The following is a 72,089-nucleotide window of genomic DNA, read 5'->3' as shown; positions in this document are numbered from 1 at the left end:
GTGTTCTCCGCCTTTAGTCCCTGGGGCCGTCAAGCCAGCCCCTTCCCTCATCCCAAGGGCACATCCTCTGAGCACCCCCACTCCCAGCACCTCCGCCCCCGGAGCCCGCTGGGCCGTCGCGGTGGCCTGTCCTGGTCCACCTCTTACGTGCGCAGCAGGAATTTCCACAGCCTCTCAGACTAGGTGGCCTCCTTAACAACCCAAGGATTTTCCCCTGGGGTGCCCTGTAACACAAATTCTTCCAAGAATTTGTTGCCAGGGAGAGAAAAAGAGTTCCCCACAGAACTGGTGTGTTTCCTTTTGCTGGACAATGAGGGCTGCAGACTGTTCTGTTTGTCCTTTGCTCTCCCCTTTCCTCACCAGGAAGCTCGGAGCTGCACCCGAGCTGGTTCCAGACACAGTCGTCGCCCCTTGGCAGCTTCCTTCCTGCTGCTGCCTCTGAGTCTATTCTTGGGCCCGAGTCCCGCGTGCTTACTGGGAGTCAAAGGGAAGCCGGGGACTGCGGGAAGGTTGTGCAGGCTGCCCTCGTGGTCTTGACACCTGTCCTGCCCTCGCCCCTGCCTGGTCCTGGAGGCTTTCCGGGCATTCACAGCCACTGCCGAGTTCCCTCTTCCTATTGAACTTGGGGTCCTACACCCCCAGACTCTGGCCTTGGGGTCACAGTGCCATCCAGAACCACCCTTGGCCCTCCATGCCCACAGAATGGGAGCTTTCCAAAAAAGAGAAGGCATGGGACTTCCCTGGGGATGTAGTGGCTAAGACGGGGTGATCCCAGGGTCACAGGCCCGGGTTTCTATCCCTGGCCAGGGAACTAGATCCCACAGACCACAACTAAGGATCCAGAGCCTTGCATTCTACAACAAAGACCTGCCACAGCGAAAAAAATTCTTTAAAGAAAGAAAGAGAAAACATGGTGACTGGATGATGAAGCTCCAAAGCCTGTAGAGACTTCCAGCCAGAGGACCGAGCTTCTCTCCATCTTCTCAGTCAGCTCCCACTTTGCACCCTCACCACCCCTATCTGATCCAACACGAGGGATAAGGTGGGAAAGAGGGAATTTTGGTCTCACAGGTGGAGGGAGAGGATCCTGGCAGGAAAGAGATTGGTGACTATCTGATCACCACCAGTGAGCACAGCCGCCCCTGGTGACATCTCTCAGTCCATCCTTGGGAAAGTTTTCATCCCAGTGGGTCCAAGTGGGGTTTGCAGTGAATGCTGACAGATTCCCCTGATTAGACCCCAGAAGCAATGGTTTGCAGGTATTTCTACAACTCCCTCCTGTCTTCCCAGACTTCTAAACAGAGGAATAAATAGGACAGAAACTTGCAGTCAGCAGGGAGAGATGTCTCTGGACAGGAGGAGGTGGGAGGATGGCAGTTGGGAAGCAGGGGATGGCGGAGGAGCCTCAGTCTTTCCCCGAGTCCCACGGCAAACCAAGGGTTCATTTTCCCTTGGGGAGGAAGGCTGCTTTCGTGTCAACTTTATTTTCCTCAGCAGGACTTCACGCAGTTACACAGTGGAAGCGTCACCCCAAATGAAAATTGGTGTCTGGACATGAAAACCACCCTTTGTTGTTAGTGTTCAGTTGCACAGTTGTGTCCAACTCTTTGCAACCCCATGGACTACCGCACACCAGGATTCCCTGTCGTTCATTATCTCCCAGCGTTTGCCAAACTCCTGTGTATTGAGTCGATGATACGATCCAACCTTCATCTCATCCCCTGTCACCCTCTTCTCCTTTTGCCTTCAATCTTTCCCAGCATCAGGGTCTTTTCTAATGAGTCAGCTCTTCCCATTAGGTGGCCAAAGTATCAGAGCTTCAGCTTCAGTATCAGTCCTTCCAATGAATATTCAGGGTTGATGTCTTTCAAGATTTTACTGGTTTGATTTTCTTTCTGGCCAAGAGTCTTCTGCATCACCACAGTTCAAAAGCATCAATTCTTCAGTGCTCAGCCTTCTTTAGGGTCCAATTCTTACATCCATACATGACTACTGGAAAAATCATAGCTTTGACTAGACGGACTTTTGTCAACAAAGTGATGCCTCTGCTTCTTAATATGTCTAGATTTGTCATAGCTTTTCTTCCAAGGAGCAAGTATCTTTCCATTGCATGGCTGCAGGCACCATCCGTAGTGATCTTGGGGCCTAAGAAAATAAAATCCGTCACTGTTTCCGTTGTTTACACATCTATTTGCCATGAAGTGATGGGACCGGATGCCATGATCTTAGTTTTTTTTTTTTTTTTTTTTAGCAAACTACTCTATCTTGGTTTATTCATCTGCATACCCCAAGGAAAACAGAGATGTAAACATCATTTTAAAGTAGGTGGAAGTATGGCATTGGAGCAGCTACCTGAACCAAAAGAGGGCTTCAAATAAAGTGAAAAGTTTACATCCTAAGCCTGCGGCCTCCATCAAATCTGAGATGGACAGACATCTGTGAGGTTTCCTGACATCACAATGTCTCACTGGCTGGTTGGATAAGAGGGTGAGTTGAGTAAAGAGCCTTTAATTTCAGACTTGGCTTCAAACCCCCTCATGGGATTAAAGCTGCCACTGTCTGCAGCCCTGAACCTCGACCACAGCACCTGCTCATTGGCCTGCTCTCAGCTACACGGGAGGATGGGCCCAGCATCTGGCCACCAAATGGACCAGAGTCTAACACAGCCTGATAAATAAACACAGAGGATGAGGCTCGTGTGCACACGTTTGCTGAGCACGGGGTCTCTCCGCCAGGAGGTGACAGAGCATCCTCAACCTCCTCAGCCCTCCCACCCCCAGCAGGGGCTGGAAGTACTGGGAAGGTGCAAAAGGCAAGCAAGCAGGAGGGTCCTGTGTGCCATCGCCCCACCCAGGAGACAGCTCCAGGCCCTGGGATGGGTTGAGAACTGATTTACACTCTGCCTTTGCTTCTCTGTCTTTCCAGGGACAGTTCAGTCCAGTCACTCAGTTGCGTTCGACTCTTTGCGACCCCATGGACTGCAGCACACTAGGCTTCCCTGTCCATCACCAGCTCCCAGAGCTTGCCCAAACTCATGTCCATTGAGTCGGTGATGCCACCCAACCATCTCATCCTCTGTCGCCCCTTCTCCTCCTGCCCTGCCACCCTTATGGCTTTGCCCCCTGCCCTGAATTCCTTTCAGATCTTGCAGAGGCCAGGCTCTGGTCCTTGCTCAAGGTGGGACTCATTTCCTCCCCCCAGCCTGTGAATTAGTCAGGGGCCTCCAGAGAAACAAAATCATTAAGACATACAGCGATATATACAAGAGGAGATTTATTGCAGGGATTGGCTCATGTAGATACAGAGGTTGAAATGAACTGTTGTTCACCAGCTGAAGGACCAGGCAAGGCATTGGTGTGATTCACCCGAGTCCAGAGGCCTGAGAATTGAGGGGATAGATGGACTAAGTCCTGATCTGAGCTTGAAAAGCCCAGAACCAGGAGCAGTGTCCAAGGGCAGGAGAAGGCAGATGTCTCAGCTCAAGCAGAGAGAAAGTGAACCCACTCTTCCTCTGCCCTTTTGTTCCATTCGGGTGCCCTGGGGTGGGGGTGATGCTCTCCCATGCTGGGGAGGACCTCTGCTTCTCTCAGTCTAATGATGGAAATGCTGGTCTTTAAAAAAAAAACCCTGACAGACACCCCCAAACATGTTTCCCCTGCTACCTGGGCACCCATTGGTGCCTTAGTTAATAAGTTGTGTTCAACTCTTACAACCCCATGGACTGTAGCCTGCCAGGCTCCTCTGTCCATGAGATTTTCCAGGCAAAGAATACTGGAGTGGGTTGCCATTTTCTTCTCCAGGGATATTCTGGACCCAGGGATCGAACCTAAGTCTCCTGCATTGGAAGGCAGTCTCCTGCATTGTAGGTGGTTTTTTTTTTACTGACTTTGCCACCAGGGAGGCCCCTCTGTGCATCTGTTAGCCCAATCAAACTGATACAAAAAATTAACCCCGCAGCCTGTCTCCTCCTTCCTCCCATCCCAGCCTGCGGGGCTTCTCTTGCACCCTCAAGGTTAGGTTAGGAGCCCTCTGGGCTCCCACGGCTCCTGTCCTCTCCCACTTCCGTGACGCCTTAGGGTTCTCCTCTTGTGGGAGAGGTCCAAGTTGGTCTGAGTTACTAATTCATCCTCAGTGCCCCCTCCAGGGCTGGAAATAGCGGACTCTCAAAAGTAAAGCATGAAGGCTTCCCTGGTGGCTCAGTGGTAAAGAACCCGCCTGTCAATGCAGGAGACACGGGTTCGATCCCTGATCCAGGAAGGTCCCACTTACCACGGAGCATCTGAGCCCGAGTGCCACAGCTACCAAACCGGAGCTCTAGAGCCTGGGGGCTGCAGCTACGGAAGCCCACGTGTGCCCCAGAGCTCATGCCCCGCGACAAGTGAAGCCGCCGAAGCGAGAAGCCCGCTCACTACAACCAGAGAGTAGCCCATGCTCACTGTAGCTAGGAAAGCCCGTAGAACCATGAAGACCCAGCACAGCCACAAATAAATAAGCAGAGGGTGAGAAGCCCTCCGTTTACTGAATATGGACCTCCGGCTAGACGGAGTTGGTCGTTCACCCGGAGTAGCTGGCAGGTGGAGTCTAGCGCCCCCGGCAGGGTGGGTCCTCCACGCCCGGAGAGCAGGTGGGTCCTAACAGTTTTGACACTTGGGGTGGAGGGGGGTCAGTTTCCATGGAGCAGCTTGGATTTCAGGAAAACTAGAAACAGGGGGACAGGATGTGGTGGGCTCATACATTTTCTAGGTTGGAGTTGCCTAACCAGATGGCCATTCTGCCACCTACACAAAGGCATCCTGACTTTGCAGTCTCTATAGACCTCTAGGACTTGCCCCCCGCTGTTCCCCAGCACCCAGCACAGCGCCTGACCCAGGCGAGCTGCTCATCCATGATTGGTTGAATGAGGCACAGAAGAAAAGAGTCTGGGCTTATGGACAAAGAAATTTTTTTCTTGGAAAACTGATGGAGTAGTCCCAGCTGTGTATCTGAAGCCCTTTCTGTTTAAACTGGGTGGAAAAAAAAAAAAAAACACCTCTTCTTAAATATATTTAAAGATAATTGCCTGCTTCCATTGTTTACTCTCCCACCTGAGCACATGGAAACACTGACCAGGATCCTCATTTAAATGCCCATCAGGATGAGAAGGGGTGAGAATGAGCCATGTCCAGGGGTAGCAATAAAAGTAGAATTCAGCAACATGGAAACAAGAAAGCGTATTGCAGAATTCCTCCATTTATATTAATGTGTGCTGCTACTGCTAAGTCGCTTCAGTCGTGTCCGACTCTGTGAGACCCCATAGACGGCAGCCCACCAGGCTCCCCTGTCCCCGGGATTCTCCAGGCAAGAACACTGGAGCGGGTTGCCATTTCCTTCTCCAATGCATGAAAGTGAAAAGTGAAAGGGAAGTCGCTCAGTCATGTCCAACCCTTAGCATGGACTGCAGCCCACCAGGCTCCTCCATCCATGGGATTTTCCAGGCAAGAGTACAGGAGTGGGGTGCCATTAAACCTAGTAAACAGTGGGGGTATTGGTGTGTGGGGGGGTCCAACTACATGCTCTTTAAAAAGATCTGGAGCCAATATAATAAAATATTATCATCTACCATACGCTAAATGTTGTCACTGTTCAAATACTGCTTGATTCCACTTACACAAGGTACCTAGAATAGTTAAATTCATAGAGTTAGAAAGTACATTGGTAGATGCCAGGGGCTGGAGGTAGAGGGGTGGGAGGAGGAATGGGGATTTCATGTTTAATAGGGACAGAATTTCAGCTTAGGAAGGTGAAACTTCAAGAGATGGATGTAAGAGGTGCATGACAGTGTGGATGTTCTTCATGCTACTGAACTGTACAGTGAAATATAGTAAAATTGTTTTTACATTATGTTTTATATTGCGTGACTTTTACCATGATAAAAAAATTTTTAATGTTGTCTCTATTAACTCATTATTAAGTGATTTTATATTACTCTCTGAAGTTTTTCCTTTGTATAATTGAAAGTTCCATAATTTCTGGAGGGACCCCTTTTCTCCATTTATCAAAAATAATTTAAGAACCAAGTGGTTACTTCACTTAGCTTTTGCTATGGAAGCAAGCAGAGTTATTTAGTTATTTTATTTAGATAGTGCAGAAATCATCTTTGGGAATAAGGACTTTTTTCTTTGAATTAAATTCTCCTGGTTTTCTAATTCCCCAAATCACCCACCCCGTAACCAGTCAGGCTGCCCCCTAACCAACCCAAGTCCTTAATGGAACATGACTAGTCTCCCCTGCTGTGAATACCCCACCTCTCCCTCCTCCTTCCTCTGCCTCGCCTCCTACTCAGCCTTCCTCAGACATATGCAGTCCACCAAGGCCACCTCTACATCAGCAGACAATCTTTCACTTAATGATACTAATTGAGATATATAGGCACTGGAAGCAATGGTTTTTCAAATTTCAAGATGTATCAGAATAACCTCAGTTCAGTTCAGTTCATTTCAGTCAGTAAGTCATGTCTGACTTTTTGAGACCCTATGGACTGCAGCACACCAGCTTTTCCTGTCCTTCACCAACTTCCAGAGCTTGCTCAAACTCACGTCCATTGAGTTGCTGATGCCATTCAACCATTTCGTCATCTGTCTTCTCCTTCTCCTCCTGCCTTCAATCTTTCCCAGCATCATGGTCTTTTCAAATGAGTCAGTTCTTCGAATCAGTTGGCCAAAACATCGGAGCTTCAGCTTCAGCATCAGTCCTTCCAACTGATACTCAGGACTGATTTCCTTTAGGATGGACTGGTTGGATCTCCTTGCAGTCCAATGGACTCTCAAGAGTCTTCTCCAACACCACAGTTCAAAAGCCTCAATTCTTCAGCACTCAACTTTCTTTGTGGTCCAACTCTCACATGACTACTGAAAAAACCATAGATTTGACTATACAGCAAAATAATATCTCTGCTTTTTAATATGCTGTCTAGGTTGGTCAAAGCTTTTCTTACAAAAGCAAGTGTCTTTTAATTTCTTGGCTGCAGTCACCATCTGCAGTGATTTTTGGAGTCCAGGAAAATAAAGGCTGTCACTGTTTCCATTGTTTTCCCATCTATTTGCCATAAAGTGATGGGACCAGATGCCATGACCTTCATTTTTTGAATGTTGAGTATTAAGCCAGCTTTTTCACTGTCCTCTTTCACTTTCATCAAGAGGCTCTTTAGTTCCTCTTTGCTTTCTGCCTTAAGGGTGGTGTTATCTGAATATCTGAGGTGATTGATATTTATCTGCGAAATCTTGATTCCAGTTTGTGCTTTATCCAGCCTGGGATTTCACATGATGTGCTCTGCATATACATCAAGTGAAGAGATACCCCATGTCTAAGGTAAGAGAAACCCCAATAAGATGGTAGATACTGAGAGGGCATCAGAGAGGAGACAGCCTGAAACCACAATCACAGAAAACTAACCCATCTAATCACATGGACCACAGCCTGGTCCAACTCAATGAAACTAAGTAAGCCATGCCATGTGGGGCCACCCAAGATGGACGGGTCATGGTGGAGAGGTCTCACAAAATGTATCCACTGGAGAAGGGAATGGCAAACCACTTCAGTATTCTTGCCTTGAGAACCCCATGAACAGTATGAAAAGGCAAAAAGATAGGACACTGAAAGAGGAACTCCCCAGGTCGGTAGGTGCTCAATATGCTACTGGAGATCAGTGGAGAACTAACTCCAGAAAGAAGGAAGAGATGGAGCCAAAGCAAAAACAACACCCAGCTGTGGATGTGACTGGTGATGGAAGCAAGGTCTGATGCTGTAAAGAGCAATACTGCATAGGAACCTGGAATGTCAGGTCCATGAATCAAGGCAAATTGGAAGTGGTCAAACAGGAGATGGCAAGAGTGAACGTCGACATGCTAGGAATCAGTGAACTAAAATGGACTGGAATGGGTGAATTTAACTCAGATGACCATTATATCTACTACTGTGGGCAGGAATCCCGTAGAAGAAAGGGAGTAGCCATCATAGTCAACAAAAGAGTCTGAAATGCAGTACTTGGATGCAATCTCAAAAACGACAAAATGATCTCTGTTCTTTTCCAAGGCAAACCATTCAATATCACGGTAATCCAAGTCTATGCCCCAACCAGTAACACTGAAGAAGCTTAAGTTGAATGGTTCTATGAAGACCTACAAGACCTTTTAGAACTAACACCCAAAAAAGATGTCCTTTTCATTATAGGGGACTGGAATGCAAAAGTAGGAAGTCAAGAAACACCTGGCGTAACAGGCAAATTTGGCCTTGGAGTACGGAATGAAGCAGGGCAAAGGCTAATAGAGTTTTGCCAAGAGAACACACTGGTCATAGCAAACACCCTCTTCCAACAACACAAGACTCTATACATGGACGTTACCAGATGGTCAACACTGAAATCAGATTGATTATATTCTTTGAAGGTAAAGATAGAGAAGCTCTATACAGTCAGCAAAAACAGGACCGGGGGCAGACTGTGGCTCAAATTATGAACTCCTTATTGCCAAATTCAGACTTAAATTGAAGAAAGTAGGGAAAACCACTAGACCATTCAGGAATGACCTAAATCAAATCCCTTATGATTAGACAGTGGAAGTGAGAAATAGATTTAAGGGACTAGATTTAATAGACAGAGTGCCTGATGAACTATGGACGGAGGTTTGTGACATTGTACAGGAGACAGGGATCAAGACCATCCCCATGGAAAAGAAATGCAAAAAAGCAAAATGGCTGTCTAAGGAGGCCTTACAAATAGCTGTGAAAAGAAGAGAAGTGAAAAGCAAAGGAGAAAAGGAAAGATATACCCATTTGAATGTGGAGTTCCAAAAAATAGCAAGGAAAGATAAGAAAGCCTTTGTCAGTGATCAATGCAAAGAAATAGAGGAAAACAACAGAATGGGAAAGACTAGAGATCTCTTCAAGAAAATTAGAGACACCAATGTCATGCAAAGATGGGCTCGATAAAGGACAAAAATGGTATGGACCTAACAGAAGCAGAGAATATTAAGAAGAGGTGGCAAGAATACACAGAAGAACTGTACAAAAAAGATCTTCACAACCCAGATAATCACAATGGTGTGATCATTCACCTAGAGCCAGACATCCTGGAATGTGAAGTCAGTGGGCCTTAGGAAGCATCACTGCAAACAAAGTGAGTAGAGGTGATGGCATTCCAGGTGAGCTATTTCAAATCCTGAAAGATGATGCTGTGAAAGTGCTGCACTCAATATGCCAGCAAATTTGGAAAACTCAGCAGTGGCCACAGGACTGGAAAATGTCAATTTTCATTCCAATCCCAAAGAAAGGCAATGCCAAAGAATGTTCAAACTACCGCACAATTACACTCATCTCACATGTTAGTAAAGTCATGCTCAAAATTCTCCAAGCCAGACTTCAATAGTACATGAACCATGAATATCCAAATGTTCAAGCTGGTTTTAGAAAAGACAGAGGAACCAGAGATCAAACTGCCAACATCCGCTGGATTATCGAAAAAGCAAAAGAGTTTCAGAAAAACATTTACTTCTGCTTTATTGACTATGCCAAAGCCTTTGCCTGTGTGGATCACCACAAAGTGTGGGAAATTCTGAAGGAGACAGGAATGCCAGACCACCTGACCTGCTTCTTGAGAAATCTGTATGCAGGTCAGGAAGCAACAGTTAGAACTGGACATGGAAAAACAGACTGGTTCCAAATAGGGAAAGGAGTACGTTAAGGCTGTATATTGTCACCCTGCTTATTTAACTTATATGCAGAGTACATCATGAGAAGCGCTGGGCTGGAAGAAGCACAAGCTGGAAACAAGATTGCCAGGAGAAATATCAATCACCTCAGATATGCAGATAACACCACCCTTAAGGCAGAAAGCAAAGACGAACTAAAGAGCCTCTTGATGAAAGTGAAAGAGGACAGTGAAAAAGCTGGTTTAATACTCAACATTCAAAAAACGAAACTCATGGCATCCAGTCCCATCACTTTATGGCAAATAAAGTGGAAACAGTGGAAACAGTGGCTGACTCTATTTTGGGGGGCTCCAAAATCACTGCAGATGGTGACTGCAGCCATGAAATTAAAAGACACTTTCTCCTTGGAAGAAAAGTTATGACCAACCTAGACAGCATATTAAAAAGCAGAGACATTACTTTGCCAACAAAGGTCCATCTAGTCAAATCTATGGTTTTTCCAGTAGTCATGTATGGATGTGAGAGTTGGACTATAAAAAGGGCTGAGCACTGAAGAGCTGTTGCTTTTGAACTGTGGTGTTGGAGAAGACTCTTGAGAGTCCCTGGACTGCAAGGAGATCCAACCAGTCCATCCTAAAGGAAATCAGTCCTGAATACTCATTGGAAGGACTGATGCTGAAGCTGAAGTTCCAATACTTTGGCCACCTGATTCGAAGAACTTACTCATTTGAAAAGACCCTGATGGGAAAGATTGAAGGTGGGACTAGAAGGGGATGTCAGAGGATGAGACGGTTGGATGGCACCACCGACTCGATGGACATGGGTTTGAGTAAGCTCCAGGAGTTGGTGATGGACAGGGAGGCCTGGTGTGCTGCAGTCCATGGGGTCGCAAAGAGTCAGATATGACTGAGCGACGGAACTGAACTGTGTCTGGACCAAGCCAACACAGAACACTCAAAATTAAGTAAAGATTAGAGTGTGAAGCATGAAGAGAAGGATGGGAAAGGAGATAAAAAGCCCAAAGAAACAATAAGAAAAGGAAAGAGAAAACAACAATGCTGGAGAGAGCATGGGGAAAGAGAAGAAACGTGATGTACTGGAAAGGTGGTGTTTTCTGATGCCCTATTTCTCGGCCAGCAGAGAAAGGGCAGGGGGCCGTTTCTCATTCCTGTGTGGAAATAGTTACATCTGACAACAACAAGAGATTGTCAGCATCAGAAGGATCCTTTATGACAGGCAGGGGTTCCTCCTTTTCAAAACTCTTAAGAACTGTTGTCACTTTTGGGAAGACTGCCTGGAAAATCCCATGGACGGAGGAGCCTGGTAGGCTGCAGTCCAGGGGATTGCGAAGAGTTGGACACGACTGAAGGACTTCACTTTGACTTTTCACTTTCATGCATTGGAGAAGGAAATGGCAACCCACTCCAGTGTTCTTGCCTGGAGAATCCCAGGGACGAGGGAGCCTGATGGGCTGCCGTCTATGGGGTCGCACAGAGTCGGACACGACTGAAGCGACTTAGCTAGCATTAGCATTAGCTAGAGTCCTAAGGACCTGTCCACAGTGCCCTGGAGGCCCACAACTTCCGAGTCATCCCCATAGTGATCTGGACACCTGTCCTGCAAGAGCCTATGTCTACACACCCACTGAAGTAGGCGGAGAAAGTGAGTTGACATGTTCCTGAGGTGGTGGTGGTGGTTCAGTTGCTCAGTCGTGTCCGACTCTTGTGACCCCATGGACTGTAGCCCACCAGGCTTCTCTGTCCATAGGATTTCCCGGGCAAGAATACTGGAGTGGGTATTCTTGGGTATGAGCCATTTCCTTCTCCAGGGGATCTTCCCAAACCTCGGATGGAACCTAGGTCTCCAGAAATGGCAGGCGGATTCTTTACCACTCACCAGAGAAGCCCTCCACTCTCAGGGACATGGGGCTTAAACACATCCATCCCTGAGTCTGGAAAAGAATCCCCAACAAGCAGGACTAGGTGGGCATAGAGGAAGTGAGAGGGAGGTGCTTGGACCTCTACTGAGGTCAGTACGGGGAGAGGAGGGAGGAGCCATCCATTCCAAAATTCCTCTTCCTCCCCAGCACATAGGAGCCCCTGGTCCCGCTCCACCAGATTCTCAAGGGCAGCTGGCCCACCCTCGTATTTGTGGATGTGGGACCCTCGAATCCGGAGGGCAGATTGTACTGCGCCATTTAACATAAGGGATTTGAGCATCCGTGGATTCTTATACCCATGGGGGCAGGTGTGGTCCTGAAAACAACCCCCCAAGGATACTGAAGGACAGCTGTGATTGGTCTCGAGTCTGATTGACAGTAATGTCCCCAGGTGACCCTTTTAAAAGGCAGACTGATGTCTTGTGGTGCTAGAATCAAGTCCAGCCCATCACCCCCCTCCTGCAGGAGAGGTTGGGTCTCAGAGAGGCTAAGTGACTTACTTACATAACAAGTTAGGAGCAGAAGGGTGAGAACTCCTTTGTCCTGATGACTGTCTGCAAGTTAGGAGAAAATAAATCTTCGACACGCTGGAGGTTAGAGCTGGTGGTCGGCCACCCACCCTCGAGTCAGAGTACATGGGGAGGATTGACCCCAACAGTCACCTAGGGAGGAAACCTCAGGGCTAGAGAGGAAATCTCAGAGAAACCCACTCCAGTATTCTTGCCTGGAGAATCCCATGGACAGAAGAGCCTGGCAGGCTACAGCACATGGGTTCCAAAGAGTCGGATATGACTGAACAACTTTCACTTTCAGAGAGAACAGAATCCAGCTGCCCTGTGTGCTTTTCCCTGTGGGGCCCTGTCCACACACTGCTGAAAGGAGCTCGAAATGTTTCTCTTCTGCCAAGTAGACTTCTAGGGAGTCTGATGCATTCAGGCTTCTGGCCCTTGAGTCCTCTGCTGCTGCTGCTGCTGCGTCGCTTCAGTTGTGTCCGACTCTGTGTGACCCCATAGACGGCAGCCCACCAGGCTCCCCTGTCCCTGGGATTCTCCAGGCAAGAACACTGGAGTGGGTTGCCATTTCCTTCTCAAATGCATGAAAGTGAAAGTGAAGTCGCTCAGTTGTGTCCAACTCTGTGTGACCCCATGGACTGCAGCCCACCAGGCTCCTCCGCCCATGGGATTTTCCAGGCAAGAGTACTGGAGTGGGGTGCCATTGCCTTCTCCATGAGTCCTCTGCAGGGAGGCACAACTGTGTTTGGCTTTGCCTGGGACACAGGATTCCTTCCTCTTGTATCGTTTTCTTTTTTGTTTGTTTGTTTGTTTTTGGCTGCACCATGCGGCTTGTGGGATCTTAGTTCCTTGACTGGGGATTGAACCCACACCCTCGGCACTACTGGTGTCCTAACCACCGGGCCATCAGGGAATTCCCACCTCATTGTACTTTCACTCCTCGGAGGGAGCATGTCACTTTAGATGGTGGCACAGCAAGTGACATAAGCAAGACTAGGAAGTAAATCAGGAACAGAAAAATAGTTCAGGGCAACTATGGTTTACTGAGTGCCCTTCCTGTCAGGCACTGTGCCTTTAGCCCAGGACCCAGGACAGCTTGTGAAAACCCTCTGGCAGGCAGCTTACTGAACAGATGTGGCAATGAGCTGCTGGGGAGGGACCATTCCAAGGTAGGGAGATGGGAGCTAGAAAGCCAGGCCTCATTTGCATTTGATTTGCTGAGCACACTGAACCAGAGCTGGGCCAAAGCATGCTGGGAAACTCCCAAGAGGCCAGAGAATACAATAGGTTTTCCAAGAGTGGGAGGCGCCATTGCCCCCGTTTTGCAGGCCCTGGTGGCTCAGACTGTAAAGAACTTGCCTGCAGTGTGAGAGACCTGGGTTCAATCCCTGGGTTGGGAAGATCCCCTGGAGAAGGGAATGACTACCCACTCCAGTGTTCTTGCCTGGAGAATCCCATGGACAGAGGAGCCTGGTGGGCTACAGTCCATGGGGTTGGAAGAGTCAGACATGACTTAGCGACTGAGTCCAGCACAGGTAAAACTGGGGCAGCACAGAAAACTGGCTGGTCTCTATAAACTGCTTTGTCATGCTTCTTTTCTTTCAGATAGGAGGCATCCCTAAAGCTTTCTCCCTTACTCTAAAACCTACGGCATGCAACTGACAGAGTTAGGAATCAAGGTGAACTTGTCTTCTCCTCTGCCAGTGAGGGTTCTGCTTTTAAAAGAAAATCAAATATTAAGCCAAAGAAATAGCTCTCTAACAGTGGACATTGCAACCATCAGCTGACAGTTCCCAGGAGGGAATTATTTTCCTGGGGGAAAGACACCCCCAACTTTTTGAGCACCTTAGGCTGTCCCTGGTCACTCCGCAGAGAGACTCCCCACTGGCCCCCTGTCCACCCCCAGCTGCCAGCATCCTCCAGGCTGGGTGCTGATTAGAAATATCCCTTAGAGCTGACCAGTTGAGGAGGTGACCTCGGTTTTGCCTTTGGCGCCATTGCCAGCCCCGACCACTGATCCACTCATCAGACTCTTCCTTTTTCAACTCTGGAGCCACATCACGTGGTCACTGGATACCTAGGTGGTCTTACTGAGAGGCCAGGTGGTACAGTGGTTAGCTTGGGCAATAGACAGGCTCTATCTTCCTATGTGTGTGTGTTCAGTCATGTCTGACTCTTTGTGACCCCATGGACTATAGCCTGGCAGGCCCCTCTGTCCATGGGATTTCCCAGGCAGGAGTACTAGACTGGGCTGCCATTTCCTTCTCCAGGGGATCTTCCCAACCCAGGGATCTCCTGCACTGGCAGGCAGATTCTTTACCACTGTGCCACCTGGGAAGCAGGTACCAAACGCTGTGTCTGCCTCTTTGTCTCACCTTATTAGTTAGAAGAACGTACCCTTGCCTTTGCTGGTGGTCGTCTACCCTCATTTTAGCATCACTCGTGGCGTTCTAAGTGCTTCACATGCTATTCATCACTCCCAGCAACCCAACAAAGTAGATTCTACCACCATCCCTACCTCACAGGTAGGGAGACGGGGGCCCAGAGGACAGGAGGTGGGGTGGGGTTCCAACCCATGAGGCGCACCTGCAGAAGCCGAGACCCTCACTCCTTGCGCAGCCCCTGCAAGGCGGCTCAGGATGCACGTTTCTTGCCTGTTTGTCCACATGGCTTCCTCTCTCCTCCAGCCCATCTCAGCTGAGGCTGCCTGAGCCCATTTGCTCCTAGTAGGAGGCACAGCCAGCTCCCTGGTCCCTCCTAGGGAGGCTTCTGGAACCTGACTTTGATGGTAGGAAGAAAACAAATCAAGGAGAGGAGGTGACAGCTACTTCTGGAACAATGAGACTTGCTCTGTCCTGGGATCCCTGATCAGGTGTCCCCAAAGACCTGTCTTCTTACTGCTCCGCTTTTCCTCCCGGGTCCTTCTCTGCAAGCCAGGAGGCAATGCTGGGGGTTCTCGAAGGCCCGCTTGCCTTACTATAACTTCAGCAACCCACTGGGAAGGGATGATGGTGGGCCACACAAAGATGGCTTGTAAAAAAGGTCCAGTTGGTTATACCAACACCTCTCACCCTGTGAGTTGATAAGAGCATGGGATTAATTGGAAGGCCCTAAGATTTCATGATGAAATAAAGTAGCCCTTTTGTGTAGGGCCCATTCCTTCAGCAGATGTAACTTCCAAATTAGAGCCCCTCTTCTCATTAAAAAAAAAAAAAGCCTGGGACTTCCCTGGTTGTCCAGTGGTTAAGAATCCACCAGCCAATGTGAGGGACACAGGTTCGATCCTTGGTCTGAGAAGATTCCACATGCCGCAGGGCAACTAAGCCCGTACATACACCACAGCTACTGAGTTCATGCTCTGGAGCCCACTCACTAGAGAAAGCCGGTGCACAGCAATGAAGAGCCAGTGTTCGCCAACAAAGAGCGCAGCCAAAAAAAAAAAAAGCCTGGCTGATTTTCACCAAGTATCTCAGGAAAGACACCTTAGTATCCTGAGTATCTCAGCAAAAGCTCTCTAGAGGTTTCCAGAGAGAGGAAATCCCCCAAAATTTTATCCCCAATTCTACAAGTCAGGGGGACCAGCATGGAATGAAAAGAATGGGTCACCAGTGAGCTGTTTGGTGACAAGAGGGCTGACTGTGGCCCAGTCTCCCTTGTCACTGGTCATGGTGTCTGGTGAGCAGGTGGACGGGCCAGCACAGGGATGGGAGGGCTGGAGTTGGGGGTAACCACCTTCCATGGACTCGGTGAAGCAGATGGGCTGAGAGGGAAACAGGCCACTTTGCTGAAAGGAAGGCTGGCTTGTCTGTGGGTGGGAGATATTAGGACACTGGGTGTAGACTGTCTACAAGTAAGTCACTTGTGAACCCGCTTGCACGTGTGCTAAGTCGCTTCAGCTGTGTCCAGCTCTTTTCAACCCTGTGGACTGTCGTCCACCAGGCTCCTCTGTCCTTGGGATTCTCCAGGCGAGGATACTGGAGTGGGATCCCATCCCCTCTTCCAGGGGATCTTCCCAATCCAGGGATCGAACCCAAGTCCCTTACATCTCCAGCAATGGCAAGCAAGTTCTCCAGAACTGCCACCACCTGGGAAGCCCGTGAACCCACTTACTTTACTATTAATTTGTTCGCTTATTGGTTCAGAGTGGGAGACCAGCATCTTGGTTTCTCGCATTTTTGAATGGAAAAAAAAAAAAAACCACCTCTTTTCAAGGCAATGAAGATGTTGTAGCTGTTTTCAACTTGGCAAACTGAAGTACATTCTTTTAAGTAAACTGTTTATTAAAGTGAAACCTACATAGAGAAAAGTGGATGAATGATAAGCATAAGAACTTGAGAAATGTTCAGTGTCCAAACCTATGAAGTCACTGCCCAGCTCTAGAAACAGGACATTTGCTGCACCTCAAAAGTACCCCACCTTTTGCCTCCTTCCCATCACACCCTCCAAATAACTACCATCTAGGTGCCAGTCCTCACTGACTGACTCTGTCTTTCTTGAACCTGGACTATGTAGACTCACTCACGGTACCCTCTTGTTTGTCTTCTTTCATCGAGCATGATTTCAGTTCTGTGTTATTGTGTGTTGCATCCAATTGCTCAATTTCCTCGTGAAGGACACCACAATATAATTATCCATTCCACTGTTGGTGGACGTTTGGGGTGTTTTCAGTCTTTTATTATTGTAACTGGATGGTTATGAGCAGTTTTGTATACGTCTTGAGTGCACATGAGTATGTGCTTCAGTTGGGTGTATACAGAGGGGAAGAATTGCTGAGCCATAGGATATACAATGCTTAGCACTCAGTGCTGTCAAACAATTTTCCAAAGTGATGGTAAATGCCAGTTTACAACCCTACTAGCCAGTGGATGGCAGGTGTATTTGCCTCACATCCTCTCCAGCACTTTGTATTATTTAGTTTGTTTATTTTCAGCCACTCTGGTGGATATATAGACGTGTATCCCTGGGAGTTCACGTTGCACTCTGCTGCTCATATTTCTTGGCAAACTGTGTAACTTCTTTGGTGACGTGCCTGTCCAAATCTTTGACTCATTTGGATGTGTGGAAATTTTTAATTATTCTGGATACAAGCCTCTTCTCAGTTTTCGGATTTGCAAATATCTTCTCCCACTGTGGCTTGCCTTTTCATTCTTAATGGTGGCTTGAATTTTTTCCAGAGTTTATCATTATCCCAAGGTGGGAGAAGAAAAGAAAAGAACCATTTTACGCTATTCTATCTGGAGCAGAAGTCCTTTCAATAACTTCTGAATGAAAGAATTCATTTCATGAATGAAAGAAATCACTGATGAGTCCATCTTCAATACAATTCATTGACCTAAATTTAGCCAGACTATAAAAAGGAAACAAATCCCAGACTCTTAAAATTGTTAGGATCTTAGGCTCTAGCCCACCCTACTTCACAAAGGAGGTTTTTCCATAGAGCACCCACCCACACATAGGGACCTCACTACATCATGGGATGGTGGGATTTATTCAACTAGTGGCCTCTTTGTTTCACTCTGGGCAAAAATATTCAAGAAAAACTTCATGTACCCATTGCATAGAGCTAAGGAGAAAGAAGCAAAGTAGCCTGTTTTAACCTGTTTTAATTTCTGTACCTAGTATATTTCAGGACAATGCATGAACAACCACTAAAGGTAAATGTGGATTATGGATGAAAAGGGCACATGTGGAGAAGGAGAAAGAAAAGCAAGTGAACTTTTAAACGCACATTTTCACCCCTTCTCAACTCAAAAACAAAGGCAGAAACCTGCTGTCAAAAGCAGGAAATATCAGGAAATACCAGCTGAGAAACTGCCCACTTGGCACCCGTGAGCCCCAGCTGGCCCTCTGACCCCACTCCTATTTTAAGTCCATGACGTACAATCAAGCTTTCCTTTTCTGCACCTGAAAAGATGACTTCAGTCCCAACTGAGAACTTATTAGAAGTCATGGAGTTATTTTTAAACCGGGGCACGTAGTCAGCCTCGGTCTAATCACTGGATCCTTCAAGGAAATGGAGGTATTATTCTCTGAGTAACAACCTATGCTGCAGTGTCCTACCAGAGAGAACCTTATTTCTCAGACAGGTGGTTAGTTCGGAGCCAGTTGCCCCTGCCAAGGGTGACTCTTGGCACCCCTACGGCCCGTCACACTCTGCACCTGAGGCCCCCTCATTGGATTAAACTCACCTTGCTAGTGGAAGTGAGCCCCCATGCCACGCTGTTCTTTCCCTCCCTGGCTTACTTTCTCTGTGAAGCACAAGCACAGCCAGATCCTGGGGTGGTTGCTGCTGTTGTGTTTAGTCAGTAAGCTGTGTCTGACTCTTGTGTAACCCCGTGGACTGTAGCCCCCAAGGCTCCTCTGCCCGTTGGATTTCCTAGGTAGGAATACTGGAGTAGGTTTCCATTTCCTTCTCCAGGGGATCTTCCCAACCCAGGGACTGAGCCTGTGTCTTCCGTGTTGGCTGGCAGATTCTTTACTGCTGAGGCACCTGGGAAGCCCAGATCTGGGGTGAGGGGTCCAAGTCTGGATTCTGTTGCTTACAAGCTGTGTCTTTGAGCAGATTACTTCTCGGGGACCTTGGTTTCCCAATCTACATAAATGAGACTAATGACTCACGGTTATAAGGATTAAGTAAAAAATTGTAAGTGAAAAGCAATCCATGGCACTGGTGCTAGGAAGTATTCAATAAATTCTATCTGCCATTATTATATTATTATTATAAACATTATTATATATTATTATAAAGTGCTCAGAGAACTTTAAAAATGTGTTGTTTCATCTGGTTTTAACAAGAATCTTATGAAAAAGGGGTTGTCCTCCCCATGTTATAAATAAAAGCACTGAGGCTCAGAATGGTTGAATGAACTGAGAAGTCACGGGACCACTGAGCAAGAGAATGAGGCTTCTTGCTCCAGTGACAGTCCTGGGGGCAGCACAGCAGATAATATAGGATCACACGCAACAGCAGCAACAGCGGCAGCAAGTACACCACCCTGTCTCGTGTGCTCTGCTCTCACTCAATACTCACAATGATAGGCCCCTGCGTCTATCATAACCTCCACTTCAGACGAGGGGACCAAAGTCCAGGGAGGTCAAGAGAAGCGCCCGGGGTGCGCAGCTGGGAATGGTAGTGCTGGGGTCCACCTGGTCTGCCGCGCCCAAGCTGTGCTCTCAGGCCCTATGCCAGTCTGCTGAACAAGAGGGAACACTTTCCCGGCCAATGCAGCCAATGAAAGGAGGACAGCTTATCTTTATATGTGGGAAATCACGTTGCCTGCAACAAAAGATAGTTTTATTTCCTCTTTTCCAATTTGTATGACTTGTCTCTCTTTGTCCTGCCTCACCGCAGTGGCTAGAACCTCCAATACTGTGTTGAGTAAGAATGGTGACAGCAAACATCCCTGCTTTGTTCCGGAAACTAGAGTGAATGCATTCAGCCTCTCACTGTTAAATACAAAGTCTGATATAGGGTGTATGAGGTTGAAGAAGTTCCTCTCTATTCCTAGTGTACTGAGAGCATATCTTTTTGTCATTAATGGGTATTTAAGTTTGTCAAATGATTTCTCTGAATCAATGAATATGATCATATGCTTTTTCTTCTTTGATCTATTTATATAGAGGACTATATTGATTGATTCTCAAATATTGACTCTGTCTTGCATACCTGTCATTAACGCATCTTGGTCATGGCACCTTATTCTTTTATAAATTGCTGTATTTGGATAGTTAAATTTGGTTGATAATTTTTGCATCTAAGTGCTTGAGAAATATTGGTCTTTAGCTTTTTTTTTTTTTTTTAAACTACCTCTGCTGGTTTTGACGTCAGAAATGATAATCATATTTTTAAAAATCTGTTTTCCGGAAGAGATTGTGTACAAATGTCATTAATTGTTCTTTTTAAAAAATATTTATTTACCTGGCTGTTCTGGGTCTTAGTTGTGGCATGTGGGATCTAGCTCCCTGACCAGAGGTCACACCCAGGACACCCCGCATTCAGACCGTCAGTGAAGTCCTAGTTGTTCTTTAAATGTTTGGTAAAATTTTCCAGGAAAAATATCTGAGACTGAAGATTATTTGGGGGTATTATTTTAACTACAACTCAATTTCTTTAACAGTTATAGGAGTGAATAATTTATCTATTTGCTCTTGGCTGAGTTTTGCTAGTTTGTGGTTTTTGAGGAACTGGCCCATTTCTTTTAAACTGTTGAATCTGTAAGCATAGAGTTGTTTGTAGTACTTTCCTATTATCTTTTTAAAGGTTCCAGAATTTGTTGTAGTATCTCATTTCATTGCTGATACTGGTTATTTGTGTCTTCTTCCGTTTTTATTTTTCCCTATCTTCCTAGAGGTTGTTAACTTTATTGATTTTTTTTTTCTTGAAGACTATTTTTTTATTCCAGTTATTTTTTCTATTATTTTCCAGCTTTCTTGCTCCTTATTCCCTTCCTTTTGTTTGCTTTGAGTTTATTTTGTTTTGTTCCTTTTTGATTTTCCAAAGTAGGAACTTAGTTACTTGAGATAACTCTTTTCCAATGTAAGCATTTAGTGCAATAAATTTCCCTTCCAGCTTTGCTTTAGCTGCAGCTCACAATATATTTATTTTCATTTTCTTTAGTTCTATGTATTGTTAAAATTTTCTTTGACATCACCTGTTTGACCCATGACTTATTTAGAAGTTTATTATTGAGTTTTCAGTGGTCTGGAGATTTTCTTGGTTTTGACTTCTAGTTTAATTTCACTATGGCTAGGCTCCATATGATTTCAGTTCTTTCAAATCTGTTAAAGTTTGGATATGGTCTATCTTGGCAAATGTTCCATGGGCCCTTTAAAAGAATGTATATTCTGCTGCTGAAGTACAGAGCATTCTATAAATATCAATTAGATCCTTTCAGCTGATGGTATTGTTGAGTCCTGTATTTTTTCTTTTCTATGTTTTCACTGATTTTCTCTTTAGTAATTCTAGAAGTCCAGAGTGGGACGTGAATGGAAATTTAAGCTCCCAACCACGACAGTGGCCTTATGTTTTTCTTTTGAGTTGTCTTACTTCTTGCTTCACATATTGTGAAATATGTTGTTTGGTTCCCAGGATGGCTATGTCTTCTCTCTGGATTGTGCTGTGCTTAGTCGCTCAGTCGTGTCTGACTCTTTGCTACTCCATGGACTATGTAGCCTGCCAGGCTCCTCCGTCCATGATTCTCCAGGCAAGAATACTGGAGTGGGTTGCCATGCCCTCCCCCACGGGATCCTCCCAACCCGGGGATCGAACCCAGGTCTCCCGCATTGCAGGCCGATCCTTTACCATCTGAGCCACCAGGGAAGCCCGAGAATGCTGGAGTGGGAAGCCTATCCCTTCTCCAGGGGATCTTCCCAACCAGGAATCAAACTGGGGTGTCCTGCATAGCAGGCACATTCTTTACCAGCTGAGCTACTAGGGAAACCCCGGAATAACCCTAAATGTCATCATATAATTTCCCTCTTTGCCCATTGTAAATTTCTTTGCTCTAAAGTCTACTTTGATATTAACAGAGCCACTTCCTTTTGATTAATGTTTGCATGGTATATGTTCGTCCTTTCCTATGCTTTCAGTCTACCTATGTCATTGAATTTGAAGTGAGTTTCTTGTAAATAACACAGTCAGGTTATTTTTTTTAAATCCACTGTGCCAGTCTCTACCTTTAATTGGTGTACTTATACCATTTACATTGAAGGTAACTACTGACCTTAAATGGGGCTTCCCAGGTGGCACTAGTGGTAAAGAATCCACCTGCCAGTGCAGGAAACATGAGAAATAGGTTCGATCCCTGGGTCGGGAAGATCCCCTGGAGGAGGGCATGGCAACCCACTCCAGTATTCTTGCCTGGAGAATCCCATGGACAGAAGAGCCTGGTGGGCTAGTCCATGGGGTCACAAAGAGTTGGACACGACTTACCACACTCACAAGCACTGGCCTATAAGGACCAAATATGATACTTTATTTGTTTTCTGTTTGTTCTCTGGGTGACCTGAACAATTTTAGAGTTCCTTTTGGATATAACTGTATTTTCAGTGTATCCCTTCATATTGTTTTCTTAGTTATTATTTTGTTTGGAGACTATGCTGCTGGAAAACCTTTGGGAATGAGGAAGAAGCTGGTGGGTCCGGGTTTCCATATGCCACTACACAGAGGCCAAGGAGACTGAGGGCTTCACTGCAGTGGCAGCTGTGGGTGGCTCTAACCACCTGATGGTATCTCAGTTTGAACCAGGAGCCAGGAGTGTCTAGGGCTTTGCTGCAGCCGGTTGATTGGACTGTCTGCAAGAACCCTGGGTTGTAAAGAGGAGGCTGGAACTTCTTATTGGTCTCTGTTGTGTTTTCCTTTTCCTGGACTTTGGCCAGAGATAGCAGGATACTCTTGGGGTTTTTTGTTTGTTTTGTCTGAGCCTATTGGTGATCCTACATGGCGTGCCTCTTTGGTGCTCTGTTCAGGGTATATGGAAGATCAAAAAGCTCAGGGAACTCAAAAAATTGTTTCCTCAACTCTTGAGGATTCCTACCAGTCTACCTTCTACTTTTCCAACTTTCAGAATCCTTTTATCATTGCCTATTAAGTAGCTTCCTGGGTAGTTCAAACTGTAAAGGATCTGACCACAATGCAGGAGACCTGGGTTCAGTCCTTGGGTTGAGAAGATCCCCTGGAGAAGGAAATGGCAACCCACTCCAGTACTCTTGCCTGGAGAATCCCATGGATACAGGAGCCTGGTGGGCTATAGTCCATGGGGTTGCGGAGTTAGAGATGACTGAGCAACTAACACACACACACATTGAATAGCTTCCAGGGTTTTTAGTTGCACTTAGAGAAACCGAGGAGGGAAAGTGAATCTACACCATCTCATTCCAGAACCAGATGCCAAGACAGCCTATTTTTTAAATGTTTCAGACATTATTTTCTTTCCCAGTTGATTTTCCAGGAAAAAAAAAAAAAAACTATCAATGGTGCTTCCTATGACCACAACGCCACCCTCTGCTTTCTTGGAAGAGATCAATTGCATTATTCAAGGTTTCTCTGAGAACCTGCTCTGTATTTAACCCCAGGATATTGAATTGCTTTCGAAAACCCAAACAGGTTATCATTTCTTTCCTGGATCAAAAGTTGGTTCGTAATGTAAATACTTGTCTGTAACACAGAAAATGGCTTTTCTTTGAGCTCTTCCCATTCCTCACCCAGTGTCTTGAAGTGTTAGGAGAAGCACACTGACTGGAACTTCCCACCCTGGCCAGGCACCATAGTAACCATTTGCCTGAGTTGTTTTAGGACAGGAGGTCCTGGTAAGGGACATGGAACTAATAAGCCACCACCAACCGGACGAGTTCAGGAAAGGTCAAAAGAAGACACCACATGTCAGACTGTTGCAGGAAGAGGGACCTCTTCCAGGGCCCAAAACTGGGCTCTTGTCTAACACTCGGAAATGAATTGTCCGTGGAGACACATGTGCTGACAAAGCAAGAGATTTTATTGGGAAAGGGCCCCCGGGTGGAGAGCAGCAGGGTAAGGGAACCCAGGAGAACTGCTCTGCCGCGTGGCTCGCAGTCTCGGGTTGTATGGTGATGGGATTAGGTTTCCGGGTGGTCTTTGGCCAATCATTCTAATTCAGGGTCTTTCCTGGTGGCGCACACATCACTCAGCCAAGATGGATGCTAGCAAGAGGGATTCTGGGAAGTGGACGGACACGTGGTGTCTCCTTCAGACCTTTTCCAAACTCTTCCGGTTGGTGGTGGCTTATTAGTTCCGTATTCCTTACCCGGATCTCCTGTCATAAAACAACTCATGCAAATGGTTACTATAGTGCCTGGCCAGGGTGGGCAGTTTCAACCAGTGTGCTTCCCCTAACAATGCCCCCCTGAGAGACTTCATACTCAAGATACTTCTTGGGAATTGGGGCGGAAGTCTCTCTCTTCTGTAACTTCTTCCTGCTGTGCATGGACGTAGGCCTGCCTAGCAGAGCAGAAGTCTCTCTCTATCTGATTTAAGTTGCGATGTTCCACATCTGAAACCACCTTCCACCCTTGTAGTAACAGCAATTTAGTTTGAAACTGTTGGCCCCTCTCAGAGATGAAATAGACAAGGGCCAAACAGGAGACCTAACAGGATGGTCATCTCTGGTCCCTGGAAACAGAAGGCAACATTTGGGGTGAGGGTTGCAGGGTTTGTGACCCTTTTTGATTGGTTGGTGGTGAGGCAAACGAGCTGTGCTCCAGGAATCTTGTGTTCAGTCTGAAGTTCCCATCCTCCACCTGGGTGGGGGCTCAAAGACATTGTTATGCATATTTCTTTGAGTAGGAACCAGGACTCTGTCTGGAGGCTGTACCAACCTTTGATTGTTTCTCCTGTTTCTGTGTCCCCTATTTCTGCTTTATTGACTATGCCAAAGCCTTTGACTGTGTGGATCACAATAAACTCTGGAAAATTCTGAAAGAGATGGGACTACCAGACCACCTAACCTGCCTCTTGAGAAATCTGTATGCAGGTCAGGAAGCAACAGTTAGAACTGGACATGGAACAACAGACTGGTTCCAAATAGGAAAAGGAGTATGTCAAGGCTGTATATTGTCACCCTGCTTATTTAACTTCTATGCAGAGTACATCATGAGAAACGCTGGACTGGAAGAAACACAAGCTGGAATCAAGATTGCCAGGAGAAATATCAATCACCTCAGATATGCAGATGACACCACCCTTATGGCAGAAAGTGAAGAGGAGCTAAAAAGCCTCTTGATGAAAGTGAAAGAAGAGAGTCAAAAAGTTGGCTTAAAGCTCAACATTCAGAAAATGAAGATGATGGCATCTGGTCCCGTCACTTCATGGGAAATAGATGGGGAAACAGTAGAAACAGTGTCAGACTTTATTTTGGGGGGGGCTCCAAAATCACTGCAGATGGAGATTGCAGCCATGAAATTAAAAGACGCTTACTCCTTGGAAGAAAAGTTATGACCAACCTAGATAGTATATTCAAAAGCAGAGACATTACTTTGCCGACTACGGTCCGTCTAGTCAAAGCTATGGTTTTTCCAGTGGTCATGTATGGATGTGAGAGTTGGACTGTGAAGAAGGCTGAGTGCCAAAGAATTGATGCGTTTGAACTGTGGTGTTGGAGAAGACTCTTGAGAGTCCCTTGGACTGCAAGGAAATCCAACTAGTCCATTCTGAAGGAGATCAACCCTGGGATTTCTTTGGAAGGACTGATGCTAAAGCTGAAGCTCCAGTACTTTGGCCACCTCATGCGAAGAGCTGACTCATTGGAAAAGACTCTGATGCTGGGAGGGATTGGGGGCAGGAGGAGAAGGGGACGACCCAGGATGAGATGGCTGGATGGCATCACGGACTCTATGGACGTGAGTCTGAGTGAAGGACAGGGAGGCCTGGCATGCTGCGATTCATGGGGTCGCAAAGAGTTGGACATGACTGAGCGACTGAACTGAACTGAACTCCCTTCCCTGATTAGCAACTGTTTAAATCCACACTTTGGAGCTCAGGGAAGGTCAAGGAGGCTGAATGAAGCCCATATCCTACAGACAAGAAATGGAGAACACAGAAGAGATCTCTACTCCAGAGCCCCACAGAGTTCTACTCAGTTTTAATTATCACTATGACTGTGATAACTTCCTGTCAAAATGGAGCATAGGACTGCCTCAGCTTGGAGTATAGACACTGAATTGGAAGTATTTCTGAGTTCCAAGTTCTAGATCTGAGTCTTGTATGATTAAAATCTCAATCCCTTGGTCTGCCATTTTGGTGTAACAGACCCAATTAGAAATAGTTGGAGGAGTGATAACTGGAATTTAGTAGACAAAATAAATCTCATTTCTTTTTAGAAGAATAGGCCTGAAACCCTGTCTGGACCTGGCACTTCAGAAAGACTTGTAGCCAGGTAGCCAGTTGCCTAGTTTTATAAAAAGTACGATTACTAGCTTCCAGCAGATATTGTTTTGAGAATGGTGGCATCCAAGCCTGACACAACTCAGAAAACTCAAGTGTTTAGCGATACAAGGTCTAATCTGAAAGTACACCCATAGCATCACCTAGTTATTTCCCAGGATATCTGAACCATAGCTACTCTATTTTGACTTTTAATTGTAAACTTTTCCTTAATAGCCAAAGCAGATTTCACCGTTAATGACGTCAGTGTTTCTCTAGGTATGAGAAGATGCAAGAATTGGGACTCATAAAATCTTCTCCAGAAAAGATCTATCTGAAGGCCTGTTCTGCCAGTTTTTCCCAGAGCACAGAGTGCCTCATTCCTGATTTTCACCCTGAACTCCTTTCAGGGGCGTTGAAAGTCAGCAGTTGCGGTGGCCATGATTTAATCTTTGTAGATGTAGATGGCGAGTGTCAGTCTTCAGTTGGCAGAGCCCCTTTTTGCTCTTAAACTTGACCATGATTTTGAGGGGGGCATTTCATGACCATTTTATCCCATGGTGCTGAGAATGTCCATTCTCAGGTTTGGCAAAGATTCTGTTGACAGGCCACTCAATGTGCTGTTACTGGACTAGGCCATAAAACAGTATCCAAAATTCTCTGGACCACCTGTCTTACTCGCCTCTTGGTCCAGGAAAATATTCCCTCTTGTTGCTTCTTCCCATATTTAGAGTTACACTGTTACCATCACTGATCTCATATGGGACTATATATTATTCTATTAGAGGCCTCAGACACACACTGGACAGTGTGAGAAACAGCAATTTTGTAAAGCAAGTGAAATGCAAATAACAGAGCCAGCAGTATTAGTAAAGTCACAAGTAAGACTTAAGTTAAGAGCTTCCATTAGATGTAGCCCAGTATATCTCAGGTCATCTGACTTAGTCTGCTCTGTAGAATCTTTATCTTCCAGGGAAATTATATATTGGCACCATCTATAAGGCACATAGCCCAGTTTTCTAGTGTTACTAGACTGATTATCCTTAGTATGATTTAATTGTTTCCAACACAGAGGAGACTTTAAATCTAAATTACTATAGCCTGGTGTTATCTAGATAAATCCATCCTATAATTGTGGGAGATTTTTCCCTCCTTTGCGGAAACTTTTCTTGTTCTGATTGAGCTTGGGTAATAGAAAAAAGCTCAAATTTATGGCCAGAGCCAGAGCAGGCGTTATTAATTGGCCCAGTGAGGGGATCCTCTCTAGTAATATCACAGTGACCTAAATATGACTATAATTTTTTTTTTAAGTAAATTTTCTCAGGGCCAACCAGTTAGAGTCTGGTAGTAGAGAAATTTACCAAGGTAACCCGGAAGTAGACACAGGTAATTGGCCACAAACCCAGCAACTGGATTGATTCTTAAAACTAGTATAGGATCAGGCCTATGATTGAAAAGCATTTGATTTATATGCAAAGGTCTAAGAAGTCAAGAAAACATAAATGATCATACGAATCAGGTCCAGCATCTTGGGGAAGCTGTCTACCTCTGATGTCGTCATCTTCTCATACTTTTTTAAGTCCTTCCATCCAGGTTGGAGACAGTCCCTTAAATTATGTCTTTTTCCAGTCCTGGTTGCAGGTCATGAGGCATCTGATCTTCATCAGATTACTGAGATGAGCTTCAGAAACAAACTTAGGGTGTTCTTTAAGAATTCAATTAAATTTTACCTTAATATCACATAACAGCAAAGAACTGTCTAAGAGATGAGTCTTACTAGATGCAGACCTCCATTAACAAACTGGGATTTAACATTTTTTGAAATATCTTTTTCTCCCTAAAGTTACCCTCATTTTTATCAAATATAACCAAAGTAAGGGTAGTTTGTTTGCAAAATAGGTCTGTTCTCACTAATTTTGGTCTGATGATTTATATAACCATAATTGATTATAGAATTTTTATTTTGCTGAAACATTTATAGAGTCTCAGACTGAACTTTTAAAATGAAACAGGGCTGGGAAACTCACACCAAAGGCTTAGCATAGATTTTGCCAACAAATCTAGGTGAATTCTTCCCTTTTTAAGGTCTCAAAAATTTGTTGAGATTTTTGTACCCGTGAGATAAACTTCCTAACTCATTTGATAAACTTACTGGAAACCTAAGAATTTCCAATTTTTGGAGGAGTCAGATGGGGAGAAAATATAATTGTTTTGTTTATAATGTTTAATTTTACCAAAGTATTGTCATAATTAGTCTGAGAGGAAGGTTTTCCCTACTCCCTGAAAACATAAGATTCAAACCCGTAATTTTTTAGATAGAAACCATAAAAGTTATAAGCATATTCGCTGGCTCATTCAGTCCTTCCGCTAACTTTTGTGAAGTCATCAGGTTTTCCGTTAGAATACCAGGACATATCAGAATGTTAAGACGTCCATATAATTTCTAGGATATTTGTATTAGTAATTTTACCATACATTTAACATGAGCGGATTTATTACTCATTTGATAATCTTTTTCATGTAATTTAAGCAACCAAATAAACACAGTTTAATATCTCTCTTTGGGATGTTTCAGGGGCCCTCTGAAGCACCCCAAAGTTAACTAGAGGTCAAAAGAACTTCAGAAGAATTCGATTTAGGAAGTTTTATCAAAAAGGTCAATCAAAAGGGTTTAGAACTCTGGTCAGATTTAGTTGATGGGTCTATCACTTAGCTTGTTGCCGTGTCACAATGGGAGTAAACACCAAGGCTCGAGGTCGAGAGAGCGTCAGCTCCCATCCTGGACCCAGTTGGCCCTAACCAGTTTTCCTATGGCTGTGTCATTCCCAACAAAATCCATTTATCCAACTAACTGTAATCCAGTTTTAGAAAATCCTGATCATGCATAACTCTTTTTAGTATTTTTTCATACCTTTTTCTTTCTTTCTTTCTTTTTTTACTGAAAACACTTTTTACTTTTCTTTAGCAACCAAGAACTAACTTTTATATTAGCATTTTATAGATTGGTGAACATAAATACCAGTGATAATTTCTAAAACCCTTGGTTTCTGAGAACATTTTAGGATGGCACCAAACATTATTTATTTATAGTCTCAAATTTCTTATTAGTGTTTAGTAGTAAATGTTTTAAAATCGTATCTTATTTGGAAATGACCTAACTATTCAACAGACTTCCAACATTTAGCACATTTGGCACAACCCTTAGAAATTTAAGTTACGCCAATCTGGAGAGACGATTTTAGACAGATGTTTTTAAAGAATAATCATTCTTAATAGAGTTTATATGAAAGCTCATATCTCATTTACATTTTTTAGAAGTTTCTTCCCTCGAGGTAATTTCCTTGTTGACAAACTTGTAACAGATATAATATTTAACTTATACAATGAAAATATTCTACTTAATGTTAATTACTCTAAGACGTGTCTATATTAGATAGGTCAACAAACAAACATTAATATTAGGTATTTAATACTGAATATTTCCCAGTTCACATGAACCTGGAATTTATTGTTTAATTTAGAATTATTTGATTTGTAAGCGCTTACATTTTTTTAAGCCAAATAAATAGAGCTCATTTACAAATTAACCTCAAAAATATTACCTAGAGACAAAGACATACCAAGACATATTTAGACAGACACAGTGCAAGATCTAGCTTCATTTTCTAAGTTTAGTCATGAATTAGAGATTACAATATAAAATTTACTAGTTTATAAAAAAAACAGTCGAAATAAATAAAAATTTTAAAGTCTTTTTTCCCTTTTTCCTCAGTGTCAGGAGTCAGAGATGGTCTAGGTAAGTGTTCCTGAGAGCACTGGTCTCAAGGCACAGGGAAAGAAAATCAAGTTCTAACAAAATGGCGGCAGGTCTAAACCAGATGGTGGCCAGACAAAGCAAAACGGCCATCAAAGATCACAACACAGAACACAGAGTTAAAACACACACATAAACCTGGCAGTCCTCATCAGACACTCCCTTAAATACAAGAATACAGTCTCTCAGAAAACCTCCTATAGAGACACAGAACTTCAGATAAAGTAAAATATCTCAAGTCTTCAAAAATTTCAAGGGAGGAAAGGAAGCCAGGTTGAAAGAAGAAGGGGGAGGAGGCGGGAGAGGGGGGCAAAAGGGGTGGCCTTACAGACATCTCCTGCCACCTACAGATGCCCAGGCGTTATGGGCCTTTTCCCTGGGCCTCCAGAGAAGGGAGGACTGGAACTCGGCCCTACCAGAAATCAGCCCAGACCAGAACCAGAATTCGAGTTCTCTGCCAAGAGGAGGTGATCAGTCTCCAATCCTCAGCTCAGGCTGAGGGCCCTTCGACCAGATTTCTGCGTCCAGGACCGGGGGACTAGAAAAACAGGGAAGGATAGGAAGGGTTAAGGAGAGGAAAGAGAGAGGGAAGGGAGAGAGGTCAATAAAGTCTCTTGTTCCTTACTGGTCGGGGCACTCTGGCCAGTTGTCCACATCAGGAGGAGACCAGGGACAAAAGGGTCCCAGTTGCGGCCGCTGGGTCTGGTCCATTGGTAGGCAAGCTGGCCCCTGAGTACTCCGAGTGGTCAGGATGTCATTCTCAGTGAAGAAGAGTCTCCGCCAGAGTCGCCATTTGTTGTAGGAAGAGGGACCCCTTCCAGGGCCCGAAACTGGGCTCTTGCCTAACACTCGGAAACGAATTGTCTGAGGAGACACATGTGCTGACAAAGCAAGAGATTTTATTGGGAAAGGGCCCCCGGGTGGAGAGCAGTAGGGGAAGGGGACCCAGGAGAACTGCTCTGCCCGTGGCTCGCAGTCTCGGGTTTTATGGTGATGGGATTAGTTTCCGGGTGGTCTTTGGCCAATCATTCTAATTCAGAGTCTTTCCTGGTGGCATGCATGGCTCAGCCAAGATGGATGCTAGCGAGAGGGATTGTGGGAAGTGGACGGACACGCGGCGTCTCCTTTAGACCTTTCCCGAACTCTTCCGGTTGGTGGTGGCTTATTAGTTCTGTATTCCTTATGAGGATCTCCTGTCATAAAACAACTCATGCAAATGGTTACTATGGTGCCTGGCCAGGGTGGGTGGTTTCAATCACTGTGCTTCCCCTAACAAGACCACCTCCCAGAATTCTTCTCTCTGGCATCCATCTTGGCTGAACAAGGCCTGCACCACCAGGAAAGACTCTGAGTCAGATGACTGGCTAAAGACAGCCTGCAAACTAATCCCATAAAACTGCTAGCCACGTGGCAGAGCTATTCTCCTGAATAGCTATTCTATTCTCTTACCCTACTGCTCTCCACCCGGGTGCCCTTTCCCAATAAAATCTCTTGCTTTATCAGCACACGTATCTCCTCTGACAATTCATTTCCGAATGTTAGGCAAGAGCCCAGTTTCGGGCCCTGGAAGGGGTCCCCCTTCTTGCAAACAGAAGGAAGAGTTCTTTTTTTTCCCTTGGGAGCCAAAGGTTACGAATACTTTTATCTAGAGAGAGATTACCATGGAACTACTGGAGTTTTCTTAATTACAAATGTTTAGCTGCACGAGGAAAGACCTTGCATCTGTGTTTTACTTGTTTCTCATCTTGGGCCTTTGCCCGACAATATTGGATGGGCTTTCGGCCCAGTGACCTGCAGGAAAGTGCACTATTAAAGCTTGGAATTAATGTTTGGATTTTACCACAAAGACACAGTAGCCAGTACACTGTGAGCTGATCAAGCCTTTCCCCCTCTCCAAAAATTAAAAAAAGAAATTACTGTTTTCTATACCTTTTCCCTCACCATAGAGATAATCTCGTTTCTCTTAAGTAACCAGAGAATATGAGGGCAAGAATCCAATCTATTGACTATCTTATATCTTGAAGACACAATTTAGGAAAAAGTACTGAAGAATCTAAGCTACTCCATTTTGTTAACAGAAAAACTCCATTTTGTAAGGTTCTGGGAAAAGAGCCTTTGGAAATCCAAGAAACTTTAGAAATTCCCTGACCTCACCCCACTGCCCACGAGCCAATCGGACCCCAGACCAAAATCTCCTGACTTAACGCTCAGGAACTTGTGGTCTACCTAGACAATAGGGACCAATCAAGAACCAATACACAACCCTGCGAAAGTAAGTGACCAATCAGACGTCCCCCTACCTAGAAATCCTTTTTGCCATGTATGCTCCTTATATAAGCAATGTAATCCAAGACCCGGGGCTCCTCCCTGTAGCCGCTGCTCGGTATCCGTGGGAGCCCCAGCTCGAGCTTGGTAATAAAAACTCTCTTGCTTTTGCATCGGATATCGGCTCCCTGGTGGTCATTGGGAGATTTCGCGACTTGGGCATAACAAGTACACCAGATTTAACATGATTTAGATCATTCTTTTCTTTTGTGCCAAATATTATCTCTTCCCAAGATTTTGAAAACAACTCTAAAATGAATGCATACAGTATTCAAATATGTAGCAAGACCTGTGAGCTCACATGACTTCAGGCTTACATCAGTACAGTGATTCATAAATAATGTGGCAAATAAAAGAAGCTTTAAAAATGGCATATGTTTATCCTTAAGTTGAAATTCAATGTTCACAGGTGAAGTAACACATTTTCAAGTGCATTTTAGAGTTTTTCTTTTCTGAATTACTCTTAATGCCACTATCTTTAGAAATATTCAAAATATGTACCATTTTCTGGCACTACATGAAGTTTAATGCTTGAATGCAGGGTTAAAAAGCAGCTAGTACATTAACATACTCTTTATTGCTATGGGCACTATCCACTCCAAATTTTCCAAAGAGCCAGCAAAATCAGGTACACACAACTAACCAGCATATTGAAACTGCTTTTATAACTTTCTTGAAATTATTTTAAAAATCTGTGTTGAAGCACATTTAATTTCTTTTAATTTGTAAAAGTGACACCATTTGAGCGATTTTAATTTACAACCTGAAGGGAGATTCCAGTCATCCATAACCTCAGCTGAAAATCCAAATATAAAAGTTTACACAAAACCTGTTTCCCACAGACATGTATGAAATGAGTATTTCATAGACATCTCTTCAAATATTATTTGCCCTCTACACTGATAAGGCAAAAAAAAAAAGAGGAAAGCAAAATAAAAATATGGGGAAAAAAATGACAGTCCTTGCCTACCTTCAACAAATCTAATGCTAAAGAATAAAATAATAATAAATCGGCTCACAGAGAAAACAGCTTTTCCTTTGGTTCCTTTTGAAGTGCGTCTCCTTTTATTTTTTATTTTTGGAAACCTGCACATGAGGGCTTCCTTGGAAATGGAGGAATTCTGTAGTTTCCAGACTCCGAAGATACACAAAGCCGTCGGTTTCCCTCCCCTCCCCACCCCCACCCTGTAAATAGCCTCGGGCCACGTCTGGGCCTCCCTCCGCTCAGGGCGTCTACCGGGGGGGCTGGGGGCTGGGAAGGCCAGGGAGGCAAGGGTGGAGCTCTGGGGGAGGGGAGAGGAAGGAGGAGTGGGAGAGGGGCAGGAGCGGGAGGGGAGGTGGACGCCAACTGCAGCCGGCTTGAAGATTCGCGTGCGTCCGGCGCAGACAAAATGTGCACGGTGGAACACGAGAGAGAACCGCTTGAAAAAAGAGAGAAAGAAAAAGTGCTGCTTCATCAGCTGAAAAATAGTCCTGTTCTTTCCTGGTTTGATGTCAACTCAAAGGACTGACTTGGAATTGCCCGCAGCAATATTGGGCCGCTGCCCACACAGCAGACAGTTTTCCTGGCCAGCAACAGGCTTTTAATAAAACAGGATGCTGTCCCATTACTAAGGCCGCTGACGACTGTCCCGAGAATGGGCCCCAGTCCAGAACTGCCTCCCCCCACAGAGCATCAGTCTTGTCATCATCGCTGGGGGCTGCCGGCCCAGGAGGAAGGCCAGTCTCCCAGGGGCTTGCTGAGCTAATGTTTGCAGGCGGCCACTCCAGATCCTGGCGCTGAGTGCTTCTGCAGGGTCTTCACCCTCCTTGAGTGCGCCCCCTCCTGCTAATTCTAGGGGTGCATTTTGCCTGTTAGGACATTTAAACAGAATGGTGGTGGTGGTTTAGTCGCTAAGTCGTGTCTGATTCTTGCGACCTCATGGACTGTAGCCCACCAGGCTCCTCTGTCCATGGGATTCTTGAGGCAAGAATATTGGAGGAGGTTGTCATTGCCTTCTCCAGGGGATCTTCCCCATCCAGGAATCAAACCCAAGTCTCTTAAACAGAATGGGTGCTTGTAAATAAGGTACTAGGAATTGCCCCGGTGGTCCAGTGGTTAAGACTCCACACTTCCAGTACAGGGGGTGATTTCGATCCCTGGTCTTCAGGCAGGAGGCAGATGGGCACCCCCCAGGGTAAAGTAATTGGGAGATTGATTCTCTCTTGACTGAAACTCCAAGATGAGAACAGCTGGACAATTAAGGGAGGACACTGAACCCTGCCCAGGCCACACATTTCTCGTTTGGAAGTCAGGAGACCTCCCGACCACACGTGCATAGAAAAGGCTCCTTGGAGGTCAAAGGGAAGTAATGTCAAGGGATACTCTACCCATATGCCTCTTCCGTAAGACCCATTTTGGCTAAGAGATGTGTACACACACATGGAGAGATTCTGAGGTATACCAATATGGACTGTGAACCAGGCAAATTAGAATGACTGGCCAAAGGAAACCCAGAAGAAATGCCCCATAAAAGCAATTCAACCTGCTATGAGGGTGCGACTTAGCAACTCAGGGACTGTCCCTTCCCTCTGAGTCTGCCCGTGTGTCTATCCATACCTACTGTACTCTTTTTCCTCTTAATAAACATTTTACTTGCTTCACTACTTTCCATCTTTGTGGAAATTCTTTTCTGCAAAACCGAAGGACCATGGTACTTGTCACTGACCGCTGGTCCAGTGGCTGGGATCTGGTGCTTTCACTGCTGAAACCCAGGCCAGTCTCTGGCTGGGAACCCAAGCCCCACTCCAAGACGTTGCTGGCCGAGGCCATGTGAGATCTGTCCGGGAACTGATGCCTCGTAGTTCAGCCAAAAGAAAAAAAATTTAAACGTAAAATTAAAGAGCTGGTGTTCCCAGGAAGGTTGAAGACCTTCTGTCTCCCCTTTTCCATAGCAAGCTCCCATGAGTCATGCCAGGTCTAGATTTGGACCCAGTTTCACGTCTCAAGTGTGATGAGCTTTAAGCATTTGGGCCAGGGTCTCCTGGATGTTTGTTTTCTGCCCACTTGAAGTGAACTCGAGTATGTTTCATTTGGGACAGCAGTTTCTGAAGTTTTCCAGTTGCAGTTTGATAAAAGGTCCCCTCTTAATGGGTGAGCTCTTGGGCCCGGCACCCCCTAGACTGCCTGAGGGCATCAGATTGTGAAAGTCTTCTATGAATATTGCCCCATAGGCACCCACAAGACCCTGCTGGAATGTGCAGGAGTGGCTAAGCATAGAATCTACAGCATGTGAACCAGCAAGCCGACTTTGACAAAGTCACAGGAGACTGGACTCCAACCAGAAGAGAAATCACTGTCATTGATAGGAAAGGTCTGACAACCTAAACTCTATCTTCAAATCTGCCCTGGCTTTCTATAATGTCCTGGCTTTAGACAACTTAGTACACTATGTGCGTGACTCAGTTTCCTCGTTTGTAAAATGCAGAGCAGGTACCTGGAAGAGAGAGAAGCATCAGATCATGAGACTGTAGGCTGGTACTTTCCCTTACCACACCCAGACAGGCATCATCAATCCCTCACAGCACCTTCCAGAGTCCAGATGTAAAACCCAGTTAGGCACAACCAATCCATTGAAGATGGCACTTGAGTAAAGACTATGATGGTTTCTAAGTTTTCTTTCAAATGGGATGGTCTGTGAGCCCATGAGTCTAAATCCAATCTATTTCTATTTACTTTGAAGTTCTGGGGAGGAAATTGAAGGAATTGGTGTTACAGGTGGTGTTTTCATTCCTTCTTTCGCAGAAGTTCGTGACTTTGGCAGTGAAAGGAGAGAGGAAGTATATGGAAGGAACATCTGGGCATGTAGATGGTGTCAGAGTGGAGAATTGTGTCTCCTGGACTGCAGCCCAGATCCACCCCAGAACAGCGGGGTCCTGGCAGCAAGCAAGATGTATGAACCAAATCCGAGAACACGCTGCAGGAGACTTGCCAGTGTGACCAGAAAGAGTTTGAACAGAAGCTTTGGAGGAGGCAGTTTTAAAAAGCCCCGATAAATCGACAAAACCAGAAAAGATGAAGCACGACCCTAGAATATCAGCTAGGGTCCTTGAAAGCAAATGAAACTGCTCTTGCTGATTCAAGCAAAAAAGGGAAAATGTTATTAGAAGCTACAGAGACGCTCGCAGTGGCAACAGGAAAGCTGGATTCTGAGCTCAGAACCTGTGCAGCCCAGGATAGAAACATTCCCACTGTCGGGCGTCTCCGTGGGAAATGAATGGATTGTTGCTGCTCACTCCGAGGCTGCTGAACTCAGCTGGGCTTGGGGCTGCTCCAGGGCAGAGGAGGGGGCCCTGCAGACAGACTGTGACCACCTTTCTACTCCACTGCAAGGGACACAGCACCTGGACTCTCTGGTCCACTGACACGGCACACGGGTCAAGGTCAGGTCACAAAGGGTGAAGGAGTTGCACAAAGGAAGGGATTCCAGGCTATTAAAAAACAATGTCCATATAGTCAAAACTAAGTCTTTCCAGTAATCATGTACGGATGTGAGAGCTGGACCATAAAGACGGATAGACACTGAAGAATTCATCCTTACGAACTGTGGTGCTAGAGAAGACTCCTGAGAGTCCCTTGGACTGCAAGGAGATCAAACCAGTCAATCCTAAAGGAAATCAACCCTGAATAGTCATTGGAAGGACTCATTCTCAAGCTGAAGCTCTAACACTTTGGCCACCTGATTCAAAGAATTGAGTTACTGGAAAAGACTCTGATGCTGGAAAAGATTGAGGGCAAGAGGAGAAAGGGGTGGCAGAGAATGAGATGGTTAGTTGGCATCACTGATTCAATGGACATGAGCTTGGGCAAACTCCAGGAGATGGTGAGGGACAGGGAAGCCTGGCATGCTGCAGTCCATGGGGTCATGAATAGTCAGACACGACTTGGCAACTGAACAACAACAACAACAAAACAAAACAATGATGCCCGGCGTCATAGGTGACAGAGGTCACACTGTAGGCACATCGAGTGGCCAGACTTGTACCAGTGCAGCCCAAGAGTGCACCGCAAAGAAGCAAGCAAATAGAAGACTGGGTCCAGCAAGCCCTCTGGGCAGAGCTGAGGCTGACTCGAAGGTCAGATACCAGGTGTGCAAAAGCCATCTGGAAGGCACGGATGGGGTTAAAGGACAAAGAATAAGTCAATTAATTACCAGCCGTCAGGACCAAGCAGAGGGGAGGACAGGAAGGAGTCTAGCAGGTGTCAGAGATGAACGTCAAGGCCAGGGATGGGGTGAAGGAGGGAGTAAAAAATGAGACCTGTACACAGCGCTCAGGGTCATCTTTCTCCACTCTGATGGGGTCTGTCTTGCTGGAAAAGAGCCTCATTTGCAGAGTGGAGGAGGTGCCTTCCCAGGAGTGTCCGTGAAATCACTCACATTCAGGGAGTCTCCTGAACTCTGCTTTCTGGGAAGTACAGCTCCCAAATTCAGAGCCTAGCTCCCCGTTTTCTGGGCATGGTGCCAGTTCCTAGGGGAAGGAGCCAAGCTCTACTGTCTGATGTTACATGGCTCTGCTGGGTTGGGCGCCAGGGTCTCACAGGGTAAGGGGAGCAGATAGGAGGTGATTGTGCCACTATCTCACTCCCAAAGGAAGCAGCAGCGGAGAAAGATGGAGAGATCTGCGTCCTGGGGACACGGACAGGTTCTGATCCAGCTGTGCCTGAAAATGGCTGACCTTCAGACTTGGCTTGAGGGAAAATTCCCTGAGCCAGTAGACTCTCCTTTTGGGTTTCTATCACTTGTAAACCGCAAAGGATTTCAAGGCTTCCTTGGTGGCTCAGGGGTAAGGAATGCTCCTGCCAAGCAGGAGATGTGGATTCAATCCCTGGGTTTGGAAAGTTCCCTGAAGGGAATGGCAACCCACTCCAGAATCCTTGCCTGGCAAATCCCATGAACTGAAGAGCCTGGCGGGCTACAGTCCACGGGGTCACAAAGAAACCAGCATGACTTAGTGACTAAACAACAACTAGTGCTGGTCACCCCAGTGCCCCGACCTGGGAGGCACAGGACCTGGATCCCCACCTTGGCTCCAAGTCACATACTCATGTGACTTTGGTCCAGTCACTCCACCACTCCGAGCCCCGGTTTCCTCATCTACGGACACGGCTTTCTAAGCCTTGAATAAAGACGTCAAAGGCACTAGTGTTAAATATGTGGGCAACCAGAAGCTGAGAAAGACAATATATATCATAAATAATCAAATCACCAATGACACAAACTCATTTCAGCTGGATGGAATAAGAGGCCAACTAACAAGACGAGTAAAAATCGAGCCAGAATATAGGTCAATAAAAACACTGAGTATTAAAAATGCAACACAGAACATGCAGGGGAGGGCCTGGTTATTTCCTCAGCTCTCTGTGTGACACTATCTAAGGAATAACCCCGCAGTCCAACATGTGAAAGAGCTAAGGAACAGAAGCGACCTGGGATGTTGTGCACAGTTCTGAAGAATATACTGACCTGGATATATTAATGGAAATTATGTTACAAGATAAGAAATCAAAGATCAAATACTATCTACTGGACGGATATAGTTATGGAGAAATGTTACATGCCAATTTATAGCAATCGGCGGAAACGCTTCTCTAAAAGTTGTACCCTCACCCTCTTAGAAGAAAAGAAAGTCTTGCAGCCTGTGTTGCCGTGAAGTTAACGTCAGTGAGTCCTGGCTGGGAGTGCTAAAAGCCAATGTAGCTTCAGTTGTATCCGTAGAAGTATAATGTCTCTATAATGTGCTGCCCTCAGGGGCCAGTGTAGGTACCCAGGTGTGGCAATCTGCTAAGAGCTCATCTTTTAGGTAACAGGCATGATGGAACAGGTCATAGGCGTGGTTATCCCACACAAACTTTGACTCACATACTTCTGGACTCACCTTGTGAGAAGACAATTAACAATACCTTCCAGACAGATGGAGACATGAAATGTGAAGTGAACTGCCTGTACCGCTAAGAAAATAAGAATAAATATTTATCTGCATCTGAGAGGTGTGAAAATACCCTAAAGATAAAATTCCTGGGAATGATCATAAAGGAACATATCGGTAGACATAAAAATTTTTAAACGTCAGGGTCTTAAATCACATAATAAAATTAAAAGACAAGAAAATGACTGGGAACATATGTATCAGAGAGTGAGTAATTGTGTGTATGTGTTTATGGACATACACGCATGTTCGAGGGCTCACTGCTAAGTGTTGTCCAGCTCTGTGCATCTCCATGGACTATAGCCCGCCAGGCTCCTCTGTCTGTGGGGTTTCCCAGGCAAGAATACTGGAGTGGCTTGCCATTTCCTTCGCCAGGGATCAAATCCATGTCTCCTGCATCTGTTGCAGTGGCAAGCATATCCTTTACCACTGAGCCCCCTGAGAAGCCCATGTGTGTGCAAAGGATAAGACTAAGAAAAACAGACTAAAAAATACAAGCAAAGATTTTAAAGGAAAGTAAATGCCAATGATCTATGAGAATTTAAAAGACGCTCAGATTTGCCAACAACCAAATAAATGCAAATAAAAACAGTAAGGTAACATTTCTCTTTCAAGATGGCAAAAATAAATGACGGTATATACAAGGGTAGACTTTTCTGGTGGTTCAGTGGTGAAGAGTCCCTGTGCGGTGCAGGAGACTCAGATTTGATCCCTGGGTAGGGATGATCTCCTGGAGGAGGAAAGGGTAACCCACTCCAGTTCTTGCTTGGGAAATCAATGGACAGAGGAGCCTGGAGGGTTACTGTCCATGGGGTCAGAAGAGTGGTAAACGACTTAGCAACTAAATCAGCACCATCATATACAAGGATCCAGAGACAAGGCAACGGTATCAGCAGGGGTGCTAATTAGATTCTCCCCTCAGCACTCACTGGCTGGTGTCTTTGAGCAGTTTACTTAGCCTTCCAAGCTATAAACTGAAATAATCATAATTCTTGTCTGACAGGGTTGTCAAGAGGATTGACTGAAATTACTCTCACCCAGCGGTGAGACTTCAAGGAATTTTTTTCTAATTTAGCAGCAAGCCAGCAGGGTATGGCAACCCACTCCAGTATTCTTGCCTGGAAAATCCCAGGGGCAGAGGAGCCTGGTAGGCTGCGGTCTATGGGGTCGCTAAGAGTTGGACACGACTGAGCGACTTCACTTTCACTTTTCACTTTCATGCATTGGAGAAGGAAATGGCAACCCACTCCAGTGTTCTTGCCTGGAGAATCCCAGGGATGGGGGAGCCTGGTGGGCTGCCGTCTATGGGGTCACACAGAGTCAGACACGACTGAAGCGACTTAGCAGCAGCAGCAGCAGCAGCAGCAGCAGGGTATGGCTAAATAAATCATGATATATTTGTAAGGTGAGCTATTGCACAGACATTAAGCATATTATACAAGACTATTTCCTAATGTAAACTGCTGGAGATATTATGGTCCTAATATTGTAAAGTAAAATACATATATACTTTTTATATACAGAAAAAAATAGTTAACATTTTGTTTCTTCTTTCTTGTAGTCATCTCTAGGTAATGAGCTTTATAGGTGACTTTTTTTAAAGTAAAGACAAAAGCTATAGGGACAAAAATGGTATTGAAACCAAACGAAGTTAAAATGAAACAAAATGTCATATATTGTGCCCTGACAATGTCAGCTGGTGAGTTTAGATTGCTGGAAACCCTGAATGACGTGAAACAGCTGGAGACGACGTGCAGTCTGCAAGACGGAAGGTCATGTGGGGCTGTAACATCTGCCTGCACAATTAGAGGGATGTCACACCGGGGCGTGCCCTGCTTCTCTTTATTTCTGTTATATTTATCTATTTCTGGCTGCCCTGGGCTGTCTTTTCCTCTCTCCTGCGCAGGCTTTCTACAGTGGTTGAGAGCTGGGGCTCTTCTCTAGTTGCGGCGCTCGGGCTTCCCATTGCACTGGCCTCTCTTGTTGCAGAGCGTGGCCTCTAGGTGCTTGGGCCTCAGCAGCTGCAGTTCCCCAGCTCTAGAGCATGGGCTGAGCTGCTCTGCGGCATGTGGGATCTTCCCGGACCAGGGATGGTCTCCTGCACTGGCAGGCAGATTCTTTACCACTGAGCCACCAGGGAAACCCTGTGCCCCAATTTTGCCCTCTGGAACAGCATGTCCCTTGCCTCCCAATGACTGACCATCCCGGGCAGAGTAGGACTGTGAGTCCTAAGGGGCTTGAAACCACACTTGGGCCCTTGAGGAAGAGTCCCATCTTGGCCCAAGAGAGCAGGTATGGACCCACCTTTTCTGGGGATTTGGATTTGATAAAGTTTTTTTTCTCTTTAAGATGGAAACCCATAAAAGTATTAATTATGGAACAAAGAGGATGGTCAGCGTAATTATCAACAGACTAATAGTATGCCAGAGGGGATGACTAACATCATTCTCAGGAATCATCTATTTCATATAGGAATGAAGGTTAGATTCATTTCTTCCACCCTGCTGCTCTGTGACATCTCATAGCAGAGATAAAACTAGACCAGAAATCACTTGGTTGAGTAAAATTCAAACAGTTCCTTAGTAGATTAGATCTGCAAAAACTGGGTTAAAAAAAAGGAGGTAACCCAATGATACAGATCAGACCTAACCCCAGGAGTGGAGGCTGCATCATAGGTTTCCAAGTGGGAGTCGATTAATCATCAACAAGGAACATACATCACTGACCACAACGGTCATGGTAAGTATTGGAGGCAAGCGATTATGGCACCCGGAATCCACTCTCCATCCAAGGTTTCTCCAAAGAAAACACATTGATGGCCAAAAGACACAAGAAAACATGTTCAACATCACTAATTATTATAGAAATGCAAATCAAACCTACAGTTACGAACCACTTCACACGGGTCAGAATGGCCATCATTAAAAAGGTTATAAATAATAGATGTTGGTGAGGTTGTGGAGAAAAGGGAACCCTCCTCCACTGTTGTTGGAAGCGTAAATTGGTGGCCACTATGGAAAACAGTATGTTGGTTTACTTGCTAAGTTGTGTCCAACTCTTACAAGTCCACGGACTGCAGCCCGCCAGGCTCCTCTGTCCATGGGATTTTCCCAGGCAAGAATACTGGAGTTGGTTGCCATTTCCTTCTCCCAAGCCAGAGATCAAACACAAGTCTTTTGCATTGTAGGCGGATTCTTTACAGACTAAGCCACCAGGGAAGCCTCTGGAGGTTCCTCAGAAAACTAAAAATAGAGTTACCATGTAACCCAGCAATCCCATTCCTGGACATGTATCTGGAGAAAACTCTAATTCAAAAAGATACATGTCCTTCAGTGTATGTAGCAGTACTATTTACAGTAGCCAAGACATGGAAGCAACCTAAATGTCCATCAGTGGATGAACGGATAAAGAGATGTGGTACATGCACACTATGGAACGCTAATCAGCCGTAAAAAAGAACGACATTTTGCCAGTTGCAGCAGCATAGATGGATCTAGAGATTGCCGTACTAAGTGAAGCAGGTCAAAGACAAATATCATTTCATGCATTCATATGCAGAATCTAAAAAATAATACAAATGAACTTACTTACAAAACAGAAATAAACTTACAGACATAGAAAGGAGGAGGGATAAACTAGGAACTTGGGATACACTGCTATATGTAAAACAGATAAGCAATCAGTTCAGTTCAATTCAGTCACTCAGTCGTGTCCGACTCTTTGTGACCCCATGAATCTCAGCACGCCAGGCCTCTCTGTCCATCACCAACTCCCGGAGTTCACTCAAACTCACATCCATTGAGTCGGTGATGCCATCCAGCCATCTCATCCTCTGTCGTCCCCTTCTCCTTCTGCCCCCAATCCCTCCCAGCATCAGAATCTTTTCCAATGAGTCAACTCTTTGCACGAGGTGGCCAAAGTACTGGAGTTTCAGCTTTAGCATCATTCCTTTCAAAGAACACCCAGGGCTGATCTCCTTTAGAACGGACTGGTTGGATCTCCTTGCAGTCCAGATAAGCAATAAGGGCCTACTATTTAGGACAGGGAACTATATTCAATACCTTGAAATACCCTGCAATGGGAAAGCATAGCTGGATCACTTTGCTGTACATCTGAATCACTGTAAATCAACTATACCTCAATTTAAAATAAATAAATAAAAATGTCTGGGCCCCTAATTAGATATACCCATAGAAGGGCTTGTTTCTTCTTGTCCTTCTGCTCCACCATCATAGTACTAGCTTCTGTCCTCAAGGCCACAAGACAGCTGCAGGGGGCTCCTGCTTTCTCATTCATGTATCATAGGAGAAGGAAGGGAGCTCTCAACTGGGTCAGCTATTTTTAACTTACTTTCCCCAAAGTCCCACATTATTTAGATGGGTTGCCTGATTCAAAATCTGAACATGTGACCTGGAACCAATACCAGTACATTCCAAGATCCAGTCCCAGTGATCAGTCCAGGGTGTGCAGCTGGTTCAGTCCCTGACATTCCTCACCATCTGCTACCTGGGCTGCTAAGCCCACATCAGGCTGTGGGCTGGACCGCTGGCAGCCAATTCATGGCACCTTTGGGGGTAGGGAGGCTAAGAGTGAGACAAAGCAGAGAGACGGAGTGACTAAGACCCATTCCTGCTGACGTCACGGAGTCTAGCCAGTCCTGAACCTTTCACACAGGGCCAGTGGCATGAATGCTCACCGTCAAACCATGGTGGCGGGCCTGTAGGGTGAGGGCAGCGCGATGTTGGAAGGCTTAAAATGTGACAGGATGGGAAGGTAAACAAACAGAAAAGTTTGCATCTTCTAAAGCAAGGAGCAGTTTCTTTGTATTTTAAGCCATAGATTAAAAGGGATGGCCTCTGGGGTATGTCCGGTTCTGGGCTTCTGAGCCTGTGGGTTACCTGTTGCTCACTTACAAGCAAGCATCTCTGCTCCTCAGGGTGGGAAGTCCAGAGAGAGCCAGAGGCAAGCGAAGCCAGTGGGGAAAGTGGGCGATTCAGGAGTAGTGTTGGGACTACAGAGCAGCCATCTGGAGAAAAAGGTAAGAGGGAAGAACAAATATGACTCATTTAATCTGTGTCTTTTACTTTAACCTTTGTGTTCTGTAGCCTTTGCTTTGAGTTAAGAATGTTGCCTACAGCCTGAAATATACAGGATAGCCCTTTCTTAAAGCTCTGACCTTTAGGGGTATAACACTTTTCCATTCACATAGAGATAAAAAGTTGCAGAATAGAGAATAACATTTGAGTTGTTGAGGTTTATAGGAACATCATGACCTGACCTACAAGGACAGCTGCAAGAACAAAGGATTCCTGTACCAAGAAGTTTGCAACAACCTACCATGCCCTGCCCTCATCTGGCCTTTAAAAGTTCTTTGCTGAAACCCTTCAGGGAGTTTGGGTTTTCTGGACATGAGCCAGCCGTTTTCTTTTCCTGGCCCTGCTATGAAGCCTTCTGTGCTCGAAACTGACATTTTGGCTTGACCTCGCTGTGTGTTGGGCACATGGTGTAGCGTTCAGTACAAGGTGAATCCATACCATAATTACATACCCAACTAAAAGTTACAGAGATCAGATTCTGTTGTTGTTTAGTCGCTAAGTATGTCTGACTTTTTTGGGAACCTCATGAACTTTAACCTGCCAGGCTTCTCTGTCCATGGGATTTCCCAAACAAGAATACTGGTGTGGGTTGCCATTTCCTTTTCCAGGAGATCTTCTCAACCCAAGGATCAAACCTGCATCTCCTTCCTTGGCAGGTGGATTCTTTACCACTGATCTACCTGGGAAGCCCATATAGATCAAATGCTGCTGCTGCTGCTAAGTCGCTTCAGTCGTGTCCGACTCTGTGAGACCCCATAGACGGCAGCCCACCAGGCTCCCCCATCCCTGGGATTCTCCAGGCAAGAACACAGGAGTGGGTTGCCATTTCCTTCTCCAATAGTTACATGTAAAAATATGAAACCATAAAAGTACTGAAAGAAAATAATTTTTCACTTCAGAGGGAGGAATACTTCTATGAACATAAACAACAATTACAAAACCAAAAAGAGAAAATTTGATGAAAATAACTACATAAAAATCAAGTTTTCTCTGCATGGCCAAACCTACCACAGACGTACTCAAAATGCAAATGTCAAACTGATAAACACTATTGAAAAAGTGCAAATATCCCTAATATATAAATACTCTTCTAAATCAATAAATGACCAACAGTCAAACAGAGAAGGGCTTCCCTGGTGGCTCAGTGGTAAAAAAAAATCTGCCAGGCAATGCAGAAGATATAAGAGATGGGAGTTCAATCCCTGGCTTGGGAAGATCCCCTGGATCTTCCCCTGGCAACCCACTCTGGTATTCTTGCCTGGAAAATTCCATGGACAGAGGAACCTGGTGGGCTATAATATGGGGTCAAAATAGAGAAAAAGGGGGTAAAGGAGGTGAACTGACAAGACACAGGAATGGGAACCCCAGGGGCCCTGAGCACTGGAAGAAACACTCAGCACCATTCACGGAAAGAGAAATGCAACTCACATTTACACCAAGATATCATTTTCATCTTTCCGATGGTCTAACTTTAATCTCATGCTATATTCAAAAAGATGTTTGAAAACAGGCACTTTTAATCGTTCTAGTAATTTGTAGAATAGTACAGCTTTGGTGGACAGTGATTTTGCAACATATATCAAAACTGTAAGTGCATTTATCCCCTTTACCTGGGAACTTGCCATCTGAGAATTCATGTACAGAAATTCTTACACACATATAAGTCACGTGTACCTGTAAGTTCATTTAGGTAACATCATCTGCATTTGCCAAAGATGGGACACGACCCAAACGTCTAATATTCTGCAATTAGTTACATAAAAAGTAGCACAGTGTTCTCCCTGGAGCGATTCCCTGGTGGCTCAGATGGTAAAGCGTCTGCCCACAATGTGGGAGACCTGGGTTCAATCCCTGGGTTGGGAAGATCCCCTGGAGAAGGAAATGGCAACCCACTCCAGTACTCTTGCCTAGAAAATTCCATGGGTGGAGGAGGGTTCCATGGTTGCCTCCAGGAGGGTTCTGGGGGTCAGGCTGAGATGGAGTCTTCTCTACATGAAGGACTCTGAAGATGATGGTTGCCTCTAGAGGGTTTGGGGGTTAGGCTGAGAGGAAGTCTTCTCTACACGTTGGTTTGAATCTTTGACATTTTGGACCACGTGCAATGGTTATTGATTTTAAATTCTTTTTAAAATTTAAAAAAGGCAAGATATCTCTGTTCTTCTTTCTCTCCAGTAAGAGTCAGCAGGTGAGTGGCTAGGTGCCTAGGTGGATGCCACCCCCCATCTCCTGGTTGGGTCACCACTGCTTGGCCGGGTATCCCAGCTATCAGGGCGGCAGTGTGGAAGGTAAGGGTGGGGCCTCAGCTGCGTGCTATGTGGAGGCGTGCTCCCCGCTCACTTGTGGCCATCACCTCATGCGTGGGGCCTGCTGGTACTCTGCTCACAAGTTTTCATCTAATTATGAATTAATTCATACACATTAGTGGTGAATTCTGTAGCCTTTCAAATTATTTTGGAGGCAGGCAGAGGAGAACATATTTTAAATCTGAAATAATTAAAATGTCACACTTGCTTGTGCCTCTTAGGTACTGGGGCTTCCGTGGTGGCTGAGACGGTAAAGAATCTGCCCGCAATGCAGGAGACCCAGGGTTTGATCCCTGGGTCAGGAAGATGCCCTAGAGCAGGGCACGGCAAGCCACTCCAGTGTTCTTGCCTGGAGAATCCCATGGACAGAGGAGCCTGGCAGGTTACAGTCCATGGGGTTGCAAAGAGTCAACTGAGCAACTAACACTTAGGTACTGGGGGCCCACAGATGGGGAACAAGTTCAGGACCAAAGGCATCATTCATAGCTCCATGTTCCCGAATTTGACCTCTCCCCAGGGCAGGTTTCCAGTGAAGCCCTTCAATCTGCTCTTCTCACTGCACCCCAAGCAGAAGCAAACTCTCACTGATGCTGCACCCCGAGTGGGGGTGAGGAGGGCCCTACAGCTTCTTCAGGGACAGGGCTGTGCTGTAGCTCTGGACTTTGTCACCGTGTCACCACACTCGTCTCTCTGGCTTGGCTTCTGTCTTCTGAATCCCTGCAGCTGTGGGTGGCGGCTTGCTGCCAAGTACCCAGCGGGCCCAGCTTGGCAGTCAGCACCCTGACTCCTGGGACGGGGACCCAGAGTCCACCCACCGAGAGGCTGGCGGGAGCTGCCATGCCACAAAGGACGGGTGTCCTCCAGGCCTGGCAGACCGCCCACAGATGCGCGGAGATGCTGAAGGCTGTCTGGACCCCTCTGGAAGCACCGGCCTCTATTTAGGGCTTCCCTCAGGCCCCACTCAAGGCCGGCTTTCAGGTGGCTCCAGCAGAGAACCTGGGAGAGACTGGTTAGTTCTTAAAACATACAAATAGCCTGAGAGAGAGACTGTTGTTTGTTATTCATTATCTATTTTCAGCAAGAAAAGATTTTTTGATTCTATCTTTTTTTAGATTATAGTTTTTATAGATTATATGGCCTTTTAGATTATATATTATATAATTAGATTATATAGATTATATATTTATATTATAGTATATATCATATATAGATTAATTATATAATCAGATTACATATTTATATTATGTATCATATATATTAAATATGTATTATATATTTAGATTATATCATAATTAGATTATATATTTAGATTATATATTACCGTTTTTATAGATTATATGGCTTTTTTTAGATTTACAATGTTGTGTTAGCTTCAGGTGTACAGCCCAGTGATTCAGTCACACACACACACACACACACAAAACCTTCTTCAGGTTTTTTTCATGTATAGGTTATTACAAAATATTCAGCGTTGTTCCCTGTGCTATACAGTAGGTCCTTGCTGGTTATCTATTTTATGTATGGTAGGTAGTGTGTATCTGTTAATACAGTCTCCCAATGTATCCCACCCCCTGCCCTTCTGCTTTGGTAACCATAAGTTTGTTTCCTATATGTCTGTGGGTCTACTTCTGTTTCTTAAGTTCATTTGTATCTATTTTTGTTTAGATTCCACATATAAGCGGTATCACATATATTTGTCTTTCTGTTTTTAGATGAGCTAAGGAAGTGCTGAGTAATAGGCGTGAAGCCACCCCTCTGTGGATGAGCCTAGGGTATGTGTGGGTGCGTGTGCATCTGTGAGCATGTGCATGTGTGTGAATCCTTGCACACGGGCTGAGTGTGCACATGTGTGCACTGTGTCCACGTGGGCACCAGGCAGTTGTACATGTCTGCTCCATGGTCTGAAAGACTAGAATCAGCTTCTGGTGCATCAGCCGTTTTACACGAGGAAAGGTCCAGAGAGACTGGCCACCTGCCATGCAAGACCGAAACACCCAGGTGCCCGGCGTGACCAGCAGGGCTGTTTCCTCAGGCAGAGGCACTGCCTGGTGAGACATCAGCCGACCTGTCAGTGGACAGGGAAACAGACTTCTTTCCTGTGCCTTTGAAGTGGGGCCTCTCGGAGGCCCAGCCTGGGCACCCGTTCTGGGCCCACTTTTCTGGCTCAGGAGGAATGTAGGGCCGTGCTGAGCAGGAAGCGCAGCTGCTGGCATTCCTGGTTAAGGACAAGGTAAGGGAGGAAGAAAGGAAGGAGAGAGAGACAGAGAGAGGAGGGAGAGGGGGCGGGGAGGGGAAGAGGAAGGACTGCAGACCTGGAGGGAGGGGAGGGGAGCCCCAGGGGCGTGGAGAGGGCGGCAGGGAGCTTGGTGCAAAGCCACACTCCATTTCTCTCTTAAAATCACTTGCGTGCGGGCTGATGAGAAGGAGCAAGGGGCCCCACTGCCCAGGGCTCCCTGCAGCACGGCTGGCTGGCTAGGTCTCAGATCCCCAGCAGCTAATTGTGACCGGCTCTGGGCTCTGGACTGCGGCCTCAAGGAGACAAGTCGTGGTGGCTGAAAGGGTCTCCTCACAGTAGTGTCATGGTCTATGGGGGGACCTGCTGGAGAACCCTTGAGGCGAATGGCTAGGGACCTTGGACAAATGATCTCCCTTCCCTGGCCCCACCTTCTCTTTGTAAAAGGCACTAATCAACAAAGTGGACCATTCAGGCATTTAACTGAGGCAGCAGAAGAGCTTGGAAGCGGAAGTCAGTGAGTTTGTTCAATATGAACATGTACAGTTTTCAGGACTTTTCTTGAAAAAAAAAAACAAAATATTAGCAGGTCCTAGATCCCCAGATACACATGTGGTGGCAGAACATCTTAGCAGCAGATGGGCGCCAATGGCCCACGATTGCATGTCTGTATGAAGGGCAGCGTGTGTGTGTGTGTGTGTGTGTGTGCGTGTGTGTGTGTTGGAGTAGGGACTCCAAGGAGCCCTGAGTAGCCTATGGAAAGTAAAAGTACCCAACACTCGGCTCAAGCAATTGTTTTTCTCCCAGAGGCTAAAACTCATGGGCAGCTTGCCAATAGCCACATTAGGATAAGAACTGTAATATGTTTATAATAAGTTTGCAAAACACATCTTGATGCAGTGAGCGCGCAGCGCGCCCTAGCCGGCTGTGATGCTGCTTTGGCCGGGTGTCCGCGCGCCAGTGCAGAGCTCACAGGCCAGGGTTCGGAAAGCCTGGTGCTCCCTTCTTACTCGTCCACTTCCCTCTGGGCTGGATAAACACGTTCCCAGAGACCACAGCTGGTGTCTGGGAGCCAACAGAAGCTGCTGCACCGTCCCTTGCTGGAGCTGCCGCTGCTACAGTAGAAAGACTTGAAAGGACAGGACGTCTCCAAGTTTGACAGGACTTCCCTGGTGGCTCAGTGAGAAAGAATCCGCCTGCCAAGGAAGGAGACACAGGTTTGATCCCTGGCTCATCAAGATCCCCTGGAAGAGGAAATAGCAACCCCCCACTCCAGTATTCTTGCCGGGAGAATCCCATGGACAGAGGAGCCTGGTGGTTACAGTCCACAGGGTTGCAAAGAACTGGACATGATTGAGCACTAAGCAACAACTTCAAACTGGAAAATAACCCAGAGCACACTCATTCCCCCGACGCAGGAAGCCCAGGCTCCTGCAGGTATCCTCTTGCGAGCGTCTGGGTGCTGCTAGGTTTCCCCGCTCCCAGGTAAGATGCAAGCCCTGCTTTCACTGCACTGCTTCCCGGCATCTAACATTTCCGAGTCTGTAGTGCTGACACTTTTTAGACAACAAGCCAGCCAGCATTTATTGGGCATTTAGTGTAAGCCTGGCACCTTCTGAGCACTTTACATGCGTCACCTCATCGGACCCACCCAGCAACATTCGAGAGAGAGATATACCATTATCCATTTTACAGATGTGGAAGGGGAAGTTGGAGGACTTACAGGATTTGCCCCAAATCCCACCATCCATAGCATTAGTGTGGAGTCAGGCTGGAATTCAGGCTTTTCCAACTCTGAATCCCAGCTCCTTCCTATCGAACTCCCCGTTCTTCCCCACCTTCCACATGGACATCCACACAAGGCTTCTTCTCTCAGACCCACGCAGGTCCACCCTGCCCCAACCCTCCCCTGGAAACATCCTTTAGCTTTTTTCCAGATCCTTCCCTCTGACCTCTGCAAACTCATATCCCCAAAGGGCACGGGTTCCCTCTGTTCAGAACTGAGTTAACAATAAAACGCAGTAGCTCAAAGCATTCTGGTTAGGATCAGACACACTCAGCTTAGCATTCTGCTTTGGCTTCAGCAAATGCCCGGCTCCCGTTTCCCATGGGTAACAACGGAGCAACTACCCACGGGGTGGGTGTGCGAGTTAAATGAAATAAAACAGAAAGTGCTCCCAACTCATGTGTGCACAGGAGCTGCAGCGCCGCAGCAAGGGAATGTTGTGACGAAGGTGATAAGGGGAGGAGGACATGGGAGGGGCGTGTCCCACCACCGATGTGACCTGAGCCTCCCAGTGAGAGGAGAGGGTTTTGCTCAAGGACACACAGACCTGAGAGCCCCAGACCTCAGCCTGCCGGTGTCTTTCTCACTCCACGCCAGCACTTCCTGGGGAAGCACCTGCAGGAGTGGGGGGGGGGGTGGGCAGACAGGCTGGGGAGACTGAAAGCTCCCCTTCAGGAAGCTAAGAAGAAGCTCAGCTCATCAACACCCAGGCAGTGGGCAAGCACCTATAATCTGGCCGATCCAGAGTCCCTGAGACATAGTTGGCCCACTGATCCCTCAGGGCCTTGGATCTCCCCACCCTTTAATGGTGACAGGGAAATCTTTTCTGAAGTACATGAATTCCAAGGCATGAAGTGCTTAAAAGACATAGACTTTTTTAAAAAGTCCTGGACTTTCCTGGTGGTCCAGAGGTTAACGCTCTGCACTTCCACTGTGAGGGGGATGGGTTCCATCCCTGGTCGGGGAACTAAGATCCTGCATGCCATGCAATATGGCTAAAGATTTAAGAAATAATTTAAATAAAATAAATTTTTAAAAAGGTCCTGTGTCTTCAAACCTCACCTTCTCCAACTATCCTCCCTGCCTCCCTCTAAGATCCTCCCTTGACCCCCAGAGCTAAAAATAACACCCGCCTACCCCTGGGCCACCCGTCTGCCTCCTCCACCCATGGACCTGGCTTTCTTTTTCCTTCAGAGCACACATTGCTAATGGATGTTATATATCTATTTCTTGTTTGGCTCACTGTGCCTCCCGTCTGCCCTCGCTAGAATAGCAGCTCACCAGGCAGAGGCCTGAGTCTGTCCTCCTCTTCACCAATCCCAGGGCCTACTGTCATTTCTGGCACGAGAACAGGCTCACTAAATAGTGGTTCAACAAACGAATGGAGGGATGATTATACAATTTCAGAAAACTATAAAAATTGGTATGTCAGAGCTGTAGGTGACATTTTCAAATATGACCCTGCATTCAGATGAAGGTTGATTCAGACCATTAAAACATATGCTCCAGGACTTCCTCGGTGGTCCAGTGGTTAGGAATCCACCTGCAATGCAGTGTTCGATCCCTGGTCTGGGAAGATTCCACATGCCAGGGGGCAACGAGAGCGTAGCCCCCACTTGCCACAGCTAGAGAAGCCAAAAATAAATAAATTAAAATTTTAAATAAAAAAATTTAAAAAATATGCTCCAAGTTAAAAGCATTATCCTTTGCTTGATTATAACAGCCGAAACCTAGAAACAACTCAGGTGTCCATCAACAGGAGGATGAATCAACAAGCTGTGGTATATTCGTGCGATGGAATACAGCTCAGCAGTAAAACAGAATGAAGGACGAAACATGGATAAATCTCAAAATATCATGTTGAAAGAAGAAAGCCAGACACATAAGAGTGTCTGATGCATGGTTCTATCCATGCGACATTCTAGAACAAATAATACTAATTTAGGATGTTAAAAGAAGCACAACAATGTTTGCCTTTGGGGGGTGACTGACAGCAAGGATTGACTGAGAAGGAGCATGAGGGAATTTCTCAGGTAATGGATCCACTCTGTATCTTAGTGGAGGGTGGGCTATGGTCATCAGATGGTCCACTTAAGATCTGTGCTTTTTCATGTATGTACAATGTTTACCTTAGAAAGATATAAGCAAATGTGCATACATGCATGTTAAGTCCCTTCAGTCGTGCCTGACTCTGTGTGACCCTATAGACTGCAGCCCGCCAGGCTCCTCTGTCCATGGGATTCTCCAGGCAAGAACACTGGAGTGGGTTGCCACGCTCTCTTCCAGTGGATCTTTCCAACCCAGGGATCGAACCCGTGTCTCTTACGAATACTGTAATTAATAATACATAGGCTGAGGTATTTAAGAGTGAATCTTTGCAACTTACTTGTAAATGCATCCCAAAAGTGAGATGAGGACTTTCTCTTCCAGGAAGTTGGAACAGACATATTTATCCATTTCTCCTGCTCTCAATGACTAAATATTCTGAATATCATATACAAAATAAACACTAAGAGGATTCTAGAAAGCAGAGAAAAGACAGTCTAATAGGAACCTTGGGGCCAGTGGAACAGAGAGGTGAGATCTCTGGTTTCTTTTTGTCTCGTGTATCCTAGACGTGAAGAAGCCGGGAACTCAAATTCCGAAAGAGAGCAGACACAGGAGAAGTCCCCACAAAATACTGCTCTCTCTAGCCAAAGAGCCTGGAAAAGGGCAGCCCACTAAGAAATAAAAGTTTTAGGCAATAACTGTTCCACTTTTGCCAAACATCAAAGAAACTACATCATCAGGCTTCTCTGGTGGCTCAGACGGTAAAGAATCTGCCTGCAATGCAGGAGACCCAGGTTCAATCAGCAAAGGCCACGGGGAGCTCAGTTGTCCATCCACTCTCAGACCAGGTTGAAACCAGGTGCCCCAAACCACCCTACCTGCCGCCCATCCCAGGGTGGTATCTGAGAAGGCTGAGCAGGGAGCTACAACTTTCATCCCTACGCAGTGGTAACAAGCTCCTCCCCAGGGTCAGTGGAGACCTCATCGCGAGCCTAGACTTTTACCCCCACACACAGCAACAAGGAGCTCCTTCCTGCCCAGTGAGGGTGGTATCTGGGAGGCCCAGTGGTGAGTCAGGACCCTCTTTACCTCTCAGGGGCAACAAGGCCATGTGGGGGATAGCAACGAAGCACTGTGACACCTCCCCATGGGGGCGTTATCAGTGGAGGCTGAGCACGAGGCAGGGGGCTGAGCTTCTACTCCCACGCAGCAGTAAGGAGACCCCTTCCTCTGGTGTCAACAGAGGCCAAGTGAGAGGCCTGGACCTCCACCCCCACCAGCAGTAATGCAGCAGCTCACTGCCACCCCCACCCTCCTGCACCTTCGCCTGCAGTGTCAGAGGGAGCCAGTGAAAACAGATGGAAATAAGATACAGAATCTCTAAACAGAGCGCCCCAAATGTCAAGTTTGCAGTGGAAAATTGCTCATCATACCAAGAACCAGGGTCATCTCAAACTGAATGAAGAAAGCAACTGATAAATGCTCACAGACGGTAAAGAATCTGCCTGTAATGCAGAAGACCCTGGGTCAGGAAGATCCCTGAGTCAGGAAGATCCCCTGGAGAAGGGAATGGTAACCCACTCCAGTATTCTTGCCCGGAGAATCCCCATGGACAGAGAAGCCAGGCGGGCTACAGTCCATGAGGTCCCAAAGAGTCGGACACGACTGAGTGACTAAGCACAACACACACACACACACACACACACACACACACATAAAGCATATATATATAAAGTGAAAGTGAAAGTGAAGTCACTCAGTCGTGTCCCACTCTTAGCCACCCCATGGACTGCGGCCCACCAGGCTCCTCCGTCCATGGGATTTTCCAGGCAAGAGTGCTGGAGTGGGGTGCTGTTGCCTTCTCCGATATATAAAGCATATATACATATATAACACATACACACATATAAAACAGAGAAATGACACTACCTACGGCAGAAAAGAGTTGAATGACAGCGCATTTTCATTAGGAACCAGTGAGGCCAGAGTACTTTCCAGTACTGAAAGAAAAAAACTGCTCCAATGTATGTAGAAAAGAACTGTTAGCATAAACTCCTGTATTCAGCTGAAAGGTCTTTTCCAGTGAAGGATCCTTCACTGGAAGGAAATGAAAGGGAAATTAAGACATTCCCAAAAGATGAAAAATGAAGAATGCTTGCCACTAGCAGATATACCATGTAAGAGTGGCTAAAAGAAGTTTCCTGGACAAAAAAAGAAACAATAAAAGAAAGACTTCAGGAACGCCAATAAGGAAGAAATAACACAATAAGCAAAAATATTGGTAATACTGGTAAATACAATGGACTTTCCTTTCTTTCTTCATTTTTCTAAATTATGTTGATAGTTGAGGCAAAAAATGTAACACTGCTGATGAGAATCACAATATATGTAGAAGAAATATTTAAGACAGTTATAAACCGGAAGGGAAAAGAGATATATTAAGAGGTAAATCTTTTAGACTTGACTCAAAGTTGCTAAATGATGACACTAGAAATTTATGGTCTCAATATATGCAAGAAGTCACTTGATATAATCCAGTTAATATTCCTGATAAAAACTCTCAGCAAATTAAGAATAGATGGGAACTTTATCTGATAAGGGGCATCTACTAAAAACTAATAGCTAATAACATCATTATTAATGGTGAAAGATGGAATATTTTCCTCCTAAGATGAGAAACTTTCACAGATTCTATTCCACATTGTACTAAAGATTTGATCCAGTGCAATATAGCAAGAAATAAAAATTAAAAAGTTCTAGATTGGAACTAGAGAAGTAAAGCCATCCTCATTTGCAGATGATATGCTGAAACTCCAATCCTTTGGCCACCTGATGCAAAGAGCTGACTCATTTGAAAAGACTCTGATACTGGTAAAGATTGAGGGCAGGAAGAGAAGGGAACGACAGAGGATGAGATGGTTGGATGGCATCACCGACTCAATGGACATGGGTTTGGGTGGACTCCTGGAGTTGGTGATGGACAGGGAGGCCTGGCATGCTGCAGTTCATGGGGTCGCAAAGAGTTGGACATGACTGAGTGACTGAACTGAACTAAACTGAACTGAGAACTATGTAAAAAATCTTATAGAAACAAAAAGTTACTAGAATGTAAAAGGTGACTTTAGTGAAGATATGGAGTAAGAGATTAATGCACAAAAAATGTATACTTTCAGTGAACTGAAAATTGAAATTTTAAAAATAGCTCTTACAATAGTATCAAAAAGTATAAAATACTTTGGGCAAATCTGACAAAAGATGGACAATAGCTATACATTGAAAATTAGAAAAGACTGCCGAGAGAAGTTAAAAAGAACCTAAATAAATAGAAAGTGTGCTCATAGGTTGGAGAAAGCAGTGGCAACCCACTCCAGTACTCCTGCCTGGAAAATCCCATGGACGGAGGAGCCTGGTAGGCTACAGTCCATGGGGTTGCTAAGAGTCGGACACAACTGAGCGACTTCACTTTCACTTTCATTCATTGGAGAAGGAAATAGCAACCCACTCCAGAGTTCTTGCCTGGAGAATTCCAGGATGGGGGAGCCTGGTGGGCTGCCGTCTATGGGGTCGCACAGAGTCGGATACGACTGATGCGACTTAGCAGCAGCAGCAGTGCTCATAGGTCAGAAAATTCAGCATTTTAAATGAGTTTTTTTTTTTTAATTGAATGAAAGTCTTTAAATTCTATGTGTGTATGTGCTCAGGCACTTGGTTGTGTCCAACTCTTTGCAACGCCATGGACTGCAGCCCATCAGGCTCCTGTGTCCGTGGAACTTTCCAGGCAAGAAGACTGGAGTGGGCTACTGTTACCTACTTCAGGGAATCTAAAATCACAAAGAGATCTCACTATTCATGTATTAGGATGACTGGAACAAAAAGCCTGACCATAGGAAACATTAATGAGGACATGGAGCAACTGGAATTCTCACCCTTGGCTGATGAGTTTTGCAAACGATGAGGCAATTGTTAACCAAATCTTTTCAAACCCCGTTCAAGGAATCCATTCAAGCAACTGTCTTAATTTCTTCCCTGCCTCTTCTCAAGGCCATGAGAGAGCCAGTTCTCCAGGGTCACACAAGGCCACCTCCAGCAGCAGAAAACTTGTCACCTTAAAGCAATCTGGAGTGGATCTAGTTTAGAAACAGTCTTTCCAAAGATCTGTGTTTTCTTGGAGGCACCAGACTTTGAAGTTAGCATGTTGCTGTTGTCTAGTTGCTCAGTGGTGTTCAACTCTGTGACCCCATGGGCTGTAGCCCACCAGGCTCCTCTATCCATGGAATTTTCCGGGCAAGCATACCGGCATGGGTAGCCATTCCTTCTCCAGGGAATCTTTCCCACCCAGGAACTGACCTTTGTTTTCTGCGTTGGCAGGCAGATTCTTCACCACTGAGCCACCAGGGAAGCCTATGAAGTTAGTATGGTGTCTTCAACTGCCCTGCCCTCTTTAGTTTTGCTTGTCTTTGGACTGAGGTGACTTTGAAGGCGGCTCAGTGCCCAGCCCAGCTGAAGGGAGGAAGGCAGACTGCATCATGACTCAGCAAACTCTTCTGAATGCTTTTCTGAGGATTGAACACAACTCTGCGACTATGTCAGGGCCTGAGCTGTGCCTTCCGTCTGTGTCTCTGCCTATGGTGAGAGGAAGCGATCAGGCTGAGGCCAGGAAGGGCCTGCTATAGCTGATAAAGCCCATGCCCCTTGTCAGGAACCTGTGGTTTTTCTGTCTTTGAAGCAACAAGACTAGGAGGAGGTACTTTTTTTCCCAAACAGTGCTTTGTATATCGCTCGGGGGACAACTCATTTGCACACACCAGGACGCTGAGACCCTGAGCACCAGGGCTGTGTGCTTCATTTCAGGCCAATTGGCCATGGCTTTCTCCCTTACACGATGGGACTGGAAAGTTACGTGCCCTCCCCTTGCTCCGTGGATGCGTGGAAGAGCTAGCCTCCAGGCTGGGGTGGAGAGGGGCTGGCTGCAGCCCCGCCACCAGCCTCGCGCCCTGTCCGAGTGTGCCAGACCCCACGGAGATGCCGGTGCCGTCTAACCGTGACATTGGTTGCAGGGAGGGAGGCTGGGCGTCTTGTTCTGCGCGCTGGAGCCCCAGCCTCTGATGAAGCCTGGCTTCTAGCTTCATTTTGCTGTCTTTTACTTTTCCTAAAATAATTCCGGGGAGTTTCTATCACTTTGAAAGGACCAGTGAAAACTCTCTGGAGCTAAAATCAATCAAGGTGAAAAGGCAGTGTTTTTTTCCTTTTTGAACTTGGGTTGGTGCCTAAGGGAGCTATCAATCAAGAAGCCCCCTGGGCCCCAGGTGAATCTGCAGAGCCGGGTATTTTTAGAGAGCAGGCTTTCTGAGATTCCAGCTGGTGGACCCCGAGCCAGCTCCTGTCGCCCTCAGAGCACAGGTGGCTTAGCAGAATATGATGCAACCTATCACGGGCTCCACTGATGCCACTCTGGAACTGTAGCCTGAGAAGCTAGGAACTCACAGAAAGCCAGCTCTCATTCCTCATCAGTTTCACTTTTTTTTAAATTGATGGATTCAGATGCTCTTTGGTGGGGGTAAGATTTTATCAAAGATTTATAAATGGAGCAATCTACTAGTAAAAATAAAAAGCATCACATCATCTCACTGGATGGCAGGATATTTTGTTTTTTTTCGGTAATGATCCATAATTTGAGTCATTGGCTCAAATATGCCCTATAAAATACACGATTTTTCTATGGGGCATCTCCGGAAGTATTTGCTGGCTTGTGCCTGGATCAGAAGCCTGGGGAAGCTGGCCCTGGCTGCAAGGAACCTTCCCCCTCCAGGCAGGCACTCTCTGCGCCCTCATCATGGGGGTCTCACTTGCTGTGGGCTTTGCATTCTGTTTTGTCCTCCTAGTGCAGTACAAGGCTCAGAACATGGAGGACCGCACCCACACGCACTGGGGGCGCCAAGCTCTTCATCTTTAAAGTCAGACGAGAATGCTTGTCTTACCAGCTCCCTGTAGGATCCAGTCCGTCCAGGAGCAAGATGCTGGAGGCTGTACGGCTCAGTCACATCCTATCCCCTCCTGCTCCTCCTCACTTTGCCCATCTGTGAAATAAAGGGAACAACTTTATGAGCAATGTTAGAGTTATCCTTACAAAATACTAACCTTTGCTAATTCTGGAATGTGGGTACTTTGGCCTTTGTTGTATTATTCTCTGCATTTTTCAGTCTCCTGCCCCAGTAAAAGAAAAGGAAAGAAAAAAAGATTGTAAAGACTTATAGAAACTCTGGTCTCCTGCAGGTGGACTTTCTCTGGTTCAGGATGCAGTGAGTGAGTGTTGCTCAGTCGTGTCTGACTCTTTGTTACCCCGTGGGTTGTAGCCCGCCAGACTCCTCTGTCAATGGATCACGACAGAGGTCATTGTCCCAAGCAGCAATGCTGCAGTGGATAACCATGCCTTTCTCCAGGGGAATCTTCCTGACCCAGGGGCTGAACGCAGGTCTCCTGCATTGCAGGCAGATTCTTTACCCTCTGAACCACTAGGGAGATACAGAACAATGCCCAGCAAATCCAGCGCCAAGAGGGATGGACAATTATGATCGAGCATTCATCTTGCTTCTGCCCCTTCCATTGTTTTAGGAATTTACTATTGATAAGACCCAGCGGTAGGTTTCATCCCTGTTCCTGTCCTCATCTGTTTAAGGCAACTGTGTGCTCACCAGGCTCTTTGATCTAAGATAGAAGTTTTCTCGTTGAAGGCAGGTGAATCCAGGATGATGTCATTCATGGCGTTCTGATTGAATATCATCCAAACCTACCCACCTCAACAAAATCGACTTGTACTAAGCTAAAGCACACACATGTACGAAGGACAGCTTCTCTCTGTAGCTATTAAAAATGTGCCTTGTCTAACACAATCCCAGACTTTCTTGGGCTTCACAAACACACACGGCTCAAGAAAACCCGTATGGACATTTCTACTCCCGTAACTTAAAAAACAGCCAAGCTAAATTAAGTAACAACAACAACACAAAGCTGTTTCCCACACAGTTTGCCGTGCTCTCACCACCAAGTTTTCAGCCTGAAACAATTTCATGCTTGAGTTATTAACTTATGAAAATAGGCACAAAAGGGGGAAAATGTGAACAGATCCTCAACTATATTATTAGTCATTGCTACAGATGACTGCGTTCCGGCACAAAGGCGTCGCTCAGCTTTGAACAAAATGTAGCTCACTAATGGATTATGCCTCGTGTACGTTTTTGTGATCATTATGTGACCATTCTCTGTAATTTACCCTGGTCTCCATTAGGATTATGCGCATGGAGCCGGCCTGCACTCAAGCACACGTGCACATACACTTTTAAGCCCCCTTTCATTTGTGGCTGAAAGGAAAGCTCACGGAGCTGTCATTCATTTTATGGAAATACCACTGTATTGATAAAGATAATATTTGGAAACGGGAGTGATGGATGAATGTGTGTGTGGATTCTGAAAATCCTGGTGGATGAGGGGGTGGCAACGTGAACAAAGGAAAGGAACCTGGAAGCAGGCTGGAGAAGATGCAGGCAGAGTGGGAGAGTGCCCAGGCCCATCTTGGGGTCTCTATTCCAGAGGGAAGAGAGGGGCACCTTTCTCACTTGGCTAAGTGTGCTCAGGTCCCCTGGTTGAGTGGTGAGATTCCAGGCAAGAGCCCCACTTTGGGGACGTTCGTTTCTGGCAGTTGCTCGGGGTGTTACCCTGAACACGTTTGAGTCAAATGAGTAACGAAGCCGAGTTTTGAGCCCGTTGATTCTCGCTTCTGTAAAGTCCAGAACTGGTCCTAGAAATCAAAGCTTGTGAATATTAACTTCTGAAAACAACAGCAAAAACAGCCAGCAAGAGAATCTGCATGGGAAAGAAATATAGAAGGGATATGAGAAACTTGGAGAAGATCAAGCTTTCCAAAGACAAGTGTGAATTCCCAGAACCATCTCCTAAATGGATCAGAGGCTGGGACCCTGGAAGCAGAGAGACGCCCCACAATTCTCCGTCAGCAAGAGAAGCCCTTGGCATTCCCTCATCATAGAACTGGCCAGGAGAGGAACCCAAGTGGGAACCCAAGGGGCTCTTTTAACCTCTTTGAAATGTTAACGAGCGGTTTGATTTTGTTCTTTCCTCCTCTTTAAGACAAATGTGGTGTTTTTGCCAGGAATGTAAAGTCACATCCCAAGTCAACTGCTCATCTTTCTGCTCAGCTGAGTCCAAGCCCTGCCAGAGGGTCTCCTCCAGTCAGATGAGAGAAATGCCAGTCTTGCCAATGACCACCCTTCCATGGCTCTGCCAGGGGTCTCCAAGCCTTACGCTGCTCTTAGAGCCCAGGACATACCACCCCCAGCTCCTGTGAAAAATCACACATGCTCCCAGTGTCCTGCTAGGGACCGAGCAAGCTCAGGCACGTTCAGTGTGTTGGATGCTGTGCCCTGCGGAAGGGAGCAGGCTGGAGAGAAATCAGGAGGACAAAGCCCCCTGATAGATCTGGAATCTTTAGCGGATGAAGCCCCACTATGCCCCACCCTTTGCGCCTGCAACACAATGGGGCTCAATGGTTCCACAAGCAGCAGAACTGGGGCTGCAAGCAGGTGGCACGGAGCCCCGAGGCTCGCCTGTCATCATGCCACCCGCTCAGGCCCTCCTTCCCCTCCTCCCAACGCAGGGCAAATTCAGTGGCAGGAGCGCCTGCAGACAGGAGGCGCTGGGGGCTCTGTGGCTTGTTCAGAGGCCACTAGAAGGAGCCTGGCAGTGTCTCACAGCCAGTGCCAGCCGCAGGGAAACCGGCCGGAGGGGCAGAACTCTGCGCCCCAGAGGCATGGGCTGAGAGGCCCACAGTGCCCCACAGGGACACTCTTTGAGGGGGCTCAGCCTATGACAGGGACCTGGGAGGCTGGATGAACTCTGTCCCATGAGCAGTAGGAAGTGGGAGAGGAACCTTCTGGAAAACAGAAATTCAAAACCGGGGAAACAATCCACGTTATCTCATTTCACCTTAGTTATCATCTCCACGGCCCACAGGACAAAGTCCTGCTTTCTGCTATTGTTCAGTTGTTCACTCATGTCTGACTCTGGGAGCTCATGGACACAAAGTCTTCCGTGTCCTTCACCATCTCCCACAGTTTGCTCAAACTCATGTCCATTGAGTCGGTGATGCCATCCAACCTTCTCCTGCCCTCAATCTTTCCCAGCATCAGGGTCTTTCCCAATGAGTCAGCTCTTCACATCAGGTGGCCAAAGTATTGGAGCTTCAGCTTCAGCATCAGTTTTTCCAATGAATACTCAGCATTGATTTCCTTTAGGATTGATTGGTTTGATCTGTTTGCTGTCCAAGGGACTCTCAAGAATCTTCTCCAGCACCACAGTTCAAAAGTATCAATTCTTCGGCACTCAGCTTTCTTTATGGTCCAACTCTCACATCTGTACATGACTACTGGAAAACCCATAGCTTTGACTAGACGGACTTTTGTCTGCAAAGTAATATCTCTGCTTTTTAATATGCTCTCTAGTTTTGTCACAGCTTTTTTTTTTTTTTTACAGTATGAAAAGGCAAGGAACTGCTAAGTGTGCCTTACCTCACAGAATCCTCTCGCCATCCCTAAGATGAGTATCGCGATTAGATCCTCCCTCCCCCAGCTTTATTTTTAACATCTTAATCATTTTCAGTGTACATTCAAAGGTAAGTACATAAATACTGCTATGTGACAGGTCTGCAGAACTTTTTCATCTCACAAAACTGAAACTCTGTGCCTATTAAACAGTCATTTCCCCCTCCCACCTCCCAGCCCGTGGCAGCCACCACTCCCTTTTCTGTTTCTGTGAATTTGCCTACTCTAAGTGGGATCACACAGGATTTGTCTTCTCTGTGATCGGCTTAGTTCACTTAGCATGACGTCCTCGAGGTCCATCTATGTTGTGGCATGCGTCTGAGTTCCCTTTCAAGGGCTGAATGATTTTCCATTTTACGAATGGACCACATTTGATTGTCCATGCATCTGTCAATGGATGCTTGGGGTGCTTCCACCTTTCAGCTGTTGTGAGCGTGAAACAGTCTCTGCGATCTTGCTTCCAATGCATGTGGGCTCAGTCGTGTTCGACTCTCTGCGACCCCATGGACTGTAGCCTGCCAGACTCCTCTGTCCATGGGATTTTCAGGCAAGAATACTGGACTGGTCCAATAAAAAAATAAACTAATTAAAAAAGAAAAGAATACTGGGCTGGGCTGCTATTCCTCCTCCAGGGATTCTTGCCCACCTACTGATCACACTCACGTCTCCTGAGTCTCCTACCTTGGCGAGTGGATTCTTTACCACTGAGCCCCCTGGGAAGCTCATGCTTTCAATGTTTTTGTCCATATACCCAGAAGAGGAATTGCTAGATCACATGGTTGTCCTATTTTTAATTTTGGGGGGACCCTCCATACCGTTTTCCACAAGCAGCTGTACCATCTTACATTTCCACCAGCAGTGTTTAGGGGTTCAATTTCTCTACATCGTTGCCAATACTTATTTTCTGTTTTTTTTATTTTATTTTAATACTAACCCTCCTCTTGGGTATGGGGTGATATCCCCTTATAGTTTTGATTTGCATTTCCCGAATTCTCAGTGGGGCTTCCCTGGTGGCTCAGTGGTAAGGAAGCCGCCTGCCACACAGGAGATTCGAGTTCAGTCCCCGCGTCTGGAAGATGCCCAGGAAAAGGAAATGGCAATCCACCCCTGTTTTCTTGCCTGGGAAATCCCATGGACAGAGAAGCCTGGTGAGCTGCAGTCCGTGGGGTCACAAAGAGTCAAAGATATGACTTAGCAACTGAATATGAGCATGAATTCTCAGTGATACTGACTATCTTTTCATGTTGCCCATTTGCTTGTCTTCTTTGGAGAATCAACTATTCAAGTCCTTTGCCCAATTAAAAATCAGATGATTTGGTTTTGGTTGCTATTGAGTTTGAGGAGTTTTTTACATTCACCTCTCCCTCTTTTTTTTTTCCCCCTGCTTAAAAAAATTAAAGAGTCAAGGAAGTGGATAACTTACTCCAGCCTTTGGACAGAGGCTACTTGATTCTGCAGCAGCTGGGAAAGACTGGCCCACCTTCACATGGGCAGCATCCAGAAGAGCTAAGAGCCCATCCTGCCAGCCACAGAGGCTCGGGGCAGACACCGCCCATCAAATCAATGCATACCCAGTACTCACAGCCCTGTGTGCCAAAGAGCTGTTGGAAAAACCAATAGCAAAGCACTGGTTGCTGAGGCTCTGAAGCATGTAATATACATCTTAATAAAGGCCCCACTTTCCTAAGTCTTCCTCTCTCAAGGAAGGGCTGAAGGAAAAACACTGCTCGTGGAAAAATACATTTAAATGGATCAGTGCAGGGCAACCTTCTGCACATCTGTTCTTAACAGGTTTCAGATGAAACTACTGAAAATATACACAGATCTGTTTATGTGGAACCGGTTAAATACGATAAGATTTCAACTGAGAGGGTAACTATGGATTCAGTGGTGGGAAAACAAAAAGCACCTCCCCACCCCCCAACACTTGGTCTCCACACATGTTCCTGCTATTTTACCGCAGATGTTGTTGAGGGAATAGGATTTGCTGCGAATTAAGAAGATCTAAATTATCTGAGATAGGTTACAAACAAACTCAAGATGGTCCCAGCAGCCTCTCTGCAGTATGTAATTCTTGCCTCCCCACCAGTCTGGGCTGAGGGAGTCCTTTGTCATCACAGAGGAGCCTACAGCTGGGGAATCACTTGTTTCTGAATAATTCTGTCTTCACTCCTCCAACAAGACATTCGAGAGGAAGCCAGCAGGGAGGCTGCTGGCACACAGAGCGCCCAATTGTCTTCCCTCCCTAAAAATACACTGGTGGCCCCTAAAGACATGCAGCAGAGGGGAGGGAGCTTTAACTGACACCCTGTGAGGGGCCTGGGCTTCCCAGGTGGCACAAGTGGTAGAGAATCCGCCTGCCAAGGCAGCAGACACAAGAGATGTGGGTTTGATCCCTGGGTCGGGAAGATGCCCTGGAGGAGGAAGTGGCAATCCACTCCAGTATTCTTGCCTGGAAAATTCCATGGACACAAGGGCTTGGCAGGCTACAGTCCATGGCGTTACAAAGAGTCAAACATGACTGAGCAAGTGAACACATACCACATAGCTATGAGGTCCCACTGTCATCCCATTATACAGATGGGAAGACTGAGGATGATTTGCCCAGGACCACCCTAGCTGGAGGGAGTGAGGTGTCCCAAAGAAGAAAGTTTGTTCCTCCTGTCTAAATATTCCTTGGGGTGAGGCCACAATTCAGAGAACTATAGGGCTCAGCAGCTAAGAGGTGAGGGGCCCTGGGCGGCTAATAAGTGGCTTAAGTGGACTGATACAGACATTGTGAGCCCAGATCGTAGGGTTTTTTGTTTGTTTGATCTTTTGGCTGTGATGTGCAACATGTAGGATCTTAGTTCGTTGACCGGGGATTGAAACCACATCCCTTGCATGGACACATGGACTCTTAACCACTGGATCACCAGGGAAGCCCCCAGATCCTTTGGTTTTTGGAAAGAACCAGAAGTCATTAGGGCTTTCCAGGTGGCGCTAGTGGAAAAGAATCCACCTGCCAGTGTGGGAGACTTAGGAGATGGGAATTATATCCCTGGGTGGGGAAGATCCCTTAAAGTAGGAAGTGGCAACCCACTCCAGTATTGATGTCTGGAGAATCCCATGGACAGAGGAGCCTGGTGGGCTACAGGTCATAGAGTCACCAAGAGTTGGACACGACTGAAGTGCTTCGATTGCAAAAGTCACTAGATTTCTACATGCTGGCTCAGGAACTGAAAACAAACCCAAAAAACCAGGCCCGTCTGTAATCTGCAACCCTCGCTGTGGGTCTTTGGGGCTTTCGGCAGAGGCTGCCTTGGCTTGGCTTGCTCACCAGGGGGGACTCCAGGGGTCTGTCTCTGGTGCAGAAGGCCCTGGTCATGGGCAATGTGCCCCAGCCCAGCCCCCTGGTCCCCGACTCTCTTCTAAAGCCTTTTCCTGCTTCTTCACTGGAGTTCTCATCTTGATTCCAGCACACTGAATGTATGTTCATTTATCAACATTCATCTAATAATTTCTCTCTTAAAAAGTGACATCAGTCTATAAAGTGCACCACAGGGAACCCAAGAAGAGCAGTCACATGTATTCAGAAACACTCAGTCCAAATTGACATCTGACAACATTCCCCACCCCCGGCATCTCCCAGGGGCTTGGTAAGCTTCTCATTCCTGCTGGACCCCATGGTGCGAAAAGGCACCTATTTCTGTTCCTTGAAAATCTTTTTTTTTTTTTTTTTAATAAGCAGATCATTGGAAAACAATTGTGAATGGCAGCTTCATTACATGAGGATTTTTAGAACAAAGAGAATATTGCTCATACTCTATGACCTGCTTGATGATACTGAATTTTAATTTTAAAAAAATGTTCACGTGTTAAATTGACAAGGAAGGTTTGACACTAGGGCTATAAAATAAGTCAGGGACGTAAAATATGGTTGACAGATGGCCTCAATGACCTAGTCAATGTTACTTCATGTTTGTCTTCTCTCTCTTTTTTCATTTGAAATTTTTGGTTTTGAGCTAGAAGGCACAGAGATGGGGAAGCTGGTAAAACCAGCAGAGGGTAAGAGAAAGGGAACCTTATTTGCCCTGTTTGCATGCATGCATGCTTAGTCGTGCTCAACTCTTTGTGACCCCATGGACTGTAGCCTGTCAAGCTCCTCTGTTCATGGGATTCTCCAGGTAAGAATACTGGGCTGGGTTGCCATTTCCTCCTCCAGGAGATCTTCCTGACCCAGGGATTCAACCTGTGTTTCCTGTGTTTCCTTTGTCTCCTGCATTGCTGGAAGATTCTGCTGAGCCACTGGGGAAGCCTCTATGAGGGCCTCAAACACCATCTTGTGCAAAGGATCAGCTGTTGTCTGAGAGAGTCTCCTCCAGGTGGCTACTGGCCCAGGCCACCCTAGAGGAGCCCTTTGAAAGGGCCAGTTTTTCTGAGCAACAAATATGGGACTGCTTCCAGGTGACTGGTGGATCTCAGGAGCCTGATAACTGGGAATGAATTATTTTGAAGCAATAGGGTCAGGAAGATTCCCCTGGAGAAGTAAATGGCAATCCACTCCAGAATTCTTGCCCAGCAAATCCCACGTGCAGAGGAGCTTGGCGGGGCTATGGTCCATGGGGTCACAAAGAACTGGACACAACTTAGCAACTAAACAAAAACAATAGATCAAATGGTGTGTGGGCAGGAGCAGGATGGTCAAGCCAGCCCAAGCTTCACTAGTCATAAGAGAGTTGTATTCTGAGATGATGCAATAATTGAATAGGAAAATTCAAGTGCAGAAAGCACGTCAGTGTGTTGGGTTTAAGAAAGGCCATCTAATGCAGATGGAGGTGGTCCACTTCCCCTCTGGATAGACCTTGAGGACATAATGTGTCCGTTCATGTCCTAAAGCTCCATGAATGAGGAGCTATCTCACCCTAATTGCAGAGCCTCAGTTCTGACCAAGGGGTCAAGGTGGAAGAATCACGTCCATCACAACCTGTGCAAGAAGGAAGCAAGTGACTTGATTCTTGGGAGCCTGTCTCACCCTGGGACAAAGGAGCAGACTACAGGCTTCTGGGGAAGGCCTGCGTCTTGGGGATGGAGGTACCAGCCTCACAGTGTGGGAGCCTGAATGCCTGCTTCCTGCCTGAGAGAACAGATGTGCAAGAGGGGGTTGTAGAGTTAACCACAACTAGAACAGGGCCTCAGCCCTTGCTGGAAAGAGACAGAAATGTACTGAGTCCAGGGTCCACACCAGGGACACAGAACAGCAGGTGCAAAGGCCCTGAGGCTGGACTGGCCTGAGTAGAGGGGGTGAGCCACAGCCAAGACCTAGGGGAGCTGCTGGCCATGCACAGGGAGGAGTCAGAATTCCGTTCTCAGGGCAACAGGAAGCCACTATTGGGTTCTAAGGAGGAGAAGGGTACAGCTCAGTCTTTCCCAAAGATCAAGCTGGTTTGTGTGGAGAATGAGTCCAGCGGGGCAAGAAGCTGGACTGGGGGCCAAGTGGGCGATGTCACAGGAGAATAAGGGCTGCATGTCACAGGGAGAACCAGCAAGACCACGCGAGGAAGGTGGGGGAATGGTCGATGACAAGGCGTCTAACCCCCGGTTTCCTCCATGGGAAAATGGACGCAATAATTCCCACCTCTCAGAGGGGCCGTGGAGATCAGAAATGGACGTGGCGCCCCAGCCCAGAACATGTGCCCAAGAGCTGAGAGTGTCACTGTGTCCCCAACGCCTCCTTGTACCCATGGGCACGGGCAGCAAACGCTGCCTTCAGTGGTGCCCCTTCTGACCCCTGTTCCCAGTAAAGTGGAAATTCGTGGCTGGGTCAGTATCGGAGACAGGACGGGTCTGGGCCGCTCCTTCTGAGAAATCACGTGCAGCTCCGAAAGCAAAACAGTGATGCAATGAACTTCCAGGTTCTTAAAAACATTCTGATGGTTACGAAAAGTTGACAGGGCGCTGACGGGGACTGGCCCAACAATCACCATCACGAAGCTCTCTGTGCCTGTTGCTGTTGTTCAGTCGCTAAGTCTTGTTCCACTCTTTGCAAGCCCATGAACAGCAGCACGCCAGGCTTTCCTCTCTTTCACCATCTCCCAGAGTTTGCTCAAACTCATGTCCATTGAGTCAGTGATGCTATCTAACCATCTCATCCTCTGTTATCTCCATCTCTTCTTGCCCTCAATCCTTCTCAGCATCAGGGTCTTTTCTAAATGAGTTGGCTCCTTGCATCAGGTAGCCTAAGTATTGGAGCTTCAGCTTCAGCACCAGTCCTGCCAATAGGGTTGATTTCCTTTAGGGTTGACTGGTTTGACCTCCATGATGTCCAAGGGACTCTCAGGAGTCTTAGGGTGGCAATACTGCCCAGAGCACAACCGAGGGGCTGGACCCGGGATGGTCCACTCCCTGCCACGATGTCCCCAGCCTTCACACCTGGAGAAGCAGAAGTGAGCATTGGGAAAAGCCGAGGAATTCTCACAATCAGGTCAAACACACCCTTCTGAGCTCTGAGTTCTCAGCCAGCCTTGCACACAGCCCTCCACAAGATCCTCATGGTCCTCAGGAGAAGGGGATGCTTGTGAAGTTTATTCACAAGAGAAACTGGGCCTTTTCCTGCTGGGTCTCCCAACAAGCTGGGAGGGCTCCCTGGAGGAGGAAGTAGGCGGCAGGGCTGTGGGAAGGATGGGAAGGGCGGGTGATTGGGCAGGGTTCCCAGCTCAGCATGAATCCTGGAGAAGGGCACATGATCGGTTTTCTCTGAGCCAGCACATTTTCCATTCTAAATATAGCCCAGGATGACCCAAGACATCTTCTCCTCGCAAGGAGACCTACGGTTCTGTATTTTGCAGTGCTTCTGTGATGGCTGGAAGAAATAAACAGAGAGACAGTCTCTTCACTCCTGTGCCCTGATCCTACAGGGCCTTGGGGCCTTTGGAATGACGTCCGCTCCCCTTGAGTGTGGCACTGGGTGAGGCGCTATCTCTCCCCACCACTCTAGGCAACGCCAAATAGTCTGCCAGCCTGGTAGCTCCCTCCAGCAAAGCGAAGCAAGGCTCCTATGCACCCAGAAAAGGCCATCCATCCATCATCCCAGGCTGCGATGCGTGGCCCTTTCTACCACCCTCAGGCTGGTGCACCGTGGACGTCTTACACGTGAGGCCCAGCCTGATGGGTTTTCACCGGACAGCAGAGTCTCACCTTGCCTCAGAATCCTGCCAGAGCATCTGGCTTCTCCATCACACTTCTGGAAGGTGCGGGCTTTTCTGCAAATGGGGTAACGGCCACAGGCCTGGGGCACACAGTGGTGACTCTTGGCTCCAATACCCTTGGCTGCCTGTTTATTTATAATCGAGGGGACTTTTTTTCTGTATCTGAGTAGGGCTCTGCTAATTGCTGCACAAGCACTTCTGGGGAAGTTCAAGTTTCCAGAGGCCTGCTGTTAACTCTGACAGCGCCAGGGCTTCCCAGACAGGGCGCCCCGCAGGCGTCTGTAAAGCTGCTTTATAGGAGGCACAAAGCACAGTGGTCTCTGAAGGGTTAGGGGTTGAGACAGAAAACAGTCATGGCAGGTTATATACAGCAAAGAGTGAGCAGTGCAGGCAAGGGAAAAGGAAGATGGATAGGGAAAAACCAAGGACACAGGGACACGCTCCCCTCTCCCTCTGATAACCCTCCCCCCTTGCCCCCTCCCCCTGCAACAACCCGACAGACAGACACAGATGCGGCAGACTTAAGTCTGGCACACCGTGTCCACAGCAACGTAAGAAAACATATCGAGTTACTCACAGCCCCGCTCAGATCGGGGCCTGGGCCTCCCGCGCGCAAAGCTCTGTGGAGGAGAACAGGCCTCCTCGGCGTGTTGTCAGACCCACACCCCTGAGCTGTGCTCGCCTGACCCTGATGGAGTTTGCCGGCCCGGCCCCCAGTCAGCAGGTTAATTCCCTGCCCGGCAGGTGGAGACAGGTACAACAAACCAAAAACGGTATTGCAGGCCGCAGGAAACCTCCCTTTAAAACCTGATCCACCTCCAGGGAGAAAACACGCAAGAACTTGATTCTGGACGGTCCTCTGTTTTCTTAGGGCTGCTGGGAGAGGCCTGGCGGCCAGGGTAAATAAGGCAATGGGCTTCAGGCAAAGACCACTTCCTATCCTCTGTTCCCAGCCCAGAGTCGGCTGTCAATCTTGCAGGATGGAGGCGATCTGGGGGCAAAAGGCTGGTGGAGAGAGAGGGGGACGCCAAGGGAGAAACCTTAGCCACAGGTGGCTCACCTGGGCAGAGCGCAGCCCCAGAGTCTGTGCTGCTCAGAGCTCAGTGCCCAGGGAGAGCAGGCCGGGGCTCCTGAAATGCAACCCAGGGGGGTTCCAGCCTCTGCTTTGAGCAGCTGGACAGGCAGGCAGGCTGCCAATGGGGACTGGCTGAGCCTCTGCTGTGTGTGAAGCGGGGCCAGGGAAGGCCAGGTATGTCTTAGTCATCAGTCAGTGTCCCTGCCAGCCGGCACAGGGAATGCCCCGAGGAGATGAGACAGCCAGCTGGCACAGAGCATCCACAGTCAGTATGCTCCCTGGGTCGCCGGGTGTGGGGTCTTCTCAAAGCCGGTCCATCCAGTTTTCCTGTTTGGGCTTGGCCTGACCCTAGGGCTTCCCTGCTGGCTCAGATAGTAAAAAATCTGCCTGCAATGTGGGAGACCTGGGTTCAAACCCTGGGTCGGGAAGATCCCCTGGAGAAGAAAGTGGCAACCCACTCTAGTATTCTTGCCTGGGAAATCCCATGAACAGAGGAGCCTGTACAGTCCATGGGGTCTCAAAGAGTCAAGTCACAACTGTGCGATCAACACTTTGAGCCTAGGTGGGTAGGGCAGGGCGTAGCATCACCCCCGTTTCACAGGGGGAAGTTGAGGCACAGCGGGGCTGTGTGAGCCAGCATCACAAACCCTGTTCTGCCTGCTCTCCTCTGGGTGGGCCTGAGAGTCCTGCCCCGGTCCCGGCCCCCAGCACGGGCACTGATGTCAGCTTACAACGGACTCTGCCGGGGACCTGAGCTCCGTTTATGTCTGTGATGCAGCCATGATGGGGCCCAGGAGAAGGGGGAAGCAGAGAGCATCCAGAACTGCTTCAAACACCGAGGGGCCCGCCCACCACATCCCTTTCCCTGCCTGTGGCTTGATGGGCCCTCCAACTTGGTTCCCTGTGCAGAGAGGATGCTGTGATGGGTTGGTTGGTTGTTCAGTCACTAAGTCATGTCTGACTGTTTGCAACACTATGGGCTGTAACCCGCCAGGTTCTTCTGTCCATGGGATTTCCCAGGCAAGAATATTGGAGTGGGTTGCCATTTCCTCCTCCAGTGACTGAACTCTTCTCAACCCAGGGTCTGAACTCCCATCTCCAGCATTGGCAGATGGATTCTTTACCATTGAGCCACCAGGGAAATTTTATGTCCCCCTAAGTCACATTTTAAAGGCCTAACCCCCAGAAACTCAGAATGTGATCTTATTTGGAAAAAGGGTCATGGCCAATGTAATTAGTTAAGGTGGGGTCCTACTGAATTAGGTTGGGCTCCTAAGCCAACATAACTGATGTCCTTATAAAAATTAAAAGTGGAAATCTGGACACAGAGATATGCATACAAAGAGAACATCATGGAACTTCCCTGGTGATCCAGTGGCTTACACGCCACACTCCCAATGCAGGGGGCCCAGGAACGAGATCCCATAGTTAAATTCAGTTCAGTTGCTCAGTCGTGTCCGACTCTTTGCGACCCCATGAACTGCAGCACGCCAGGCTTCCCTGTCTATCACCAACTCCCGGAGCTTGCTCAAACTCATGTCCATTGAGTCAGTGATGCCATCCAACCATCTCATCCTCTATCTTCCCCTTCTCCTCCCACCTTCGACTTGCCCAAC

The 72,089-nt window shown here is 46.7% G+C and overlaps 1 long non-coding RNA gene across 1 annotated transcript; it reads right to left on the bottom strand.

The window, feature by feature from the left end:
- Window positions 1-49,608: 49,608 nt before the first annotated feature.
- LOC120883513 lies at window positions 49,609-69,530 on the bottom strand. Its single transcript, XR_005725799.1, has 3 exons — window positions 69,388-69,530; window positions 58,579-58,677; window positions 49,609-49,961 (listed from the first exon to the last, which is right to left on the bottom strand). It is a non-coding gene; the product is annotated as an uncharacterized LOC120883513 (long non-coding RNA).
- Window positions 69,531-72,089: the final 2,559 nt, after the last annotated feature.

The sequence above is a fragment of the Oryx dammah genome, unplaced genomic scaffold (genome assembly GCF_014754425.2).
Source record: "Oryx dammah isolate SB20612 unplaced genomic scaffold, SCBI_Odam_1.1 HiC_scaffold_25, whole genome shotgun sequence".
Classification (NCBI taxonomy): domain Eukaryota; kingdom Metazoa; phylum Chordata; class Mammalia; order Artiodactyla; family Bovidae; genus Oryx; species Oryx dammah.
The sequence above is the reverse complement of the archived record's forward strand: the minus strand, read 5'-3'. Positions and strand labels throughout refer to the sequence as shown.